Below are 52,173 nucleotides of genomic sequence, written 5' to 3' on the forward strand. Positions count from 1 at the left end.
CCTGCTCCACCACCGCCCGGAAGCGGCGCCGGGCCCCGCCGCCGCCTCTGCCGCCGTCCCCGCGGCGCCGCGCCAGCCCCGCCGCCGCCGCGGCGCAGGACGGGCCGCCCTGTGTTTCGGGGGCCGCCGCGCGCATGCTCCGCCGAGTGACGCCGCGACTCCATGTGTGAGAAGCGCATTATTTGGCACGGGGAGCCGCGGCGGAGAGGATTAGCCGGGGGATCCCTGGCGGCGCGGAAAAGCGGGCGGCGAGGCGTGGGAGAAGCGAACCGGCAGAGGGGGAGCGGGACCGTTGGCGCCCGGATGCGCGGGGACCGGCGAAGAGGTGCCGCGGCGTGTGAGTTCCCAGATTAAAAGTTCTCGTTGGGTTTATTGTCTTGGGGGAGGGAGGGAGAGGCGGCGGCGGAGGAGTTATTTGTGAGCGGCAGCCGCCGGGGATGCGTGTCCGCTCCCGGGGAAGTTCCGGGAGAGCCCGGCCGTGCGGGCAGCCCTCTCTAACCGGGAAAAGTGCAAAGTCCTGCTGTCCGGCCGCCTGGCTCCAGCCGTGGGGCGGACCGGTTGATTAACGCCTGCCAAGGAGGGAGTTCGTGCCGCTGCCTGCGGCGGGTAGCAGAGGGGGAGCGGCGCTCCCGGGATGCATCCTCGCCGGTAACCGAAAAGTTTGGCGGCGCGGCGCACCCCCGGAGCCCGGGTCCGAGCTCCCCGGCTCGCCGCCGGCTTTTGTTCGGCGCTGGGACGGCAGCCTGCGAGGCGTTTGTTTCGGAAAGTTGTTACGGGCTTTCCGCCGTGCCTGCTTCCTCTTCCTCCTCCTCCTCCTCCTCCGTCGCCGCCTGGGCCGGCTGGCGGCGAGGGCGCGGGGCTGGGAGCGCCCCGGTCGCCGCTGCCCCCCCGCGCACGGCGGCGCCGCCGAGCGGAGGCGGCGGGACCGGGACCGGCCCCGCGGGGGCGAGCGGCCGCCCCGGGCAGCCCCCGCCCCGGGCAGCCCCGGCACCGGCCCGGCTGGCGGCCGCGCTGCGGCCCGTGTCACAATAAGAGTCCCCGCCCGCCCTTCCGCGGCTCGCGGGGCACCGGGCTGCGCCCCCCGCCCGCCCCGCCACCCGCGGGCTGCGCAGCCGCCGCCTACCCCGGGCGGTGTGTCGGTAACGGGGTTATCGGCGTCGGGTGAAGGTCTCGCCGGGGGCCCTGCCCCCGCTGCCCCGGCTTCTCCATTACTGCACGTTCCTGGCACCCGCGGGAGGGGCCGGGCACCGTTTGGCCCCGGCCGGGATAGTCCTCTGGAAGCGGCGCTGCCCCGCACGTGTCCGGCCTCCGAGGATCCGGGAATTGCCGCTCTGTTGGCGGAGGAGCGGGGCTCGGTGTCTGAAAGCAGCTGGCATCGGCTGCTGCTTCCCAACGACACACCTGGGAAGCCCGTAGGTCGGGATGCACGGACTTCTCTGGAGCATCTCCCTACTTTTTTCCTATGTTTATTTTACACTCTCTCTCTGTCTTCCACTTGTCTTTTTCTCTGGCTGCCCAAAGCTCTCCCATTTTCGAACCTTGTGCGGTAAAACCCCCTTTCCCAGGACGGAGGTCCCTAAGCTGATGGATGCATCGCTGTTTGGGAGCACCGATTTCCAGGCGTGGCCCTAATGCTCCTTCCCAGCTTCTTTTGCAGGTGTTTGACTTTCACGGTTCTCTCTCGCTTGCCCGCCTGTCAGTGCAGCTGGAAGCAGAGGTGGCGGAGCTGCTTGTAGAGACAGTTACACAGGAAGTGAAACGAAGAGGGGCCTTTGGGAATAAGAGACATGCCAGTAGGCTGGAAGCTGCCATACATCAGCAGGAGAGCAGAGCGAAACCCTGCTTGCTTCCAGACAAACTATTGACCGGCGTCTCGAGTGGAAGGAGGCGTGGGGAGGAAGAAGCAGGAGCTGTTAGCAGAGAGGACGAGGTGGTAGGGAACCAGAGGCAGGAGCCGGCAGAAGAAAGTAAGAAATAAAGGGATGTCCAGCACGTGGAAAGCGTTTTGTGTGAGGGAACGGTGCGGTGGCTTCTGGGCCTCGTGTTGCTGCGCACGTGTGCTCTGAGGGCACGGCTCTGGTGGCAAACAGTTGGTCTCACTGGATCTTGGGACAGTTCCTGCTGGGATGTGGTGGTGATACCACGCTGTGCGTGGTGGGGAGAGCTACCGTCTGCAGGGCACTGCCCCTGGGATTGTGACACGTACGGAACGGTGTATCGCTGGGCATCACGCTCCGTTACTTGCAGCTGGCGTAGCCTTCGGTGTATCTGGATTGCCAAGCTCTGGACAGAAAAAGGGGTGTGATATCCTGGAGGCAGCGAGGCTCTGCGGTGAAGTATCTCGGACAGGATCACAAAACATGCTGGTTTCAGGGCTGGGAACTGTTTGGTTTGTTTCTTTTCTCCCCGCAACTATCTAGTTTGGAAAGCAGGGACAGCCCTGTGATGGTGAGGCTGTAAAATTGTGGCAGGCTGATGCTCCTCTGGCTTTTACTTGGAAAAAGAGCGAATATGTGAGTGAGTGTGTTCTGTTGGAACTTGGTGTGAGTGAGAAAATGACCAAGTTCTGTGCTTGAAGTAAAACCCACCTTGCTGAACCTCACTGGGGGAGAGTTGTACCTCTGTGGTATCCAGCAGTGGAGTGGGATGGAGGTAGCTGAAAGTATTTCTCTTTCCTCAGAGGAGTAGCTAATGCCATCCCTAACAGCGTTACATAGTCATGAGGTTACATCAGTGGGTGATGATGCAACACTGTTGGCGTATGATGCAGTGTCAGTATGCTAATGCTGTAACTTAATATAGCTGCCTTACGACTTTTTTGTAGTAATTACAGGCCGGGAGTCATCCGTGGAGCTGTTTGAAATGGTTGATTCCAGCAGTGCTGGTGTGCTGTGTGATGTTGCAAGGCTCAGGGCAGGCAAGACGAAGGGTTTGGGTTGTGTTTTTGGCCAGGCGGCAGCACACGTACGCAGGGACGAGGTTTGGACCTTCTGGGGACCTCCGAGCATGGCCTCTGGTTTGAACTGGAGTTATCCCTTTGCTATCAAAGGAACTGTAATTGTGCGGGGAACTCTGGGCTTACTGTCTTATGGTCTTGCACTTCTAGTTCTGGGTGTGCACTTCGTTGGCGCTCCCCATCCGTACGGGCTATGAGCATTCCCACCTTCTTCTGCGCCGCTGCTGCTGCGCTGCTTTTTGGGAGGGGAAGGAGCAGGAGAGAGGCTGGGGGTGAAATAACGGGAGCCAACTCCTGATGTCTTTCGGATGGTGCTGGAAGTACTTCAAAATTAAGTCTAAAATTCATTCAGCTGGGATGAGGCCACGCTGGAGGTCAGCTCACCTTTTCAGTGGTGCCTCTCGGAACGGTGACCCTGTTGCGAAGTCCCCGGCGAGTCGCCAACCAGCTGAAAGTTGCAGTACCTGGTACAAGAAGTTGGGATGGACAGAACTGGTGAGTGGTCAGTGGAGCTCAGGTTTTCTGCTGGGATGGGGCACTCACTTTACGTGTAATTTCTGAGTGGAAAATGCTGCTTTGCTGACTAAATTTAGGATGTTTTCATTGAGCATGTTTTGAACCACAAACTCTTAGATGCCATATCTAGATGTTACTCGCTGATAGTAGGCATTACGTGTACACAGGCGTTTGAAATTTCACATCTTTGGGTGTCAGAACTTTTTTTTTGTACTTACAAGGCACAGATGAACTGTATACGTACAGTGATACGTACCTGTGCGGGTTTCTATCCTGAGTATGGGTACTGCTCAAATAGGTCGCAACAAAAAAAGTTGGAGAGCAAACATGCGGTGTGTGCGTTCCCCTTTGCAATTGAAGCACCTGCTGAGCTCTTGTTACAAAATAAAAGGAAAAGTGAACTGTGATGTGGAGGTTCTTCATTCTTCCTCTTAGAATGACCAGCATTGCAGCCCTGTTCCAGACACTTCTCGACTTCCAACTTATATCTTTTTCATTAATAATCTAAGGAACATAGAACTGCATGTTGTTTTCTGGTTTTTTTTTTTTTGGTTTTTTTTTCCCCTCCAAATGTTCCTGGAGATTGTGGCATCTGAAAATATGGCAGACTTATTTTTAGACTTGGGGAAGCAACGTTTGCTTTTGTGTAATGCTGTTCGTGTTCGAGGGATCGCAGCACAGTCTGGAGACCGGTCTGTGAAGCGCAATGTAGTTAACATATTTTGTTATTGGGGTGGGGGGGACGGCGTGTGAGCTCTCTTTCCTCCTCTTCTGGCATTAGAGACATGTTAAGAGACAAACATGCCACTGATGGACTTGGGAGACTCCAGGACAGCCTCAGTGGTGTTCTTTGAAAGTCTGTTCTCATGGTTTTCATCAGGCTGTCCCTGTGCTGCTTGGTTTAGATTTGTGCCCTTCAAACTTACAGGCTAAAGTTTGGCACTTATATATAGACATTGTGCTTATTTAGGCATTCATATTATGATTGATTCGTTTGAAGACTTGCTTGAGATCCTTTTCTTTCCCCACCCCCCCCCCCTCCGAGCCTTTTCTAGCCTTCCTCCCCTTGTCTCTGTGTTTGTGGTGTCCCTTCACCTGGGGAACTGGAAGTCTGTTGTGTATGTTGACCCTCACTCAGTTAGTGGTTCCTGCTTTACTACTTATGCACCCCCAGGAATTTCTGAGGTTAATTCCTTTGTGATGTTTTCTATCTGCTCAGCCTGAATGCCCTGTGTACAGCAGTGAACTTCGTTGTCAGATGAATGAAACGTCCATTTCCAGGTGGTGAAAAGGAGAGTGAGTTGCCCGAAGCAAACGTTGCAGGACAGGGACAGAGCAGAGGTCAGGGTTTATTAATATGCAGTTTCGTATGTTGGCTTTTTGCTGTTCAGCCCTTCTCCTCTTCCACCCCCTTCCCTGACTGCTGAAGGTGCCGGCGTTTCCGACTGTCATCGCCTTCCATTGTGTTCTTTGGTACTGGGCTTCTTGGTGCGTCAGGTCTCGGGACTCTCCAGTGGGGCACCAGTAAACAGCTGGCATGTGTGTGTGTGCGTGACCTGTTCGGCATCACCTCAGGAGACTGTGGCTACCACGGGGCAGGGAGGAATTCTCCCATGCAGCTTCCCCATCTCTTAATTACAGAGCACCTCTTCCTTGTGCCGGGGCATTTTAACCTGTTGTCCGCTATGCTCCTCTCTTTCTAGTACAAGTGAGGCTGGAAAGCAGCGTGGTGGCCCTTGTTGCGTCAGTGCAGCTCACTCTCTTTGAGTAAAGAGGGCATTTGGAGGAAAAAAATAATCTGATGAGGCCACGTGGGCTGAGTGGGACAAAATCAAGGTTTAGCAAGAAAGTTTTGCCTGCTTTTGACGTGTTGACTCTTAAGGAGAAATGTTTGAATGTGTTGGTGTTTCAACATACTGAAATAAGGCAGAAAGTGGAAAACCTTTGCAATGTCCAGCTGTAGTGATGCCCTTTTCTCTCCTCCTTGTCTTTGTTGCCAGTAGGATTTGACACAGTGCAGCGTTGCGGAGCGAGCGCAGGATGGTGCTGGTCGGCAGTGGGTCAGTGTCTGGCCGGAGCTGTGGGATCCAGTGCAGCTCGGAGGGGTGGTAGGCAGGTGCCAGGTGTTCATCCCTGTTATTTGGTTTTGGAAATTACACGGCACGGGACCAGCTAATGTCCTGTGGTAACTTGTTCTCACCTTCACCTTTACTTCTCTGTCCTCACTGGAGGAGAAGTTTTATTGTGCAGGTCACTTAAACCTCTCCGTGCCTTGGCTATCCCATCTGCAAAATGGGTAGAAGCGTGTGTTACAAAGGAAGCATGCAAAGTGTGGCTTATAACAACAATTCCTTTTATTTTAATCTTCAGCTTTTATCTCTGCAATTATTTGACCCCATCTCCTCTTGTTTTCAAACGAGAATTGCTGGTAGTAGGACTTGAGAAGAGGAGAAAAAAGAGTCGTCAGGTTTACCTCATATTCTGCAATGCCAGTTTGTTGTGTTAGGGAATGCAAACATTTGGAAGATCTGGGAGAGTAAAATTTAACAGCCAGGCACAGACACTGAAGGCCAGACAAATACAGGGAAGGAGCATCACGTGTCTGCAGGGGAGTTGGCAAACCCCCAGCCCAGGGCAGGCAGGGAGCTTGCCCCCGCCTCTCACGATCATTAATTTGGGACTTCGTGTCTTCGTAGGCGATGTGCACAAGTCAGGTGAGGTTTTGAGCTCCGCAGGATTTCTTTCTGTGTATCCCTTACGACGGGCACGTCTGTCCGGGTGGCAGTCGAGTCTGCACTCCATTAACCGAGAGGTGCGGAAGTTTATCACCAGGCGTGTTTATTTTGTCTTTTAAAGAAGGCTGGATTTCAGGAGGCTGTTTGTCCTCCCACCACTGTCCTTCCTGGAGAGCCCTTGGACATCGCTGGGATTCCTTGGGGCTTCTCTGCGGCTCCTGGTTCGTGCACCGAACACACCGATGCGCCGGCCCAGACCTGGCGGGGCCCTCTCCCATTTCGGAGTCGTCTGCGGCTCGGTCGGGCGCTGCTCACGTGAGCAGGACGTATGGAATGGTCTGTACCATGAAAATGGTGGGAGTCTTAAAGTGCTCCAGGAGTTCAAGCCTGTTTAGATATCAAAGAGAATAGCTCTCCGAGTATATCTCGGTCTGTTCTGTTTGTGTTCATTCTTATTAAATTTTCGTTTTTACCCTTTTTTTCCACTCTGAGTTAAGCATTTCAGCCTCTACTCATTCTCCTGTGTTTCCTTTCCTTCTCTTTCCCCTCCGTCCCCCCTTTTCTCTCCCAAAAGAACAACAAACAAAACCCGATGAGTATTTTGCAAGAGTAAAGGAGTTTTCAGGACTGTTTTTGGGTGCCCCTCCAGGTGAGGCAGTTTGGCCACAACTTGCCTCTTCGGAGACGTTGGCAGGTTTGGTGTTCCAGGTGATCTGGCATTAAAGCTCTGCCGGAAAGGCTTTACTCCTGCCGTGTTTGGAAGAAGACTTGGTCTCCAATTCCTTTAACAATTACCAGGTGACTAATGACTTGAACGCAGTTTCCCTGCTAATTTGTGGTGCCCTGTAGTGAACTCCGCCGCGGCATGAAAGGGATCGGCGTGCGAGCGCTTCGTCTGCTGGTTTTGGTGTCTTATGCCTCACCTTCTGACTTGGGCTTGTTCCTGTATAAACACGAATCAAACGAAATTAAAAAGTTATCCCTAGATCTCTCCGGCCCCGGCAGCCCGAGCCGTGCGGATGGAGAGCCGGGAGGCAGTTCCGCCGCGCTTCCAGTCATCCATAGCAATTGGTGCTTTTTGTTGCCCTTGCTCCAGCGGCGTGAATGGGAGCTGGAGGGATGTGAACAAAAAAAAATGAAGCCTATAAAAGAGCACTCCCACAAGGCAGGAGATAAGCCCTGACATGAAGTAAACACCATTCCTCCTCCAGCTTCCAGTATCTTCAGCTGAACGTAAATGGATATTTTAAAAGTCAGCTACCTGAAGGAGTTCCTAAAACACCTTGTAGCGAGGGAAGCTGTGTGGTGTTTTCTTATTTTTGCACCCTGCCAAGGGAAAATAACTCATTACTGTTGGGCTGTGTGAGTAGTGTTGGGTAGTTCGAGTAGAGAGTGTGGAAACAAATATTCTGCCTCACCTGCCGGGAAGAGGTTCTGCCAACTCTTCTTCTCAGAATTACTAATTCGTTAGCAGTAAGTGTTGTTACTCAAACTTCCAACAAAAGTGGGTAATAACAATTAAAAATATGAGATGGTGCCTCAAAAGGGTGTTTACTTTTTTTCAGTCATATTTGGTGGGACACCAGATGAACACAGTGATAGATACGTAAGAGTGAGGTGAGCCCACGACAGCCTATTTTTTTTATTATATTTTTTTTCTCTTCACCTCCTTCTCTGTTAAGTATCCCAAATAAGTAGGAGTTTATGATGGGTCTTTGCATTAAAGTGCCAGATTGCTGGAGCTGAAGGAATAAAGGCTTGTTTTGTAGCTTTTCAATAGGGAAAAAAAAAAAATTAAGCCTTGATTGAGTTTTCAGTTAGTCTTGAAATTGCTTTTGACATGACCTGTCTCATCCACTTTGGGGTACAAATAACTGATTTTACTACGTATAAGACTGTACAAGCTGGCGTTCAACACAGCTTTTAATTTATTTTTTTTTTAAATTCAGTAGAACACTTCCAATTGCATGATGCTGGTTGGCTTGTTTCCTAACTTGATCTACATGGAGAGACTCTTGCCACTGTTGGCTGCTGCAGCTGCATCTCCTGTGCACCAGACAGTTACCCTGCGGCTGAGGCAATTGTTAGCAGCAGGTTTTCTTAAAACAGTTTTTTAATTCCCCAAACGGGACCCAGCACTGGTGCTGAGATGCCATTGAAACAGGGCAAACCTTCTCCCAGCAGCCAAGTCACTTTTGTGACTGTTTCGTAGGGGAAGTATTGCTGAAGATGGTCAGTAGTGGCTTTTCTCTTAGGTTTTTTTTTTTAATGCTACAAATACTGAAGACTTTCCAGGTACTCAAATTAGAAAATGGAATCATTAGGTTTCAGGGTAATGCTGATTTACCTATTGCTATTAAGTAGGAGCAACTTCTTTGCCATAGCCCGTTAGCTGTGCCCACTGTGTTCATTTGCCAAAACAGCCATGTGATCACGAGCTGTGAAATGCTTGCAAGAATTAGAGGAAGTGAACTGGAGGCATTCATATTTAATAGGATCTTAGAAAATCCCGTCTCCAACATAATTAGGTACTGCAGTTACGTGTGTGTCCTTAGCGTTGTGGTGTGTACAAACACCCTGAACCACCTGTTGAGGTTCATACTTGACATAAATCTAAAATTTTCTGGGTTTCATTGTAAAATAGCGAAATTACGTCCGTGCCAGCCGCAGGCACGGTGCTGGTGTTGTGGTCTGTAGGATGCCATTGAGTATGGAGTTCCAGGTTTGCTTTCTTCCCCAGGGAGAAGTGTGCTTTTAGTGCCTTGACTAACTCTATCAATATGGCAGGAGTTTGATGTCTCAGGCCTTTTTTAAATTCAAATTCTCTTTGGTAGTTGGGGGGGAAAGGAAGGTGACATTTGCAATGGCTTTTTCTGTACCTATTCCTGAAAAACAGATGATATGCAAGAAGCAGCTTTTTCTGAGAGGAGCGATCCCCACGAGGAGATGACATTCTCCATAAAACTTGAAAAATAGTCCTTGCCTCACTGTCAGAAGCCCAGCTCAGGGCTCATCCGAGTTGGCTATTAAATGCATAATACTCGTTATTTTTGTTAAAGTTGTGCTCCAAGATAGTAGGTAGCCCGTCCAGTTAAGGCTGACATTAAATTAATATCTTGCAATTCCTGAAAGATTGCTGATGTGTAGGGACTGGTACTGCTCCCTGGGCTCCGACGGCAGGATCGAGCAGGAGGATCGCCAAGGGAAACTTTTTGATTGTTACATCGACAGGTTTTAATACATTTTGGAAATAGTGTTTGTGAGAAAGTTTGGGAATAGTCAAGAAAGAAGGGAAATGAATCAGTGGGATGGAATATGAGGTGGAAGGCATAGTGTCTCTGGTATATAGCACGTGTACGGTATTCTGTGGTGGGAAAAGCTCTAAAATTCTTAAATGCTGAAGAAGGTAAACTTTTTTCTTGCCATCTTTAAGTGCTGCGAGCTCGGTGATGGTGCTGGCTCGCTCCTCTGCGCAGCAGGAGCGCTGGGATCCAGGAGGCTCTGTCCACCTCCAGACTGGGTACCTGCACTCTTTCTTCCATTAGATTCTGGTGAAGGTATTTAAGATTCCTCTGCTTTTTCTCCTTCCTTTAGCAAAGGTATTCAGAAAGGGAAGTATTAATTCCTTTTGCTGGACCAAAAACTGTTTTTAAGCCTGAAGATGGTGGTTTAACAAGCAGCCAGGACTTTGAAGTGATAGAAGTGGCTCGGGGAACAAAAGCTCGTGAATCCTGTGGGTTCAGACCTGATGGGTAACTTGTTTCTGTGAGGTGCCTGAGAATTATGCTGATGAAGACTATAGAAGTAATTAAATAAGACTTATTTTAATGTTACTGATCCCGTAGGATGTTTAGATACGTGAAGTCGACAAGCAGATCCCCTTTGCAAAACGTTGCTGGGTGTAATTGTAACACCTCTGGTTGTTTTCGACCCAAAACACCGTCGTGTTTGAGTGGAAGTTAAATGTTGCTCTACATGAAGCCAGTGAAGTAACCAAGAGTCTCAATTCCGTCTTGCTCATCTGAGGAATCTGCTTTCTGCTCGTTTTGGGTGGAGGGACCCTTACAGGTTTGTTACCAGGAGTTAGGCTGGCTCGGGATTAAAAATCCCCCTCCATCCCACGGGGGACGATGACAACTTTGATTTCCTTTTCTAATGGCAGGACCGGGGGCTAAACATCAGCCCCGCTTGGTGCCCATGTGAGCGTGGCATGTGATGCTCCCTTTTGATCTCCGGCGGGAGATGCCGTGTTTGTGTGCCGAGGCTTCTGAATTAATTAATGCTGGTGGCGGCACTCGGCTTCCCCTGTAAATAGGTGTGGCCGCTGGGCCGCTGCCAAGCTGCCATTTCATTCCCCTATTTGGATTTCTGGATGGTGTCATTCTCTACAACACACCCTCGTTTAGGTTTTCAAATAATACAGTTGGGAAAACTAAAATTGCTGCTACGGAATTATTAGCTTATGGGTTATTAACCTGCTCCTACAACTGAGATTAAGAACGTGTCATTAGTGGAGGGTGGTATCTTGAGCTCCCCCCCTAAAAAAAAAAAAAAAAAAAAAAAAAAAAAAAAAGGTTACTGCTGTGTTTCCAGTAGCTGATGCTGGAGCCAGGTAGGCACAAACCAAATTATTCAGGAGGAATCAAGTGATCACATTTTAGCTGATGCCAGGTTGCCCAATTAAAGCCATTGATACTTGGTGGGCACGAGCTGCCCGCGGAGCACGGCCAGGCCTTATTGCAGCAGAGGAGCAGATGAAAGCAAGGCCCGAAATCTGGCATTCCAGAGCAAACAGGATGCATGCAAAAAGCACATCTTAATCGATGAGGAAAGTAGAACAGATTTTTCCACCAGAGCTAGAAATGACAATTTGCCACCTGCCTTTTTAAAAAAAAAAAAAAAAAAGAAAAAAAATTTAATGTTGCCACTCATTTTAGTCTCAATCTCTCCTATGAGAGATCCAGAGCTTTTCCAGTCTTTGTCCTTGGGTTTGTTTGGCACAGGGTGAAAGAGGTGATGAATTCGTGCCCACATCCCTCCTTCCCTGTTTAATATTCTGCCAAACAGTTCTGCAGACGCATTTCGGAACGCTGCCTCTTTGCACAGCAAAGCGACAGCCCCTTCCTCTGTCAAAAATACCTTCTACATCTGAAAACAGAAGATAGTCACTCCCGTTCCTGAAAAACGTGTTTATACAACAGTCCGCGGAGAGCGGTGCCGTTCGGCGGTGAGATTGCACTCGGATTAAAACCAGTTTGGCGCAGCGACGCGGTGGGGATGGAGGATGGAGCATGGCTGGACAGGCTCGGTCATCCCAAAGGAAGCGTCCGGCCTGCCTGTCCTGCAGGGTCAAAGTCACCGAGCTGGCGTTGTTCGTCTGCACTGGTCTGGATGGCCAACATTTTGGTGATGGGAGCCCTTCGTGCTCACCCCATGAGTCCGGTGGATCTTGGCCATGGGTGAGGATCAACGGAATTGGCCATAAATACAGAGTAGCTGGAAAATAGTTCAATCTGTTCTAGGTATGGAACAAAGAACCCCAGAACCAAACCCCTTGGATATATTTTTAGCTCCCCTTGGTGTTCCCTCCTTCTGCTTAACAGAAGATGTTGTAGTTCCTCTTCTTGAAAGGGGCACTGCTTTGTTCACGTCTGCTGCGTGGCTGCTGTCTCTGACGTGCAGGGTGTTTGTGCTGCTCCTGCGAGTCAGCCTCTTGCAAAGATTTTGATTTAATGAGTCAGGTCTACCCATATAGTAATTACCCAGATTAACTTGGGTCGATGTGCAACAGATGTATAAAACTGTTTGGACCTGGCTCCGATGCAACCTCTCAAGCAGCAGTTTCATCCTTTGACTGAACTCCTGTTCCACAGTTTAAACTACTGCTTGTAAAATTAACGAGAAAAATATTTTCTTTCTATTTCACTTGCGGATTTACTAAATCCTTATCTTACCTCTTTGTTCCTCTGAGTGAGAACATGGCATTGCTCAGATGCTTCTGCAGAAGGGAACACAGCTCTCGAAACCAAAGTGAAACAAAACTGGTCTACCCAAAGGGTTGCTCTAAGGGTAACTTTATCTAGAAATAATCAGCTTTTGCCTCTCATTTTATAACACATTGCTCTTACTTTTATGAAACAGAAGCATCTCGGTACGTCTCCGCGTAGCATCCGTAAACTCTGCTCCCTTTGCCGTGGCCGCTCCAGCGTTGGGGACTGCTGAGCAGGACAGCAGTAACTGGGTGCTCCAGGCTTTGGTTACAGCCAGCCAGATTTACAAGGTCTTGAGTAGCAAGCTTCCTGGAAGGAAAAAAAAAATTGTAGGTAGTGTTGGTTTTTCTTTCTGAACTGCGTTATTGGAACCTCTTTATCTTTGCATCTTCCAGGTATCCACACTTGACTGAATTCTGGCTGATCTCAGTAAAAGCACAGGTAGATGGTGGGACTTGTTTGAGGAGGGAGGAAGGAGCTTGGTGATTCAATTACCACTGAGATGTTCCAGACTGAGGAACGAGAGGAGTCAAAACGCACTTGCACTTTGGTCTCAAAACAGTACGTTTTGATTGCAAAAGATTAGATTATACCAGTGGGTTTTTTTTCAAAAGGTTCAGCCTGGATTTTCTGGAGGAAAATCTACTACGAGGTTTCCTGTTTCCCTGCAAGCTGGTGTAGGTGAGGGGCAGGATTCGAGAGGGCAGAGCAAAGCTGAGCTCTAGTTCTGTGAAATGGGCGTCGAGATCTGCGTGGAGTACTTTGCAGCTGGTGGAATTAGCAGATCATGCTCTCCCGGATCCAGAGGGAAAGGCAGGGTTTCTCCTTGAAGGCCTGCATGCACTTCCCTATGATTTACCAGCCCTTGGTGTATCCCCTTAGTATCCAGGGGAGCACAAACGCTGGAAAATAAGCGTTCTCCAAAAGAAGGGTGTGCTGGGGTGACGTGCTCGAAGAACAGCTGTTGCCATAAGGAGTTTTTTTTTTCTACATCTGACTTTCCGCTGCCGTCTCGAGCGATGCCCGCGCCGGCTGGCGCAGCCCGTGATCCCGTCTACGCACCGGCTTATCTAAAGGGTTACTACGGCCCCTGGTTTCCCTGCCCCGCGTTGATCCGGAGGGTGTAATTCCAAATGCTGTCGATGGCCCGGGAGGGGAGCCGTGTGTTTTATCTCTGGCGCAGGAATTCAGGAGTGAGCGGGAGAGACTCTTAATTTGTAACTGGTTTTATTTGCGACCCGACTTGTGCACAATAACGAGTAGTGGTGGTATTAACGAGTCTGAAAGGAGCTTTTTTCCCTTCCTGCGAGGTGGCACTTTGCTGTAGAGAGGCTAAAACCACAGAGTGGCTGTGCGGGGTGCTCGGAGCTTTCGCCCCAACCTTCAGGCACGCAGAAGTTAAAAGGCAGCGCTTGAATATTTGGAGAAATACCAGCGTGTGCCGGGTGCAGAATGGATTGGCACATTGGTAAGAGCCAGCGAAGTGATTTCCCACTCTGTGATGGTTCCTCGCACGGTACTGGCACGTGCACCATGACTGTTAGGAAGAGCCATTGGACAGAACTTAAATTCTGTTGAGATGTGCACGGGGAGGAACCGGCACGTTCAGAGCGTACAAAAATGCTGAAAGCTGATATTTTGGTGCTTCAAATACCCCGTTTGATACCTTTGCACAGCTTTGAGCTCTCCTCCTAGAGCAATACTTTGAAGACTTTACCCCTGTATTCAAAAATGTTTATGGAAGCCTGAACACACTGGACAGAAGCTACCCCCTTGTCTGTCAATATTTAAATTGAAATGTGACTCCGTTTTTCTGCTGACCAGGTCACTCAGCCTTCCAAAAAGTACAGAAGTTTTCTTATCTCAGTTGTTTGAGGAGGTATGTACAGCGGCACTGCTAAACTCTGCTACCTGTGTCATAGTTTCCATGCTTTAATCTTCTTAGAGAATCCATAGCCTGTCTGATTCTGAAAATGTAATGTTTTTAAAACCCTGGAGACTTGAATTTTACTGGATCCTAATTTTTCTGGGTAGTGGCGATGGGATTCAGTAATATTGGTAAAACTGCGGTCCCCGGTATTCTGATCCACAACTTGCAGCATCGTTTCATAGAGGGGAAAAAACTTGATGAGTGACAAGGTGGGCTCGGAGCAAATGGATCTGATTTCTGTTGAGTTTGCACGAGATGCCGTTCAGTCCGGTGCCCGTCGAATTTCTTGAACGTTTCATTCGCTACAGTTTTTAAAAGTTGCTGTATGGGAACGAGAGCCACAATTCTTGCAAAATGAGACATCAAACCTTTGAAAGAACCACAGTGATAGGGTGTTAAAGGCTTCGGTTTCCTTGCACGGTGGCGGATCCGAGGCAGGACCTACAGGACAGGCCGTGAGCGGTGTCCACTGGCGCTGGGAGAGCCCCGTCAGTGCCCGCGGACGACTCCGTACCTGCGGCTCGCCCTGCTCCTTCTGCAGTGACTTTTTCTGCTGAAGTGCTGTCAAAACTCAGAAGAGCTGCTGCTTGCACAGAGTTTCACTTCTGAATATTAACTGTTGAGTTGCCTGCTTCCTAGGAGGCTCCCCGAACAGATGCTTTAAAAATCGATCCTTCAAAATATCGTCAGAAGTTTTTTAACCTTTTTTCCTTAGCGGTGTGCGCTGCGAAAACCAACTTCCCATCTTGGAGACGCGGGAGAAGGCTGAGCCATGGATGGAGATGGCCACGGAGGGACGGAGCACGGGAGCCAGAGCGGGATCTGGGGCCCGTGGCACCCGCAGCCTCCCCGGGCGGCTGTTGGCCAGCGGTCTGTTGGGTTTCAGTGGAAACTTCCACGTGCGGAATGTGGGTCAGCGGGAGAGGTGGCCCCGGTCCCGCACTGCCGGCGTGCCGTGGCACTGAAGCGGTTAAACTGCTCTCCTGGTGTCCTCGCAAGATGCAAACTATTTTAGTCCCATGACACGAGCACTATGGGAGTTTAATGCTACAGTTCATTAAAAATGGAGGCTGGCCAGAGCTTCGGAAACACGGCTGGGTCCTTGGGCTTCCCGCGTCTGGAGCGCGTCGGGAGGAATGATTTCTGCTGATCTCCCTCAAAAGGCAGGAGCGCTCCGACACGAGGTTGCTGCCGAGCCCGTTCCCGTAATCCTATTCCTCTTTGTCAGGGAAAACTTTGCCAAACGCAGGCTCCGAGGTGCCTCGTGTGCCGTCCTCCAGCAGAGCCAAGCCGGTGCAGAGCCGATGCAGGGAGCATCCTCCCCTCCTCCTGCCACCCTTACTGGTCCCATTCAGCAGTTATCTCTACTAGGCAGAATAACTTCTTTTTTTATTACTATTAATGATTTTTTTTTCTCCCAGCAGTGTTACAACCTGCAGCTTCCTGCTCGCTGCAGTGGTGTCGCGATTACCGGTTACCGCCGCTGTGCCGTAGCGCTTGGCACGACCCGGCACGCGGTGTGCCATGTGTGTTTGTTGCTTTTTGCTCTCCTCGGCGCTGGAAGCGTGTGTTCATGTCCAAGCCAGACGTGTGAGGAGCAGCGTGGAGGTGCTGGTGTATCTGTCAGGTGTTATAGCGCTGTTGAAGGCCCTGAAGATGCTGTTGCAATGGTTTTCAATGGGCTTCTAATTAGAAAAGCATTGAACTAATAGGATGAGCTATAATTAGCAAGACTTGCCCTCTAGATAGCTAATCAGGGACCAGAATGCAGTTGCATATCCATTCATTAAGTTTCTCTATCTGCACTTTTGTAGCAATTTGTTTAACCTGTTGGACCCTTTTGGGGTACTTAAAATAGTAAACCAGAGAAGATGTACTGGGCACGATCTCCCAGCTTTTGGGACAAGGTGATCTCTGAGCTTGCTGGGGTTTGGTCAAAGGGGGACAGTTTGCTCCCTGGGTGGGTGTCAGAGGAGTGACCCTTGACAACCCTTTTCCCCTACCCATAGAGGAGGACTAGAAGCCATCAAGCTGTTGTCCTGCCTTCCGGACAAAAGAAAATAACTCTGCAACTTTTTGAGGAGGGAAATGACTCAGTTCTTGGTGGCTTAGCAGAAATAAGAGGCCGAGCTTCCAAGGAGTCGTCTTGGCAGCCAGTGTGCATCAATTACTGTGCTCCACCTACAGCCCAGCGCCGCTGCCGTCTGCCCCGGGAGCGGACGCCGTGTCAGGGCGCGCAGCCCCGCGCTGCCGAAATTCTGGCTGGTGGCTGATTTCGTTTTGTGCCGCGTTTTACTGTGTCACAGCGGGCTGTGGTGAGGGGCGTTTGGCACGGCTCGTGCCGCGGGTGCAGGTAACTGCCCATCCAGTAGTACAGCAAAACTGGTCGATGTTTTTTCTAACTGACCAGTGTACACTGGCTGTGGGTTTCTTCCCTCGGTGTTTTCATAGAGAGGGAAGGTTTGGGTATCATGCGCTGTATGTACAGGCTCATAAAAGGATTTTTGTGAAGCGTAAGCAAGCGTCGGCCAGCAGAACTTTTTGTGGAGTAAGAAGCAGATAAACACAAGCATGTTCTTTCAGAATTATTTTTCTGTCCTGCCCTGCAGGACAAAACTTCTCTAAGAAGTCATTTCCCCCTTCTTTCCTCTGCTTCATGTGCAGCTTCATGGAAGTTTCTTCAGGGAACAGTGATGTGGTCTCAAGTGGTACCAGGAACAGGGGGACACCTGACTTCATCCGTGTTACGGCATGTGGGTGGTGGTGGTACCCCACCAAAAACTCCGACTGTGTTTAACCAGTGTGTCCAGCTTGACATTAAAACTTGCTCTGATATCTTTGAAGTGAAAATACCAAATTGTCACTAAATTGCTGAACCGATCATGCGTGTGACCATGGTGTCACATCCAAAGATGACTCTTCATTTGCATCTTGGTGTTCCTGCCACTTATTGCCTTCCTGTAGGTAACAGTGGACAACTACTGCGTTGTTGGCTGCATGTTACTATTAAAATGCTCATCTAGGGGCCTGCTGGCGTGTTGGACAAATTAAAAGCAATGAGTTTCTTTCTGAAGATGGTCTTCAAGTGGTGTTCTCCTGCATGCACACATGGACCCGTACTGGTTTTGTCCAAGAAGTAGAATGGGGAGGTGGCACAGTGACTGCTTTAACACTTGCCCAGAGCAAACTCCTGTGGTACCCTCTGTTAGGACCAACACAGGTCTTGTAGGTCTCTTCCTCCTCGAGGGAAACTCAGTTAGAAATGGGAATGCTGGTTCCAGCAGGGGTTTGGGTCAAACCAGAGATGCTGAGAAGCAGTTGGTTTCCTGCTAGAATGTTAACATAAGAAGCCAAGACTAAAGAAATACAGAGTAAGAAAATCAGTAACTTTGAAATATTTTTGCATGTGCTTTTGGTTTTAATCCAAAAGCATTCAAACACAAGCCTGATTTGCAGTTCCTTTCCTTAAAATAATAGGATGCAGTCTTAGAATCATAGAATCACGGAATGGTTTGGGTTGGAAGGGACCTCAAAGATCATCCAGTTCCAACCCCCCTGCCATGGGCAGGGACACCTTCCCCTACACCAGGTTGCCCAAAGCCTCATCCAACCTGGCCTTGAACACTGCCAGGGATGGGGCATCTACAACTTCTCGTCTGTCACATGGGTACTGGTGTTTAAGGACGCTGTTTCGTCAGCGAGCGTGTTTTGGGTGAGGGTGGTGGGCACGTCAGCAGCGTACTCACTGGCGTGTCTCTTCCCGCAGGATCCTCGCTGCAGTCACTTCCAGTCGCTCGGCCCGGTCAGGATCCCACCCGGAACCCATGAACTTCACTGACAGGTAGGAGTTGTGAATGGGATGGAGGACAAGGCGCTGATATTGCACAGACCCCCCCCTCTCCCCCCCGTTCAGTGCTGAAAACGGGGAGGTGGGCTGGGACGGTGGAATTGTCTTCTGGTCTTTTGCACTTCAGCTCCTGCCTTGTCCAGGAGGACAAGGGAAGAGCTGTAGAGGAGCTCTGAGATTAAACTCGGATCAGAACTGGGTTCCTGTGCCTTAATGGGCTTTCACTCAGCACTTACTCCACACTCTGAAGTAGGTAAATCTCCCGAGTTTACTAAGGGACAAAGAAGTTTCACTTCCTTTTAACTGGGCATTCGCAACAGCTGCACGGTATTGTCGGTCTTGAGCAGGAGAAGCAAAAGCAAGTGTGCAGAAAACCCTCCCTCGAGACTTTCTCTGTACGTTTTGATCATTTGTGTGACCCCCAGAAGAAAAATGGTGCATGGAAATGAGATTTCTGCGTTTATCTTGTAGCTCTGGCGACGCTCAGCAGCGCAGCGAGGTAAAGCTCTCCCGATCAGCCATCCGGTGTGTGACGGTGCTCGCCACTGTGTTGTCAAATGGAGCATTTTATAAATACCAATTTAAGGATTTATCCTTTATTTTTTTCCTCCAAAACGTGCTGCCAGGGCTCTGATGATCAATGTTAAGCATTTCTGGTCTTTGCTTTTCATCCTCAATTTTCCTGTTGTCAGTTTTGATGTCTCTGCTTATAGATGTACTCAGTTGACGTACTGTGTTTTACCAGAGTCGCTTCAGAACTAACACTGTGCAAACCACTGATTTTTGGGGGCCTGTTAATTACAGAAGTTGCCAAATCTTATTAAGTAGTGCCATCTTTCATGAGATCAAAAGGCTAAATGGAATCATAAAAACATCTTTTTTAATGGCACCAGTCAGAGGTGAAGGAGTGGAGGTGACAGTGAGAGTAGTAGAGTGTCACACTTGATGATAGTCATGGAAATTTCTTAATCTGCTCTCTTGTTCAGTGAGTTATCACCATAAAACACCTGAAAAGCAGCTCTGTGCAGTCGTAGAGCAGTGTGTGTAAATATTATCTTATTTTGCCAACTCAACTTGTTGTCCAAACACTGCATTTCGAACCATAATCGAAACTGGTATTTAACAGCTGTCCTGCACTGAGGAACCTCCGTGATTTTATTTTTTTTTTTGGTGGTACAAAGCCCAGACATAGTCATTAGCAGACTTCCTGCCCAGTAGTTTCTAGACAAAAATAGATCCATAAAACTTGGGGGAGAATTCAGGTCAAACAAATCCCTGGTGTAGTGGCTGTAAGCAGTACCCTCTGAAAACACCTCTTAAACCCAAAGCAGTGGACCCGAAAATTAATATCATTTTAAAGTTCTCTTTTAAGGAATTAGAGTATTGATTGGTAAATAAGAAAATTCCTTAGTTGCTGAGATCTTTCTTTTGGTACTTTGCCCTTCGTATCCCCTCACACTAGTTCCCTCTCTGATCATGCTGAGGCTGTACTAAATAATTTATGTTGGGTTGAACGTGAATCCAGAGCACGGCACTTCTTGGAGAGGAGAGATGCTGAAGCCAGTTTGGATGGTCTGTGTGCACAGTGAGCCTCCCTTCTCTAAAGTTTTTTAAAATGTGGAAAAAAAAAAAAAACAAACAAGGAATCGCCTGTATTATAATGTTCACAGCATGTGGTGCTGGAAAAGCTGATTGTTGTTGTGACTGAGTATTTGAAGATGCTAATTTTGCTGCTCTTGCATTAAAATAAATGAACCAACCTAGATCCCTCCTCCAGTAAGAGGCATGCATTAAATGGGGAGAGGGGTGGAAGAAGGGGAGAGGATCTGATTACAATCTACGGTGCCGTTACTTAATATTTAAATCTGTTCCCATCAAATAAAAGTTTAAATCAAGTTGTAGCCCTTTAAGTGGAAGGTTTTATTTTTGAGTGAAAATAAACACCGGGTAAACAGTTTTTAATGATTAGTTAATATCCAGGAGGATCGATGCGCCTGGAGAATCCATCCCATGAAGAAAGGCAGAGCCTTTCTCGCCGAGGTGGGGGTCAGACCTGGTGCTTCTGAGAAGAGCTGGTGTCTTTTTGACAAAATGACTTTGATTTCCTTCTGCTCACGGGGTGACAATGAACCGACTCCGTCCTGAGCCGTGCAGTTTGTTCCTGAAAACTGCAGCTATGAATCACGATCCCGGAGCGTGCGAAAAGCTGGCACCGCTTTGCGGAGCGAGCCGGGGAATCTGTGTCGTTGTGCAGGACTGAGGAGCGAGGGTTTGTTGGGCTTTTTCTGTTTTTTTTTTAGGCTGGATACTGCGAGTAAAGGATAGCAACACTAGTAAAAGGTATTTAGGAGGAAAAAAAAAAAAGATATTTTTTTTTTTTTGCGTTTTTCTAAGATCGCCTTGGTAGCGAACGCTTCTCTGAAGTTCTTAGAAAAATTTAGCAAATTACTGGATTGATTTTTACAGGCAGCAGCTCTTTTCCATTTACACAGCTTACGTGTTTAATGTAATCGATGTGGCACACAGAGCTTTCTGTGAAGGGTTGTGAATGCTTCTCTCTTTGTTCCACAGAGCCCCGAGATAGTGGTTAGCCTCCAGACTAATAAATACAGCCCAACTCAGCCCTAAGAGCGATTTGATTTTATTTTTTAAGGTGAGTTGACACAAACACCGGGGAAAGCAGGAGGGTGGCTCCTAGTGCAGTGGGACTTCAGCTCCCCAAGTCCCATTTCTGGCCAAATACAGAACTTCATGTTCGTGGTGCTCAGAGCTCCACTTCAGCGCCTTTCTACAAATGTTTATCTGCTCGTTTTGGTAAATATTTAGTCAAACCCGGGCTGAATTGCTTCCTACTGCACTATAATGACTGCGAGCAGTTGCAGTGTGGGCACGGCGTGTGTCTTGGTGCCCGGTCACTCGGGTGGAAACAAAAGCAGCTTCTGGGAGGCTGGAGGTGCAGAAGGAGCTGCTGCAGGTGTTCCCCTTCCAAAGCCGGACCCGGGAGCAGCCCTGGGGATGTCGTGGCTGTTTGCAGGACAGCGTAGGGTTCCGGTGACCCCACATTTTGGCTGCTTCCCTTCAACGATTCATCAGGCTGGCACCCCTGAAATGATGCTTTTCTGTTGGTGGGCCGCTCCGCTGCTGTCCCCGGGCCAGCGGAGAACTTTCCTCTGGTTCTTCCAGATGCCCAACACCTGTGACACCAAGAAAACTTCCGTGGGCTCCGTCTCCTTTTAATTGCAAATACTTAACAGCCCTGAGCCAGCTCATTTATTTTTCCCTGAATGCTTAAAGAAGCATTATTATAATAATAATAGCAAAAATAAATTAAAAAAAAAAGGAGCAGCAGGACGGTGCAGGAGGGAGGTGCTGCGGTGGCCGCTGACGTGAGCACATGCAGCTGAGCAGCGTGGGAGCCCGGCGAGGGAAGGGTTAAGGGCTGCCATTTTGTTATGTAACACCCTTAATGGACATATCGGTGAATGGCACCAAAATGGCAGGGCTTAACCCTTGGTGGGCTGCAGTGCTTCGCCAGCCAGGAGCTGGGAGCAGCCGGTGGGCTGCGGAGCGGGTACCCCCTGCTCTCATCCCGTCTGCTGCCAGGGGGCCTCGGCCCTCGCAGCTCTTCTTCTCTGTTAGGTCTCATGGGATGGAAATAATGGCCGAGGGAGCAAAAATACCAACCCACCTCTGGCTGCTCTCCTGCTTTTTTTGTTGCCTTCGTCGGGGAAAGGATGGATTTTTGGTTGCCTGGTTGAACTCAGGTGCGGGGCGATTTTTTTATTATTTTTTTTTTTTCCAACCCGCAAAATAACCAGTGGTGTTCTACCGGTGTTGCATTAGAAAAATAAAATCTATTTCTTACTTTGGCTTTTCTAAAGCTTAGTTTTCAAAATATCTACGTGACAAGGTCATGAACTTGTCTGTGCGTGCATGTGTGTGTGCATTTTTGCACACGCACATGTGAACACACCTGCACACAGTAATACAGACACACACACACACATATATATATGTGTATATAAAAATTTTAATGACTTCTTCCAGGTCATCGCACTTTTGGCCTCATGATCAATGAGTACATAGGGGAAAGAAAAGCACTTAGGGCATCACAAGAAAATAAGCTCAGCTGAAGCAGTGAGTTCTCATTGAAACTTTTTACATCCTACTTTGGAAAAGGAATTTCTAGGCATGGTGGGGAGGGGGTGTGTGGATGGACTGAGGTGGCTGCGCTCGCGGAGGGCTGTCTGGTGGGCACGTGGGGTCTGTGCTGGGTGCAGGTGACTGTCCAGAGTCAGTTTTTGATCAACCACCTTTAGAAAATACTCACTGAGGGGCTTCGAGTATGTCTGACCCTCCGTTTCCTCCCCTGTAACCACGTCTCTTTTGTCCTTCCCCCCCTTTCTTTTGCTGTAAAAGTTTCCAGATCACGCTGGGGAAGAGAATTGTTGGTCTTGGCTTTTGGCTACCAAAACGGGCGAGTACCACGTAGCCGGATGGGTCAGCGTGCGGCCGCGGTGGGATTCGAGCCCATCCGCAGCCGGACTGCGCCAATCCCAGCGCTCGCCAGCGCGGCCGACGGCTCCGGCGAAGCGTCGGGTGTAATTTTAACTTCAGTCTCTTTAACTTCGAACCACCCGCTTGTGCTGAACAGGGAGGAGTAAGCGGAACTACTCCTCTGAGGAGGAATTACTTGGAGTTTGTACGAGGAGGTTGTAAATCATGGATGGGAGAGGAGAGAGGAGGCAGTGAGGATAACTCCGAAAGCGATGTGGGGAAAAGTGGAAGTGTACATTACAAACAGCAAGCAAAGTGTGCTTGCTTTTTTTTTTTTTTTAAATTGTGGTTTTGTCTTCATGTACCATATCAGTGTTGTCTGTGTGCTCGTGCATCAAACCAGTTCCAGCTGCCACCCGGGTGCCCGTTGTGCCCTGGTCAGGCAGCGGGCAGGTGAGCCGGGCACGGCTTCCACAGCCGCTCGGCTTTATTCCGGGCTGGACCGCACATCTGGAAAAATCCGCACAAAGCAATTAATTTCCCAAGTCTTAAACTGGAAGTTTGTGGGTTTTTTCTCTCCTGTGACTTTTCCCTGCAGCAGCAAAAGCAAGCAAACAGGTGAGTGCTGCAGCACAGCCCTTGCCCTTGCCAAGGGCTGGGGGTGTCTGATGGTGCCCTGCACGTCCCTACTGGAAAAGACACTGGCTGAGTCAAACCAGGTTTGTCTTCTTGGTCTTGCTGCTCCGCTTTTTTGAGGAAGGAGAGGTTTGGAGGGTGGCAGGAGAGCTCTTTTGACCCTTTTCCCAATGGAAAGCATACAGGTGGCATCGCGAGCGTACACGATGTTCACCAGGCTGGCATAAATAGGATGTTTTTAAACATTGAGCTGATTTATTCCCATCTAGTGGAATCAATTGGTGAAGATGAGATCTCGATAAATCCAGCAGACTTTAAGTGCTGGTCACAGAGTTTACTGGTAAGGTGCTGTTTAGTAGTGGTGGTGAAGTCTCATGCGGTGACTGCTGTGCCCTCCTTGGGTCCTGGGGGTTACGTACGTTGCAGGGTTTGTGATCCAGAGGGAATTTCCTTCCCGGGTCAATTTGGGTTTCTCTTGCCTCCTGCTGTCATGCAAGAAGCCGCTCACGTCCTCTCCGTGAATGAAGACACCATCCCTGTTGGTGCAGGTCTCTGCAGGTGCGCTGCTCTTCCTCCTCCTCCTCTCTTCCAGGGCACCCACCTGGTTTTTAACCTTTTCCTACAGATCTTGAGTTTAGGCTGTTTTGGGAAGAGTTTTGTAGTCTACTGTGAGAAATAGATCCTGCCAGGGACTCACCTAAACTGCACCTGCTTCTGGGCCTGTCAACCCAGGTGATTCCCACAAAAGCCTCTGACATTACCAGTTTTCATCTCTTTTCCTGAAAAGAGCAGCAGACTAACCTTTTTAAAGACATCCTGCTGATTATTTTACCTTTTTTCTCCTCCCCTTCTCTCAGTGCCACATAAATTTTCTTTTAGGTCTTTCTGTGTCTGTATCCATGTTGGCAAACTGGTTTCCAGTACTGTTTCCTAAAAGGGTTAAAACTAGTTTAGGGAGCCTGGTTTTGGGGCTCCTCTACCATAAATATGATTTAATCACTGTTGTGGCAGGGGGACTGTACAACCAGATCTCTCTTACAGAATATATAAACCTTGAGCCTGCGCTTGCAATCTTCAGATTTAGCTGTAAAAATGTGAGTGCAATCTCATCCCAAGGTCTTTCCAGCAACATGGATCTCCTCAGTTGCTGCTTTCCAGCCGGCGTCGTTGCGACGAGATGCTGTGAATTTTTAACAAAAACTTGGACTGGATTTCAGTTCACAGGGAAGTCGTCGTAGCAGCAGCACCACCATTCCTCGAAGTTGGGCTGCGGGAAGCTGAGGCCGTTTCCAAGGAAAGTTTGTTGTCGGTGTGTGATCAGGGGGCGATGGTGGGGGTCACCCAGGAGAAACGGCTGCTGCCAGTCCCTAAAGGAATCGCAGGGTGCAAGACGTGATGTCCTCGAGAATTTGTAACAGGAGAGGGTTTGGCTGGAAAGGTGCATCGTGCCTTTTCGTCAAGGTTGTTGGTCGGCTCAGCCTGACCTTTGTAAGGAGTCCGTGCGCGAAGGGTTCGCCGCTGGAAGTGCTCCGAGCGGGAAGCCCAGTGCCCGCTTCCCTCCGTCGCGCCGGGACGAGCCGTCGTGGTTAGCTGGGAGCAGGTGCTCAGGGAACTATTCGGGACGCGTTACTTGGCTTTACAGTAGGATTTTGACTGCGTTATTTTTTTTTAAATAAAACTTAACGCCGGTACAAGATTGGGATGGCTTCATGCTTGGGATGTTAACGCAGGTGAGCGAGGTTTGGCCGTGAGCACGCTGGCTCTGCCTCCGGAGGGGTCTGAGGTACCCAGGGACAGCACAGGATCCCGCCATCCCCATCCCAGGAGAAATGGATTTTTCCCCATCCAGCTGGGAAAGACCAAGGGAGTAGCAATACAGTGTCGTGTAAACGTTCTCCAGGTTTGGAGCCTGAAGTGCCACTGTAGCTGTCACATCTGGAGCTGCTGCTTCCCATCCTGGCAAGGCTGGGGAATGTGCAGATTCCGAAAATGAACCCAGATCAGGCTTTTTTTTTTTTTTTTTTGGCGATAGCTGACCGCTCCTCTGTTTCAGCGCTGGGTTCAGCTGCGTTTGCACCGAGGCAGTAGGAATAAGACGTGCCATTCCCGGCCAGGCGGTCTGGTCACACTGCCGCGTTGTCAGCAGAGATGCTGAAAGCCAGGTGCCGTTCCAGTGAAAAGCTGTGCTTCCCGACGGCTGCCGGGGCTGGAGCAGGCTTTGGAAAAGGCTTTCTGTCGATCCGCCGGGGAACGCTGAGCCGTGCCGGACATCTCCGTGCGGCTGCCTGGGCTGTTTGCTCACTCCCGTAACCCCAACGTTAACGCAGGATTTCTGCAAAACCCACCTTTCTGCCCTGGGTGGAAGTTCGTGCTGGAAATGCAGATCAGCCGAGGGGAGGCACTTTGTGTGCTGATTGTGATTTATTTTTTTAAATTCTGCTTTTAAAAAAAAAATGTGTTTCATCCAACAGGGCGCAGAGAAACTTGCAGTCACTTGCCTGGGGCTTACGCTGTCAAAGCAGCAGTTTCACCCAAGCTTGTGTGACATTGTTGAATAAGGGGGGTGGGGGGGGGGAGCAGAGGTTAATTACGTTGCGTAATTATGTTAATCTCTCGCTGCTAAAAACGTTTCAAAGACTTTGTTCAACTATCGCGTGTGTTGGCCTTACTCTTGAAACCCGTTTTAAAAGGAGAAGGAAAAAAAAAAAATCTGGGATGGGAGGGATGCTTAAAATGAATAAATAAACAAATTAATTAATTAAAAAATTGGAGGGCGGGGGGGTGTATTTCTCTCTTTCTCTCTCTCTCCCCACCCCCCAACCCTACACCACCCCCTTAGTGCCCAGTGTCTCTGCGCACCCGGAGGGATGCCGGAGGAGGAGGGATGCTCTGTGCCGGGGTGCCGGCCGGCGGCGGGGTTGGCCCCGCTGCGGGTTGCCGCCGGCTCAGACTGGTTTCTGGAAAGTGCTTTGTCTCGCAGGCTGCATCCTGGGAAGGGTCATGTGGAGCCCAGTGATGTCATGGGATCAAAGCCTGACTCAGCTCCGCGTCCCATGGATGGGTGTCCGCAGGTACCGAAGTGCGGGCGGAGATGTCAGAGCCCACCAGGAGCAAAACTTCCCGCGCCTCCGGCAGGCGAGGGGTTAAGGCCGGTTCCCCCGAGCCCAGCGCTTCCTCTGCCGCCTGGAAAAGCCCGGCTCCTTCTCCAGGAGCAGAGAAACTCTCAACTTGAGCGTTCCAATGGCAGTGCCGTAGCGCCCGACCCGTGCAAGCGCCTCTTCACGCAGGGTGTGGTGGTCCTTTTCCCCATGTGTCTGGTTCCCGAAACTCCCAGTCAGGCTTAGGTCCTCGGGAAGCTCCCAGTCCGGGGAGATCCTAATCTCCAATTTAGTAATTACGTTTATTTGCATGCGAGGCAAATACATACGTTCTTCCTGCCTTTTGGTCAAGAGCCAAACTTCTTTTCGTCGTGGGGGTTTGTGTGGTCTCTCATGCTCTAGTGCAGATTTTTTTTTTTTTTTTTCCCCCTCCTCGGTGATTGTAGTTTATGCTTAGTGGGGTTTGTGTGTGTGTTCTTGTTTTGCTTTTTTTTTTTTCCTGTTTGTTTTTGCTTAACATGAAAAGTGTAAGTACAGCGATGCCAGGTGTAATAGCTCCAGACTGAGATGTATTTTGAAGATAGGGTAAGCGAGCAAAACCTTTATTGCTCTTTCTGAACTTCTTTTTGCAGTAACCGCTGTACTTTGCCCTCTTTTGAAATTGAGGTGTTTTGTACAACTTTTTTTCTTTTTTTTCCAATGTGCTTAACTCGTTTGTGTCTCCTCTCTCCGCAGAGCCTCACCATGACGGAGGAAGCATGCCGGACACGGAGTCAGAAACGAGCCTTAGAACGTGAGGTAACGCACAACGATGTGGACAGTAAAAAAATAAAAATGGAGAAAGGACTGTTAGCAACAGATCTAAATGCTGAAGGCGACATGAAGATAAAAACCGATCCCGGAGCTGGAAAAGTACAAGGATTGTTAAAAAGTGGAGAGGTGAAAGCGACTATTAAAGTGGAGGTTCAGACGGGAGATGAGCCTGTGGACATGAGCACCTCAAAAAGGTGAGTGACGACCCACGTGCTGCCGTTGCACGGTAACGTTCGGGATACCGGCGCAGTAAAATGCCGTCGGATCGCACTGGGAAGAAGTTCTCTGCGTCTTAAAGGTAGAGAGAATGAAAATTTTACGCGTGCGTTGCAGCTCTGGCTCTTCACGTGAAGTTCAACAGCTCCTTCTGTATAAATCCCGTCCTGGATTTTCCTTCCACGAGCTTTGGCAGCTGTGATGAGCAGCTGAGTAAAGAGAAACGTGCAAGTTACAAAGAGGATGCGCTGCGAGCTACTGATTGAGATTTATGTGCGGAAGAGTGGTTTGGGTTTTTTTTTTTTTAATTGAGCTGCGATACAGGAAAAATAATAGATTCTAATTGTCTAAACAGAGGAAGTTTAATTGCAACTTGATTCTTCCTGACAGAGCAGTATGTGTGGATAAGCCTGACTTTTCTCTTTTGAGTAACTTCAGGATTTGCACACTAGAAGTGTTCTGAAAAGGCAGCACCTGTCTGCGGCAGCTCTCTGTAGGACAAGTTCATAATACTTTTTTGAAAGTCCAACCTCCTGAAGGTGTCTGAATTTTGGCATCTGAACGCATGAATTCAAAGTTCTCTATCACTTTGGAGAATGATATTGTTACAAAATGTAAAGCTTTTCTCCTGACTTGTGTTTGAGATGCACAAATGAGTCGGGTGGTTCTGACGCACAGGTTTATGGGCATCACTTCAAAGCCAGATTCCAAATCTTCCACCGTATTTCTAACCCAGATTCTGGCTGTACCAGGGTCGAAGATTTGTCAAAAACTCTGAGGTTTTGGAAAACTCTGAGGTGGCCCTGAGGTTGGCCCTTCAGAGTCTTCCTTTCTTCTTTATAGAGCAGTAAGATCCGATGTATTGAGCAGGAAGTCCAGAATTCTCCTTTATTCCTGGTTCTGACACCGGCCAATGTTGGGGCGGTAGCACCTGAGACCCACCTGTCTGTGCAAAGTGGCCTGAACAGTTCTGGGAGTGACGAGTCTGCGTTCGCTGGGATGTGGGTGGTACAGCAGAGCAGATTCGAGATGTGAAATGGAAAACACAAGATCCTTATCGACTGTGCAGGAATTATTGGGAGGAGGGGCACTTATGGGTGCTACTAGGAAAATTGATACCTGATGTTTAATGGCAATTCATCTATAAACTCTTCCCAACTTTTTATGCTTTTCTAAAAGAAATTGCAAGAGCCTGATTATTTTAGGCAGATGCTGCTTCAGTACATGAAGAACAAGACCTCTTCCATCAGCGGGATTGAGGCAGGGCGATAGTTTCCAGCTTTCTCCATAAACCTTCTGCCAAAGGGGCAGTCACACAAGTTGCTCAGTTTGATGTTTAGGACGTGCTTGTGTCTCGCACGGAAGTGGTTAACTGGGGTGATGGATGATTCCCGTGTCAAGCAGCTGTGTTGTGCTGACGAGGAGTAAATCTCTGGAGGTGTCTTTTGGCGTAATCGCTACCTGCTCATTAACACAGGTGTGCGTGTTCTTTTTTTGGAGAATAGCTGGAAAGATTGCTCATACCAAAAACTGAATAAATTACAGTGAGGTATTGGAGCTCTTTCGGTGCGTTACCTGCCCCCACACACATGTGCTTTTTGTGAGTTTATGTTTTTGAAACGTGTGCCAGTGTTTCTGCCCGGTCGGTGTCCGTCTCTGTCGCAAGACGCGCAAACAGGACGATGAACAAGGGGCTCAACTTCCCAGAGAGCGTCTGGAACAGAAATGCCGATTGGGATGGGATGGGATGGGATGGGATGGGATGGGATGGGATGGGATGGGATGGGATGGGATGGGATGGGATGGGATGGGATGGGATGGGATGGGATGGGATGGGATGGGATGGGATGGGATGGGAGGACGTCCTCTCTCCATGCAACGTTCTTATTTCGGGCGGCAATAGGATGTTGTTGCCTTCGGTTTCTGCAAGGAGGGAGAAGAGGCTTCCCCATATAAAAACTCTGCTTGCCTGAGGAGGCAGCCTGATCCTCAGCCTGCTGAAGTTAATCGTAATAAATATAATTAGGAATTTCACGAGGCTTTGGATAAGCTCTTTAGATACTGTTTGCAAGTTGGAACACCTTTGTATAAAATTCTTAATCGGGAGGAATTGAACCCTAGGTCATCTCAAAGGCCAAAGAATGAGCCCGAATTGATTCTGGAAGTAAGGCAGCAGCTTCCCAGGGTGGTGCGGGGCTCCGCTCCCGGAGCAGAGACGTGGTGCTGAGCAGCCGACCCGCCTCAGGATGCAAATACCTCCGAGAGAAGGCGATCCCAGCCTGCAGATGCCTGCGATACAGAGGAGCTTGTCTCTGGATCCAGACTCTGATCTCTTGCATATGTAAGAACACGCTTGGCAGTGGTAGGGAAGGTGGATCTTAATTTCATAAGGATTTTTTTTTTCCCCCCCAAGTGTGGGACTTACCTTTCCAAACCTTTGATCTTTAGAGGAATGCAGCTCATAGCTTTCGTAAGACCTGTGTCTTTAAAGCAGTTGAGCTGATTTTCTGGGGAGATGAAAAAAGAGCTGTTGCTTGAAATGACTGGACTGCTACGGACTTCTTGGGTAAAACTCATGCCTAGTGAGGTGTGGCGTCCTGGCTTTTAAACTTCCTTAACTCTTTCACAACTGAAAACATAATGTTTTCCTTGGAAAAGGTGACCCAGCAATAATCACAGTTTAGCTGACATAAAGCTGACTGAACAGATTATCTTTCTGAAATCAGTTGATCTTCAAGATTTGAAATACAAAGCCTGGCAATATCTCTGCGTTAAACTTAAAAATATATTTCTTTTTAATTTTTTTTTTTTTTTTTTTTTAAACCTCAAAGTTAAATTTAAAAATAGTGCCTGGTATGAGCGCGCATTTTACTGATTCCAGAAGAAACAGAAGAAGGTCTGTAGTGGTGGAAGTCCTTGGGAGGTCACACAAGGCCAAACCAAAATCTTGCTCCTCTGCACGGCGTTTTGCAGCGCAGGGAGCTCGCTGCGCTGGCGTGGCCTTATCCTGCAGGACCTGCTGGGGAGAAGGAATGGGGGCCAGGAGAGTCCTCCCCCCTTGATAAGGACGGGTCTGGTCTGTGGTGGGATGGTAAAATAGTGTCGTGTAAATCGCTTTGCTTGTGAGTACACTGATTTACATCAGTACAGGTGCTGGTTTGTTAAACCTGGTGGAATCCTGAAGTCTTGTCGAGCTTTCAAGCCCTGTTTTCCCTTCCCCCTGTTCATCTCCCCCCTGTGCTTTCCTCCCCCTTAAATACACGACTTTCCTGCCACGTTTGCCCTGCGTTGAGCATCAGTTGCTTCCAGCTGAGGCTTTCTCCTGGAGCTGTTCTTGGATCGTGCAGCCTGTTGCACCGCGTTGCATTTATTGTACTCCAGATTCAGCTCCCTGCATCGATTTTACACATTCTGACTATTTTCTAAATTGGATGATTTATTTTTTTTTCTGTTTTTCTCTGAGCCATACTAGAACTCGTCACAGTACTGGTTAAGCTCGTGACTTCTGGTGTACTCACAGGAAGGTCTGGCAGAGACCACGAGTGATCTGTCTGGACCCAGCCGTGGAGCTGGCTATCTGGACAGGAGCTGCTGTGCTCAGACAGGGCTGCGAGGGCAAATTGCCTTCTCTTCTGGAGCAAAAGCATCAAGATCCTTCAGGAGCAGCGTACTCTTATCCCCATTGTAGGAAAAAGTTGCTCACAAATGGAGGTGGGGGCTATTTACAGGCAAGGGTACAAGAGTTGGTTTCTGTCCGTCCGTCCATCCATCCCCAGTTCTTGCTCTGTCTTGTCAGCACTCTGGGGATGAACGTGTGCTCTGTAAAGCAGACTGGAACGCTTTAGGCAGTTGAACATCTTGCAGTTTTTCCTGGATTTTCTCTATTTGCCAAGAGTGGTAGATTAGCATATTAACTGTCTTATCCATATTAATTGTGGCTTGATCAAAAACAGGTTAAGGCTGGCTGATAAACGGAAACTTACAGGTTTTGTATCAGTTGAGGGGCTTCTTTAAAACAAACAAACCAACAAAAAAAAACACCAAACAAAAAAAACCACATTCCAAGTCACTATGTGTACCGTGTCATCTTCTTGCATTAAGCTACAGAGTCTGGATTTTCTGTCCAATTGAAGTACAAGTCTGGATAAGCCAAAAAAAATCTGCATTTGATCCGTTTGGTTTATTTTCCACAAAAATTGCTTGCGCCCATCTATTGTCTCCTGCTGTGTGCTATCGAATCCACCCGCAGCTCTGGCACGTGGGCTGGCCTGCCTTAACGCTGCGCCACTCCTGGAACAAAAACTGCCAGGAAGGATGAGAGTGGAGTTTGTAGCATCCCTGAATTTAGTGCTCTTGGGGAAATAATCTGTCAGAACTCTTTAGTTCCTTTGATTTTAGCTCTTGCTGGTTGTGATTTGTGCGCTTGACAAATGTTGTGTTGCTCTGGAACCTCAGAATAACCGTGTTCTCCTTTTGTTACACGGGATCATTAAAAATAACATCTCACAGAAATTGTTCTGGAATTGTGTGACAGTTGGCCTAGTGGCTGTGCTCTGAATTTTTGTGTTAGGGTTTGGATGCTCGATTTTGGTGCTTTGAAGGATTTGGGGTTGGTTTGGGGTTTTTTTGTTTTGTTTTAATCCAGGCAAATCACCTTAAACTTCCTAAATGAACAGGTTTGACTCAGAAATTCAAACATGTTCTTAAGCACATCAGGATGCAGCCTGTGTTGGCTGACCAAAGTCTCTGCTTTACTGGAATTTACTGGGAACAGCGTTCTCTCTTCCCATTAGTGAGCTGGGAAATCCAGCGCAGCCCCATGCTTTACACCTCCTTTTCAGCTTGTGTACGTCGTCTGTACTAAAGGGTATCGTGACAAAATTGATGCCAAAGTTTCTTGGGGAATTTCAATGTTGTGTTTTAAATGCAGACGTAGTTGGGTTAAAGTTTCCGAGGAAGGGGTGAAGTTTGTTTTGCTCCAGTTACGCACCGCAGTCGCTCGATCCATCGCAGCTTCTTTGATTTGTGCAGATAAAACATCTCCAGGAAAAAAAAGAAAAATCCCCACCGCATTGCTTTTTCTTTCCTTGTTTGTCTTCCCTCCGTGCCAAATATTTTTGGATGAGAGCATGCGAGAGATTGTTGAATGGATTGAGGCAAAACTGTTGCATATTTGCTAATGCAGATTAAGCTTTAGTCTGAATCACAGTGGTGATGTTTCCTTCGGGATGGGCAGGATCTGTTGGGATACCGCAGGATGGGGCTTCCATGTTTCGGGTCAGCAATTCGGTAACTTTAACCAAGTGAGCATCGCATTGATTTTAATTTTTTTCTTTTTTTTTTTTTTTCCAAGAGGGATCGAAAGGGCATTTTAGAGCACGGATGAGAACTGGTGTGTAAAAGGCAGCTTATTTTTTGTGCAATGCCTCTGGAGCAGTGTGAGCAAACCCCAGGATTGCTTGTTGCAATACGGCAGCTCTTTCATTAACGTCGTGAAGCTCTCTGTGAGCTGCAGCGCGAGTCCTCTGCAATTAAACCTTCTGCCAGAGCCAGTAGCTCCTGGGTGTCTCTTTTCCTCTTGCCAGTGTTAAGTTTAAACTTTGTCTTCCTCGGTCATACTTCATTGAAACTTCTGTCTCGCAGGAAGGTGGGTCTGTTAGAAGAGTTGAGTCCACCTCAAGATACCGTAGACCTCAGATGTATCATCTTCAAGGCAAAAATTTAATCTTCCTCTGGCCCAGCTAAGTAGAAGCAGACCTTCAAGGCTGGGTTTGGCCACCTGACCCTCTAATAAATGCATTGTCCTGTATAGAAAACTGGCTTTTTGGTTTGGATTGTTTTTTTTTTTTTTTTTCTGGAATAGTTGTTGGGCTCTGAGTTGCGACAGGATGCTCCGAGACACTGAGAAAAACGCGTGAACGGTGTGATGCATCTGTCCTCCTGCTCTGAGGCTTTAGCAGAGGACACTGGAGGAAGCGTGGCTGCTTTTTTAGGGTACGTAGCGACTTAGGAGGTCTGCGTTTGATTCCTCGCACGAACTTTCTGCAAGGTCTCTGGTAAATTGTGTTTTATGGCTGGGACTGCTCAAAAGGGTGCACAGAACTGGGCAGTGACTCCGCTTTCATCTTCTAGCGTAGAGTCCAAATGGTTGAGACGGCAACACTTACGAAAGCTGAAGGGAGAATAATAGAACTATGTCTTTATTTAGCTAAAGGATATGCCTGATGGCTTCAGAGGATGAAGGTCACCGTATCAGGGCAGTTATCCCAAATTATTAACTGCTGGTGGCAGTATTTTTCTGAAAGTGATGATGTTCCCATTGTCTCTCTCATTTTGAAACATCTGCTTTGAATTTTTTGCTTTACACACAGGCTAACAAAAGAGCAAAGCAGGGCTCCTTTTTGAAGGAAGATTGTTTTGCAGAATCCTGGTCTACATTTCTGGAGTTCAGTCTTGTGCCAGCTCGTCTGCTACGCTGTTGGTCGCGCTGCTGAGGATGTAAATCCTGTAACGCCGAACATGAGTCGACTTTTGTCGCTGCGGTCAATACGTGTTGCTTTAAAAAATACTTAATATCTCCCCTTTTCAAGAAGGACTTTCCTCTGCGAGGTCTCATGACAGAATCAAAGTTGGTGTAGGTGGATGGTCCGGAATAGATCTATTCAATTCTTTTGTGGAACCATGATTTTTAAACCCTGAATGTAGTGGGTTCTAATGCAGCTTTTATTAGGCCAGTGTCGTATAATGGAGCTGTCAGGAACATCATGACGTATCTTGCAAAACAGAAATCGTGTGGGTTCGGGGAAACCCTTTGGCGAAGCACCATCAGGCTCGTGGCAGGTGGTCCTGGTCCTGCCTCCTCCTCCGTCGCAGCGGGAGCGCAGGATGAGGTTTGATTGCAGAGCTTTTTGGGGCAAACTTTTATTTCCGAGTTCCAGACTTCGTGTCGTGGTCCTACGTCCAAACCTACCTGGGTTTTGGCAGGTTTTGGTGGGTTTTTCCTGCGAAGCAGTGGTATCTTGTGTAGGCACTTCAGCGTCACTCCCTTCCAAGCGCAGGGAGATAACGGGGGGCACCCAGCAGAGGGGACCCCCGATCCCGGCTGCGGCAGCTCCGTACGGAGGTGCTGCAGGTCCGTCTCGGGAAGGTGCGTACAGTGTCACGGCTTGGACCGACCTCCATCCCGGCTCCCGGTGCCCCGGCCGCGCTCTGCGGGCTGACGGGAGGCGTTGGGTCCCATCTTCCTCCTCCTCCTCCTCCTAAACCCCGCTGTGTTTTTCCGAGATACTCAGGTCGCTGACGAGCGCGCGCTTCTGTCGATGGCGCGTGGTCGTGCCGTTACCGGCACGTGCCGTTGAACTCCTTGGGATGAAGGTTTCCCCCCTCGTCATGTCCCAGGAAGGCTCCGGGCTCCGGCAGACATCGCTGTCCGGCCCGGAAACCAAACCGGGAGGACTCCACGACGCAGCCGGTGCTCTCGGGGCGCTGCCCCGGGCGGGATTTTTTCCGTTTCTCACGTGTTTTCTCACCAAAGGCCGAGCGGCCCTGGGTGGGGGCAGCAGGGACCCCCGGGCACGGCCGCTCCATCTTCTCTGCCGGCACCTGGGCCTGACCTCACCTCGCAAAATGACGGCCGGGCAGCACCGGCTGGGACCGGCCGTTGCCATGGTTTCCACCACGGAGGGTCACGTGCCTGGCATGTCACGTGACCTGGCGGTGGCCCCGCTCAGCGCGGGAGGGCAGAGCCCCCCGGTGCCGCCATCCGAAGCGGGTTCGGATGCCGGAGAAGAGCCGGCCGGAGCGCGGCGGCGGCAGCTCCCGGGTCCCGCCGAGATCCCCCCCGGAGCGTGGCTCTCGGAGCCGCGAAGCGTCGCCGGTGGCGGAGTCGTCCGTAGCCGAATAAAATCCTTCACGTCACCCCGTATCCGTGGGCGCGTTCGGGTCCCGACGCGTTGGCCCCGTAGCCCTGCGGCGTCCCTCCCCGCGGCCGCGTGGGCTGCTCCCAGGGTGGAGCTGGAGAGGAGAGCTCTTTATTTTTTGGGAACGGGCTGGTTCAGGTTGGAAACCCTCAAATCCCTACGTTGGCGTGAGTCTCAGCTCTTGTAGCTTTCCGTAACGTTTCCTGAGGGATTTAACCTTAAATCTGGGGAGGACGGCGAGCGCCTGACTCGGTGCTTCACGCGGAGCCGCTCCGGCTGTCATTGGAAAAGGGCTCAGCACCAACGAGCTCAACTCGGCACGTTCCCTGCGCTCCTGCTCTCCACCACTGCCGGGAGAAGTTTACGCAGCCAGTGAGAGTTTGGCCCGACCCAGTTGCTTCCCTGCTGAGAGTGACCTGAGCCAGTTCGGTGTGCTGGGACACGGGGAGAAGCTGGAAATGCTTCACCTGTGACTTTGGAAAACCCCCTGAGCTCGGTGGCCGTGGTTCCCGGGCCGGCTGTGCCCTCTAGGGGACACTCCTCTGCTTTTTTCTGTATTTTTCCCACTAACATGGAAATTGTATTTTAAAAGCTGTCTTTTGCAGTATTCGAGGCTGGTTTTCCAGTATCCGAAATACCGTTTGACCTGCCCTGAGTGTTCACTGGAGGGATGTGTTTCACAAAAAGACCATCGGGGTACGCAGCTGTCAGTGCTGCTACTCGGTGTGAATGTCCTTTGCACCACTAAATAAGATGATAAGGACTGATTTCCGTTAATCGTGGAATTGCTAAGAAACGTGGTATATCAGTTAAGTCTAGAAATTGTTGTTTAGTCTAGGAAGTAATTGCCTGATGTTTTAAAGAACAAGGCTCATGTGCCACATCTCTTGTTCGTGGACAGTCCAAGCCACACTTGTGTATCTGCTTCATCGTGCTTGGCACAGATTCTTTATGGGTTTTGTTTAATGCATAACTGTGAGCCAGAAGGTTCCCACTCTGAACTCATTGCTCCTGCATCTGGCTTTGGGTTAAAAGAAAAAGAAAAACACCTACTTGTGTTACGTTCTCCTAAAATTCTTCCTGTTGGCCCCTTCTCAAGGGCTGTCATTTCCTGGGCAGTGCAGGAGACTTTGCTGTCCCGACCCCGCGCAGCCCCTGCTAAACCTCTCAGCAGTCACCTGCTGCAAACCTTGCTCTGAAATACTCAAGCTTTGGAGTTTGAAATCCCAAATCCTGGACCCAAAGGTGATCTGATTGTTTCCAGCAGAACTGCCCAGGGAACGGTGACCTGCAGCAGAGGAGCAGCTGATGGCGTCTTGTCACATCCCGTCATCTCCATCCCTTTTGGTTCAAATAGCTAAAATTCTCTTCTCGTGTGATAATCGTAGGTGATGGAGCCGAGAGGTGATTTGTGTCGGGAATTCAGGTGGAATGTGCAGCCATCACTGATCATAGAATGGCTAGGGTTGGAAGGGACCTCAAAGATCATCCAGTTCCAACCCCCCTGCCATGGGCAGGGACACCCTCCACTACACCAGGTTGCCCAAAGCCTCATCCAGCCTGGCCTTGAACACTTCCAGGGATGGGGCAGCCACAGCTTCTCTGGGCAGCCTGATCCAGTGCCTGAGCACCCTCAGAGTGATCGTCAAAACTAAATAAAGAGTTAAAATCAGTGTAAGTCTGGACGTGTTCCAGTGGTTTTCGGTGAAGTTGTGTGGATGTGCCTGTCTGTGTTGAGGCCGTTACAGGATTCACCTGTTGATTCTTTCCTGCTATTTAGTAGTGTTGGTGTAAGAAGAAAATAATGCCATAAAGTACGTAAATGTGGGTAAGTGAGTGGGTTTCCTTGGGATTCAGTGACTCGGGTGGGAAAAAGTCACCACTCACAAATATTTGCATTAGGGAAGGAAAAGGAAAAGCGGGATATGATTTTTGCCTTTCAGCACGCTAAGGAGAAGCAGCAAGTGACCTGTTTGTCCCAGGATTAGGGGCGGGATGTGGCCTTCCCGTGGTGCAAACAGAGCCCTGGAGACCCTCCGTGTCTTCTAAGGGGGGAGCAGCGGCTGATGGAAAGGCTTCTAATTGAAGGAATTCACCATTGTGATGTGTTGTGGCTGCAGCTTATCTCCTGGCATGCTTCTGTCCTGGGAGGCTTAATATCCACAGGGAGCGCAGAAATGGATTGAGCTGGGCCATCTCGGGTTGGTTCAGAACTTGGGAGATGTGGGATTCATCTAGCAGAAGGTTGTAAATAACGTTGCTTTGCAGCGTGAAGTAGTTGTTTGCTTTTTGTTAACTCCTTCTCTGTGTTTTCCTTCTGATTCGCAGTGAAGTCAAGAGAGAAAAGAGAGTCCCCTCGCCGGACGTTATAGTGTTATCCGACAACGAGCCCTCCAGCCCCAGGATGAATGGTTTGACAAAAATAGCCTTGAAAGAGACCAACACGGAGGCGCTCATGGTGAGTGGGCTCGTCTTCACGCGCGTGAAGTCGTGCCGTCCCGAAAGGAGAAAACACGCTGCTTGTGCCCAGGGGGCTCCTTCGGTCGCAGGGTCGGGTGGAGACGTGCTTTCATGAAGATGGATTCGCAAGCGAGGAATGTCGAAGCTGTTAAAAGCTGCTGTCCTCTTTTATTTTTTTTTTTTTTTCAGACTCTGACCTTCTTGATTTTTATGTGCATAAAAAGTGCATCTTTCCCAGAACTGGCTTTTTAGTGGATGCAATGTCCCTTATTCGGCATGGCATGACACAGATTTGTTGCCTGACTCTTCATTTGACTTGGAGATATTTTCCCTAGCAAAACAAGTAAAAACTTTTTCTTTTTCATCGAGTTCTTTCTCCATACTCAGTTTGTGTCCGTATATTGCAGGCGTGTCAGTGATACCAAGACCTACATGACAATTACAACGCTGTAAGTTCTTGTTGTAACTTGTTACGTATCTGTCTCTTCCCTCTCCCTGTTTTCCCACCCTCTCTTGCCTTACCTGACCCTGCAGAAAAGCAGTCCGGAGGAACGGGAGAGAATGATAAAACAACTAAAAGAAGAGTTACGGTTAGAAGAAGCAAAACTTGTTTTACTGAAAAAGTTACGGCAAAGTCAAATCCAGAAGGAGACCACTACTCAGAAGGTATTTATTTTCCTGCAGATACTTAACATCTCATCTTTTGAAATGGAAGGGAAAAAATCCGAATAACTGCAGTGGTTGCCATGACCTGTGGAACGTAAGGTAGCCCGCAAATAAGGCATATCTCACTTTTCATAAAATCTTTGTGAAGTTTGTAGTGGCTTATCCCGTTAGCGGCTCCTTTTTGTGGAATTCCGTTTTTTTGGTCTTTGCTAAGACCAAACAAGGCAGTTTATCCTGTCAACTGTATTCAAAAGCCGAAGACCTTTTAATTAAAACTCAGATGCATTTATGAACGTAATACACTTGCAATTAGTAAACACTTCTGTCTGGTCCTCAGTGCCACGTAGATATTGCTGAGATACTTTTGGAGGAGATGCTTGCACGTGACCAAGGTGCTGACTGGTGGAGCTGCGGTGTTTGAGCCCCAGGCTCTGGGGGCTGACCCAGGGGAAGCCAGTCTGCGGTTCACTGCGCGCTTCCCATCATCCAGGGGAAAATCCAGGCAGTCCTTGGAAGGAGCGGTTCGGCCCTCCCGCTCTGCACTCCCTTCCCTTCCTCCTCTTTTCTGCCCACCTCTCGGGCTCACACAACCACGCACGATTTCCGGAGTGCTGGGAGGAGAACTGTTTTAATCAGAAACTTTAACCCAGAAAAAAAAAGTCTACCTTTTTGTCAGAGCGCTTGCCCGCTCCGCTCGCTACGTGTGCCGTTCCTGCGGGCACCGAGGGGCGGAGGTGGAGGGTGGCAGGAGAAGAGCAGAGGAGGGTGGGAGGCGAGGGGGGGTGCGAACGCCCCATGCCCAGTGCCGTCGAGGCACTGGCTAAATTTCCAGTGTCTGTACCAATTACAGCGCGCGGTGCCAACTGGGTGGGTTTTGGGATGGGATGATGTGTGGGTTTAAGGGCACTTCACGGTGCTGATGGATGTTAGCACAGCTCTCTTGGCTGGTTTTGGTTGGTTTACTGGCATCTTTCTCCCAGACTTCCGAGGGCTTCAGTAGATGGGATTAAATAATACAAGTACCCGCATCGCTCAACTCGCTGCCGAGCATTGAGCTCTGGATGTTTGAACTAACTCGGGTGAAATGGCATAGCCTGAACTTCTCAACAGCTGAACTCTTTTTCCTAAACTTTTTTTCACTTTGCATTATGCTCGGTGCTGATTAGTTGAGGCTGGTAGTAACGGCGGATAAGACTGAAGGGGGCTCTAAGCTGAGGCTGCTGAAAGAGATTTCCACGTTGCTCTGGTTTTGGTGTATAGACTCTTATTTTCCTGGTTTAATCTTATCTATACTTACCTAATAATTTCTCCGTTTAAATACGCATGTTGAGATGCTTGGAGGAAGAGAGGGATGGGGGAGGGGGAAAACCACAGTCTTTGAAGATTCTCTTACTGAGGCGCAAGGAGGTAAACGCTTTTGTTCCCTGAGCTTCTGTAATTCTGCTTTACACCCTTACACTCGTCTGCTTTCTTTCTGGTTTTTCCTCTTCCAGCCTGCTGGTTCCTCTGGGAGTGCTGTGGCCACCCCTCCGCCCTTGGTGCGGGGACCGCAGAGCGTTCCTGCTGGCAAGCCGTCCCTCCAGGTCAGTGGGGTGGGCCAGGCTGCCAGGCTTAGGGCACGGAGCAGAGGAGGAGGTGCACGGTACAGGAAAGACCAGTCCCATCACGTTAATGGCTTGGAGCCAGGTGGAATTTATTATTTATATTTTTTTAACTCCCGAAACCCCGCTGTAAGCTTTTTAAGAACGCTTGGGGTGGGAGATGAAAGCAGGATGTCACACGGAGGTAGCTCTCATAAGCTTGTTTCTCAGCGACTGCCCACCCTGATCCACTCTCCTGATAAAATACATCCGTACCAGTCCTAACGACCTTTGGCAAAGAGGATGCCATGGAGAGATGTCACAGAAATGTTGTGGCAGCCTGTTGCCATGCCCTCATGGGACTTACCTGTGCCCTCGGCATGATTAACCATAAGAGCCGAGTGAATCATAACGATTTTCTCTCCTGGCCCGGTGGCTGAGTGGCACATGGTGGTAGGAACAATCTTGGTTGAGGCTAAATTAAATGGAATGTTGGAAAGCCTTGGGGAAGAAAAAAAAAAAAAGCAAGCAGAGGCAATTGACATCTGTCAACCTAATCTTTCTCTCGAGTCTAGCATCTTGTCGCACTTCTGGATTTAAAACATTTCTGGTTATCTACCTTGGGCTGATTCAAAACTAATTTCAAAACTGCTTCAGCACAAAACGCTTTCACTTGGAAAACAGCAACTCTTTGTTTCAAAATCCCCCCGAATGCCATACTCCAGGGAAGGGGTAAATTTGCTATCCGTTTAGGAAACGTTCACAAAACCTAGAGCAATCTGTCAGTTGGAGTAATCTCTTCCTCGAGGCAAGTTGCCTTCACTGAAGACAGCACTTTCAGAGGAACTGGGCCACGAGTTCAATCTTCAGCGAACAGACAACGAGACTTCGGTTGGCCAGAGCAGAGAGCTGGGAGCTGAGAATCCAGGATTGGAGTGATTCTGTCTAATCTGCGGGGTTGGGGCCGGTTAACCTGACCTCCATCTGCTTTTGCTTGACTGTAAAAACTCTACTAATTCCTGTGGGTAGGAGTGGAGTCACCATTTGGTCTTCCTTGGTTTCTGAGTGCTTCTGGGGGTCGGTTCCGTAGCGTTAGTGGTCTGCAGGAATGTAAGTGGTGCGTGAAACCATCCCACCTTTTATAGCATCAGGAGAAATGTTGAGGATTTAATGCAGTCTGCAGCCCAAAAAGCATGGGCGGCAATTTTTCAAATGTCTTTAGCCTGACTTCTTTTATTTTTCATTTTTTCTAAAGCTTTCCCCTTTTCCTGTCTTTTTTTTTTCCTTCTCTCACACACACATGCCCGGTCTGCTCACCTCCCAACGTTCCTGCATCTCCAACTTGTCCGCCCCGCACTTCTCCTTGAAGACAGCAGTTCATATCTCCCCATTCTCTGACTCCCCCTCCAACAAACACTTTTTTTTCCCCTTTTTTTTTGCACTCTAACTGCACCAAAGCCAGCCCAGCCATCACCTTGTCCTGCAGTCATTCCGTGGGCTCGAGACAGCGCATCCGTCGCGTCAGCCGGCGCGGAGAGCGGCTCTCGCGTGCCGCTGCTCCCGGCCGCGGGTTATGGCGTGTGGCCGGCGCGTCTCGGCACAGCAGCTCTTCAGCAGGTGGGAGGGCGGATGAAAACGTTGCTCAGGATCGCTCCTTACCTTTTGAATTCCGTGCAGGATGAGAGAGAACAGTCCCCGAGCGCGTAGCCAGCCTGCCGTCGCGTCTTTACGCGTGCCTGCGCTGCGCGGCGTCTCGGACACCGCGTTGTCGGCACGCCGAGCAGCAGACCAGAGCGTGTGCACATCAATATACCCGAACAAAACCCTGCGAGTAAACTACTTTCTGTTTTGCAGACCTCTTCTACACGTATACCAGGCACTGTTATTCCCCCTCCCTTGGTCCGTGGAGGGCAGCAGACATCTTCAAAATTAGGAACTCAGCAAAACACGCAGATAGTAATGCCACCTCTTGTCAGAGGAGCACAGGTAAGTGCTTACCGTGCGGTAGAGCCGCTCTGGTTCTCCTTACTGCATCTTAGCTGTTTTCTTAGTCATCTTTCTGCTCGTGGGGAGGGAACCTGTGAAGTTCTTGCTGGAATTTCTGGATATGGCTAGGTGTATTGACCCTGCGTCATTCCAGTTTTGCATGTTGTGCTGTCCCACAGCGCTTCCAGGGAAGCGTAAGAAGATCCCGTGGTGATGCACGATGCTCTTACCTGCAGAGCTGCTTCCCGTAGCTGCACCAAAGCAGTTTGTTTGCCCTTGTTACGAAAGTTAATTTACAGGCTCCCAGCTTCACCCGCTTTTTAGGAGAGCGGCAGCAGAGGAAACAAACCACAATCCCTCCTTCTTCCATTTTTACCCCTCATTATTCTTTCTGTCATATCAATTTCACCTTTTCAAATGGTAAAACTCACTTTTTTTTTTTTTTTTCCCCCCTCATTGTATCTGTCTGGTGATTGACTAAGAGCTGCCGAAATGAGATAGTCAACTGGGAGTCTGAAAGTGCTGCTTTGCGGAGTCTTTGTCACCTGTAACAGCAAACAGTGGTGTCACTAAAGGAGTAGGGAAGCAATGTTCCGTTTGATATGGTCTCCTAAAATTGACTTCCGTGGGCTACTGGGAAAAAAATATTTCCCTGTTAAGTGGGGATTTATTTTGCCATGAAAGGTCTGCGTTTATCTGTTGGATAGGCAGCATTAAGGAGGAAGGCAGAGATTGGATATTCCATTTTCTTTCTGTTCTGATTATGGAGAAAACCTCATTCTGAGCAAGAGCTTTCCTAATGCCTTTAAAACGAGACAGGCTTAACAGCTCTACATTTTGAAAGAAATTTGACTGGGAAACTCGGATTTTTGGCACAGCTGTTTTGGCCGTAACGCGATGGCCTCACATACAAGCATCTCTCTTCGCGTTACGTTCCACTTGTTTCATTTGGACAGAGGGAAAGGGAAAAAACATCACAGATGTTAATTATGTTAATTATCACACTTTCTTTGCGTTCCCTGCCTTGCCTCATTTCCACTGTCTCGTGTCACCCCATCCGACTCCCACCGCTGACTTCCCGCTATCTGTCCCTCCCCATCGTTCATGGCACCATTGCATCAGCCCATTTCTGTGTCTTCCCAGCAAATCCACAACATCCGACAGCACTCCAGCACGGGGCCGCCTCCGCTGCTGCTGGCACCGCGGGCATCGGTCCCCAGCGTACAAATTCAGGGACAGCGAATTATCCAGCAGGGCCTGATCCGCGTCGCCAACGTCCCCAACACCAGCCTGCTTGTCAACATCCCGCAGGTGAGTTCCAGAAGGTGTTTCGTGCCAAGTGCAACGTTCATCTTGGAAAAACAGGGGTGAACGGTTGTAATTACTGGTTGTCTGGTTACTGAATCTCATTGGGGTGGGCTGCTGTCCTCTAACTGGTGCAGTTGCTTTCGGCTGCTCCTTGTTCTTCCCCTGCAGTCCCTTCCTCTGTTCCCATTCACCTCCTCTACATAGGAATGAAGAATTACGGAATATTGGAAGGAAATAAATATTTCAGTGAACTGCACGTTGCGTTCATTTCACTTTTGGTGTCGATAAGAAGCCGTCCATTAGAATATTTCTTTTTTTTTTTTTTTTTCCTCTTCCTTAAGAAGTGAAAATGAGTGTTCTGGTAAACAGAGATAAAACGGGCCAGTGCTCCTGTTTGAAACAGCGAGAGATACTGAAGCAGCAACTTAACATCTCGCACGGATATTGTCATACGAGTGGTGCAGATAAAGGGAACAATTTGAAGTCAGTGCTTTGACAAAATCATAAGGAAAAGGACTCCTTTGTGGTCTTTTCCTTTAGAATTTCTAAAACTGCCTTATAAAAATGATCAGTAAAGAAAAGTTCTGTAGAAGGATCAGTATTAGGTGATGGGTGCAGCGTTGCAGTGAACATCTGTATCGTGATCTGTTCCGTCACGGTGCAGAAACAGGATTTAGAGGGAAGTGGTTCAGTCCAGTCCCAGCAGCAGCCTTCACCGCGCACAACCAGCCCCGCGCAGCGTCGGAGCCAGCGCCGCTTCCTCCCTCTGGGCCCTCCCGGTGGAGAGGAGCGCGTGTCGCTCAGCCGTGTCCTGTTTCCTCCCAGGCATCACCAGCTTCCATCAAAGGTACCACCGTGACGTCCGCTCAGGCCAACGCCACCACCACCAGCGCCGCTTCCATCGTCAACTCCAACGACTCGCCGGCCAGCCGGCAAGCCGCCGCCAAGCTCGCCTTGCGCAAGCAGCTGGAGAAGACGCTGCTGGAGATCCCTCCTCCCAAGCCACCTGCTCCAGAGATGAACTTCCTGCCAAGCGCAGCCAATAACGAATTTATTTACTTAGTCGGATTGGAAGAAGTTGTGCAGAATTTGCTGGAAACTCAAGGTGAGATAGGGTTACAAGTGTTCCTCAAAGGCCAGGAGACTTCTCCCATCTGGACTTTACCTCAGTAGCAGGCAGCAAAGAGTTTAAGGCTTCACAGGATTAAATAGTCATACTCTGTCAAATCTAGGATTCACTTCCCGTAAGAATTGTCAAACTGGTTTATTCAAAATTCTAAAAAACATCTTTAAAAAAAAAAAAAAAAAGGTTATGATTTCTCATAGGCTAGACACTGATTGTAAAGACTTCTCTCAAATGCATCCAGTTTTCCCCAGAGCTGTTGACTTCCTATCAGCCACTTGTTTGTCCATCACCACTAAATTCTATAACCAGTATCTAAAGAAGTATCTGCTGGACACGTACTCACACACTGGCTGAAGTGAAGGCTGTAAAGATTAGTAATGCCAAAGGCTTCAGACTGAGGGGAGTGAAGGGTGGAGGGTTTGCTTTGGTGGTTTTTTGGTTTTATGCTGGAATATTCTCGAGGTTTCTCAAGTATTATTCGTCCGTAGAAGCCAGAGGTGGAGCTGGGCTAAGCTGGTTGTGTTCTCCAGGTAAAGTTTCGGTCGCCGTATCGTCTCGCGAGCCCTACATGTGTGCTCAGTGTAAGACTGACTTCACCTGCCGCTGGAGGGAGGAGAAGAACGGAACCATTATGTGTGAAACCTGCATGACATCGAATCAGAAAAAGGCCTTGAAAGCTGAGCACACGAACCGACTGAAGGCTGCCTTCGTGAAAGCTCTGCAGCAGGAGCAGGAGATCGAGCAGAGGATACTGCAGCAGACGGCGTCTCCCGTCCAGACCAAGTCAGACCCTATCGGGCAGCACCACTCGCTCAAGCAGGTACGGCGCCGGGCACCACAGCCGGGTCTTGGTGGTGATGGGGCGAGGGTTCCGCGGCCCCGAGCGCCGGTGCTCGGCGTGCAGGCAAGAAACTGATGGGTGAACTTGGCTTTATGGAAACTCCACGGTTCGTGAGGTTAAAACTGGGCTGGTTAAAGAGGCTTTTGTCATGTGGGGAAGCATAAGTTATGTTCTCTGTACCTGAAGAACAGGAGAGAGTGGTGGTGTCATTACCCAGGGTGTTGAACTTGTGTCCTGCAAAAGCTGTGCCTGAATTTTTTTAGGATGTACCACATGAAAAGTGCCAAAGACACAAAAGTAAATTGACCTAAGATGGGGGGAAAAAAAAAAAACAACAAAATTGACTTGAGCCAGGAACACATAACGTTGCTTGTGAAGGTTTCAGGTGATGGTAGCAACCATCCATGACAGGGGCTGGATCTCACACACCTCATGAAACCACCATTCAGCTGGGGAGGAAAGATGGAAGCTGCCAAAGTGCTGCTTTGAGTTGGAATCATCGAGGTGCTGGTTATTGAGGACAGGGAAGTAGTGTTGCCTGTGTATGGAGATGCTTACCCAGCACGTTTTGTGCTGCTTTGCAGTTGGTTATAATTCCTCATCCTTACAGATGCTTTCAGAAGTAGAAACCTGATTCTTAATTCCTCATAGAGATGTCTTAGAAGTTTTCAGCCCTGAGACTATAGCAATGCATTCCAGACTTGGCAGAAGAAGCCAAGAAAGGAGAGAGGGGCAGCAGGGATTCCTCGAGGCTGTTGTACTGGAGAGCCAGAAGACTCCTATGCTCTCACCATTTGCTCTCTTCCCAGACTTCTAGCCAGATGTCTCGAGGTCCTGGGGCTCCGCGAGGCGTGCTGCATGCATTTAGCCAGTCCCCCAAGTTGCAGAATGCCTCGTCTGCAGCAGCACTTGGGAGCAGGCCAGGTAAGCATGCTGAGAGACCTGTCAGCAAGGGCAGCGCTGCCGCCTGGAAGAAGACTCCCATCAACACAGGTAGATTTTTCTCTCAAGTTTCTTTTCTTTGTACTTACTAGCGGCACTCTGCCCGACAATGGTAGTTCTTTGGGTAAGGATGCTTTCTCTCTGGCACTTCCTGCGTGAAAGCCCCATGGTGGCGAGGCTTTCCTCGTAGTATTTTTGTTGGCACTTGCTTCTGGTGTCATTTATGCTGCATCAAGAGGAGCGTGGCCAGCAGGTCAAGGGAGGTGATTCTCCCCCTCTACTCTGCCCTCGTGAGACCTCACTTGGAGTACTGCGTCCAGTTCTGGAGTCCCCAACATAAGAAGGACATGGACCAGTTGGAGAGGGTCCAGAGGAGGGCCACGAAGATGATAAGAGGGCTGGAGCACCTTTCCTATGAAGACAGGCTGAAAGAGTTGGGGCTGTTCAGCCTGGAGAAGAGGAGGCTCCGGGGTGACCTTATAGCGGTCTTCCAGTACCTCAAGGGGGCCTACAGGAAAGATGGGGAGAGGCTGTTCAGGAGGGCCAGTTATGATAGGACAAGGGGTAATGGTTTTAAAATAGAGGGAGGTAGGTTCAGGTTGGATGTTAGGAAAAAATTTTTTACTATGAGAGTGGTAGAACACTGGAACAGGTTGCCCAGAGAGGTGGTGGATGCTCCATCCCTGGAGACGTTCAAGGCCAGGTTGGACGAGGCCCTGAGCAACCTGATCTAGTTGGAGATATCCCTGTTCCTTGCAGGGGGGTTGGACTAGATGACCTTTGAAGGTCCCTTCCAGCCCTAACCATTCTATGATTCTATGATTCTATGATTCTATGCTCATGGGAAGGGGCCATCAGGTGGTGCTACCAGATAAAAACTACTGCTTTACACACTTGTAGATAGACTAAGTAGGTGTAATGTCAGACTGTTCGTCCTCGAGTCCATACCACGCTGCAGGAGTTGGTCGTTCGGTTCTGGGACTTTAGTTTAGTCCTTTGACTGGTTTTTTCTCCTTGCTGGAAGCAACATACAACGGAACTCCCAGCGTTCCTCAGGATTTGAAATAACTAAAGCTGTTGCTTCGAGCAAATGGAAATTATAAATTCTAATCTAATCTTTTTTTATACACAAGAATCTGACTTGAAGAGTCATTTGTTTTCTTAAATGATGATTAGGATCTCCAGGAAGGAAACAGTGTAGCAACCAACTCCTTTGTGATCTGCTTTCTTGCCCAGTATTGAATGGATTTCTTTTGATATTATTTTTTTATTCCTGACAGCTTAATTTATCTTTTAAAATGTGATTTCATTGCAGAGAGCTCTAGCCTGCTCAAATCTTCATTTCTGGTACAAAATCTTGCTCCTCTTTGTTGGGATGATTTTGGGAGCTTTCATCTTCTGAAGGTGTCTGCCCTTCGTGGCCAATAGTGCCCAGCTGATCCGTTTTCATGCAGATTTAACGGGAATAGTGTGTTTTTGCCACTGTTTTGTATCATGTTGGTACCACGCCGTGACACTTGTTCTCTTTTCTCTTTTATGTCTTGTCAGGTGGGGCTTTACCTTTTGTTAATCCTAGTTTAGCTGTGCACAAGTCATCTTCAGCAGTAGACCGCCAGCGTGAATATCTCCTGGATATGATTCCCCCACGGTCCATCCCACAGTCCGCCACGTGGAAATAATGCAGAGGAACGCCCGAGAGGAAGACTTTCCTGTTTCTGCCATCCTTTTTATACCACATTACAGTGGAATCTGCTTTAATCCCAGCTGGAAACGCCCCAGGCTTTATAGGATGCAAGAAGACCACTCCTCATCCCATCGAGTGCTGCTGTCCCTGCTACGAGAAAATGACACCACGTGGGTGGGAAAGACTTAAGCTCATTTGGTTCTCAGATTCTTATGATTGACTGATGATGAAGGCTGTCAGGGAAGGGGAAGAATTCTTAATATTTTTTTTTTTTTTTTTGGCTTTTATGTCTTTAGTTTGGAGGTTTTTTTTTTGTCACCAGCACAAAAGGAGGACTGAGCGACTCTCTGCCTTCGGTTTCTTTATGACTAACCACCCATTCTCCAGGAACGCGGTGTTCGCTCGCGATCCAGCGGGGATGTCAGTTCAAGGAATCTCCACCCGGTCTTGCAGATGCATTTAGTGAGCCGAGTTCGTGTTTGCTTTTCTTCCCTGCCCCTCCTCCAGCCAGGAAGGCAGTCTACAGATTATAATGTTCCCAAATCTTCTTCTGATGAGCTAATGATAAATAAGTGCAAACTCAAATTCCAGTTGAGTACGTTTTGTTTGTTGTTTTGTTGTTTGTTGGTTTTGGTTTTTTTTTTCCTGAGGGACTGGCTGCCACCAAAACTTGTCTGGTAGGTGGGAACCAGTGCAGGAGTCTCTCACTTTTGTTGGATTCTGTTTTGAATAGACTTTGAACTGTTGGTAGTCTAAAATCTTAATTTACTGAATAGACAAAACACCTTTGTTCAGTCGTTCTAATTCAGCGAAGAGCAGTTGGGCCTTTCGTGTGTTCCCAGAGACTTAAAAGTGAAACTGTTTTTGATTATTTTCTTTTTGGAGGGTTTTTTGTTGTTGTTGTTTTGAGCAATTTTACTCAAAAAAAAAAAAAAAAAAAAAGGAATTCCAGAAGCTGCACGCAATCAGAAAGGGGGAGCGGAGGAGCGGGAGGCTCCGTGCTCTGCCGACGCCGCCGAGGAGCCGCCGTGCCTGGTGGCCCACGGACCGTGCCGGCACGTCGGGGGCAGGACCTCCAGCCTTGATCCCTCTGGAGCTCCGTTCTTCCAGGCGAACCAAGCACGCTCCGCTGTCCATCGCTTCAGTGTTTCATCATCTTTGATAGAGCTTTAGGTCACCCTGCTTTAAGGCCAGGTTAATATATTGTGGGGATTCCCCAGGTTAAACCCAAATCCATCAGGTCCAGTTTGGTTTGGTTTTTTTTTTTTGAAGTTCTCGACATCTTCCCTCCTTCTTCCCTGTGCTTCTCCCAAATTCAAGTTGAATTCAAGCGGCAGAAATACATGCCTTACTACTTAACGTTGCATATCAGTGCTAGAAGTAGTGCTGATAAGAATTATTTGCAAAATTATATATATATATCTATATATCTATATATAAAAGAAAAGGGGGAGGGGTTACTACTCGGTCTATGCTGAATCTATTTTCTTAGCAGTTGCTGTTAGATCCAACTTCAAACCAGTAACTTATAGGGTCGTCCCCCCTCGGATCTAACTTGCCTAGTGGGAAAGCAAACTGGTTCATTTTAGCCCCTCTTCTGTTGTGTGAGTATCAGTATTTAGATACTTTGAAAGCTGTTCCGTAGTGTAGACAGCCTAGTTTTGAAAAAGGGTATTTGTTGCTGTATAAAGCCCTAGAGTTTCAATTTGACTTCAGTTTTTTGTTGGTTTGTTTTACAAATGTATATTAAGAGCTAAATGGGATGAGAGGAATTGAGTTTTTAATTTTTCTTTTCATTCCAAGGTCTTTTGGATTGGGAGATGTGGAGAGAGAAATTGAGTGCGTTTTATTTTTGCACTTTGAAATATTATGAAAAAGTTTCAGTTCCTTACCTGCGTGGAGGTTTTTGGGGTTTTTTTTTTTTCTTTCTCCTGACAAACGCCTGCGTTATCTCCTCAGCGATGCGATGGCTCGCGCTGCTCCATCCCCCGGGAAGAGTGCATTTGTTTGAAAAGGAAAAAGCAAAACTTCTCAAACTAAAATCCAAATGTCTTTTGGGGAAGCCTGGACAACTTCACCATTTCCCTCCAGCGTTGGGGTAGCTTTAGCTTCCGCTGAGGCTGGAAAAAAAGGGGAATGGAAGGAGGGGCAGAACTGTTAAACTTGCCTGTTTTAAAAGCGATGTCAAAACCTTTTTTGGATACCACCAGTTCAGTACAGCAGCTTGTAAATCCTAATTTCAGCACAGTGGATAGGGGAGACTTAAAATAAGCCTTAAAATAATTGAGAAGACTTATTTTAAGATTGGGAACTGAGAAGAAAAACGAATCTGTCTATACTATCTTACAAACTCCCTCAGCAATGCTAGACTGCAGTCTGGTTTGGTTTAACGTGGAATAAACCCCCACAAACACGTGAAGTGTCAGGGCAGAATTCTTTTGAGGGCTTTCTGAGTGAGCAGAAAACACGACACGGGTGTCAGGCTGTTGGGATTCAACCGAGTTTTGACGCTGGCTTCAGTCTGTGGTTCTTGGAGTGTTGCAGGTGGCTTAGAGGATATACTTATTGCACACGTGTTTCTGCAGAGTTCTAGCTAAACGCACCAGGAGAAGGTTGAGGTGGTGCCCGTGGGGTAAATGCCAGAAGAATTGCTGCTCCCGTTGTAGTCAGAACTGCAGGTTGGGTTGAGCAGGGTTGAACTGGGCTGGTGAAGGTTCCAGCTTAGGTTTAGAGAGTTGTCACAACACTTGCTGCAGTCTTTCCACATCTCCTCCTCCCCGTCTGTACGTTCCTCTTCTTGCAGAAAAAAAAAGAATTAAAAAAAACACCTGAAAAACCAACAAACAAACAGAAAAGCTCAATTAGATGGAACAGCCACGTAAGGGCGTTACGCCCTAAAGGTTAAATCGTTTGGGAATTGTGAGGAGGGGGGTCAGACACGCCATTGGGAACAAATCTTTGGTTCATTTCTGCCGCCGCCGCGTCTGGGATTTCCGCCTCCGAAAGGGCTATGGGTGCTGCCGCAGGGCTGGCCGACAGCCACCTCCTCGGCCCCCTCCTGGAAAAAAAGACCCTTTTCCTTCCAGCTCCCCCAGAACCAGAGACTGACCGTGCTGCTCGACAGCCTGGCTGTAACCCGGCACCGTTCCGGTGGAGCATCCGTTGCCCCGAGCCTCCCTCTGCTTCGCTGCCAACTGCTGCATGAGCTGGTTTGACATCGCCCGGGCGCTGCTTTCGTGCCCCTCTCCTGGGGAGAGGGCCGGGCAGCGCTGGTTCTCGCAAGCCATATAACCTTTTCTTCGAGACGTTGCGACTCCGAGATTTTATAATACGGTAATAATGAGAACGACTATTGTACTTAGATTTTAGCAACTTGTGAAATAAAACCCCGGATTTTCATTTGAAACCCGTGTTGCAATTTGGGAGCTGTGTGGTTCTGTTATTGATTTGATTTTATTTTTTTTATATATATATATATACACCCTAATTTATTACCCGTTCGGTTTCTGAGCGTTGGCGAGGTTGCAGCCCTTTGCTCAGAAACGCGACGAGGGGTCTGCTTGAACCTTGGATGGCTTTTCCAGTTCCTGGAAAAAGGGTGACTTTGCTAATTTTTGTACTCTGGGGATTCCTGTAAATGCCATTCCAGCTGTAGTAGTGAGGAAGACTCCGATTCATCTTAAAATCGAGGTCGTTTGGGGTTGTGGGGTGTTTTCTATAGATGTTTTGATCCTCGTTTTAGGGAACTGTTCATTTACCTCTGAATTCTCAGACCTAGTTGTCACATTTTTTTTGCTTACTAAGGAGAAAAAAAAAAAAAATGACCAAAGTCCAGTTCAGAATGGAAAATGGGGACTGGGGCTGTGGAAGGGAGCAGGCGTAGGCAGGGCTCGTCAGAAACCCTCGTTTGGCTCATTTGTCACTTATGCTTTTGGAAGGAGGGGGTGCAGAAGGCATTTTTTTTAAAAAATGTATTAAAAAATATATATATATAATGCAAAAAGACCTCAAGGAACTGCAGTAAGGCAGAGTTACGCTGAATATTGAATTTAGTGAACTAACTTGCATTGTGCTTTTTTTTTAAATGAGAAAAAAGAGAATTTCTAATCCTCGAACAAAGGAGTGTAACAGAGGAGCGTTACGCCAGCGCAGGGTCTGGTTTTGTCACTCGCATTTATTGTGACTCTAAATCTTTGATAATAAAACAAAAATTTAAAAAAAAAAATATAATTTCCCACTAAAACCTGGTAGTGTCAGTGGCGGAAGAATCTGAAATCAAACTCTGTGTTACATTGTGAGGGATTTTTAGTATTTGAATGGCAATAAACAGACGGACCAGCTGTTGGATCTGCCTCTTATTCCGGGTGTTTCGGTTTTGTTCGGAGGTACGGCTCGTTCGGCACCCTCGCCTGGCGGAGAGGACGTGG

The 52,173-nt window shown here is 48.7% G+C and overlaps 1 protein-coding gene across 2 annotated transcripts; it reads left to right on the plus strand.

The window, feature by feature from the left end:
- Positions 1–269: 269 nt before the first annotated feature.
- Positions 270–50,075, plus strand: GATAD2A (GATA zinc finger domain containing 2A). 2 transcript variants are annotated; one of them, XM_086627682.1, is made up of 13 exons: positions 270–337; positions 17,894–17,968; positions 26,088–26,178; positions 26,941–27,212; positions 37,482–37,611; positions 38,148–38,279; positions 39,773–39,862; positions 41,714–41,845; positions 42,989–43,156; positions 43,979–44,258; positions 44,810–45,099; positions 45,930–46,113; positions 47,611–50,075. In XM_086627682.1, the coding sequence occupies exons 2-13, from the start codon at positions 17,952–17,954 to the stop codon at positions 47,739–47,741; spliced, it is 1,917 nt and encodes a 638-aa protein (XP_086483808.1). In that variant the 5' UTR covers positions 270–337; positions 17,894–17,951; the 3' UTR covers positions 47,742–50,075. The 2 variants fall into 2 exon arrangements, with proteins under 2 accessions (XP_086483808.1, XP_009977288.2); XM_009978986.2 differs by lacking the exons at positions 270–337; positions 17,894–17,968; positions 39,773–39,862 and having other exon boundaries at positions 26,145–26,178.
- The last annotated feature ends 2,098 nt before the right edge of the window (positions 50,076–52,173 follow it).

This window comes from Tauraco erythrolophus, chromosome 28 (genome assembly GCF_009769465.1).
Source record: "Tauraco erythrolophus isolate bTauEry1 chromosome 28, bTauEry1.pri, whole genome shotgun sequence".
NCBI classification, from domain to species: domain Eukaryota; kingdom Metazoa; phylum Chordata; class Aves; order Musophagiformes; family Musophagidae; genus Tauraco; species Tauraco erythrolophus.

What these genes read in the sequence shown, in the direction of transcription:
- GATAD2A (XM_086627682.1), top strand. An exon ending in CTCTTGTCAGAGGAGCACAG is followed by an intron (nt 41,846 to 42,988) that starts GTAAGTGCTTAC and finishes GTGTCTTCCCAG; the next exon opens with CAAATCCACAACATCCGACA. An exon ending in TGCTTGTCAACATCCCGCAG is followed by an intron (nt 43,157 to 43,978) that starts GTGAGTTCCAGA and finishes GTTTCCTCCCAG; the next exon opens with GCATCACCAGCTTCCATCAA.